Source organism: Euphorbia lathyris, chromosome 1, assembly GCF_963576675.1.
Source record: "Euphorbia lathyris chromosome 1, ddEupLath1.1, whole genome shotgun sequence".
NCBI lineage: Eukaryota > Viridiplantae > Streptophyta > Magnoliopsida > Malpighiales > Euphorbiaceae > Euphorbia > Euphorbia lathyris.
The window spans coordinates 86773235-86845323 of NC_088910.1; the positions used below are offsets into that span (position 1 = coordinate 86773235).

Sequence of the window (72089 nt, forward strand, 5' to 3'; positions counted from 1 at the left end):
TATATTCTTTTGGATTCATTTATAAAATTTATTAAATTTAGAAATTTATCAAAATTTGAAATTTTTGATATTATATTGAAAATGATTCCAAAGTTTTGTTGATTTAAATTTAAATAATTAGTCAATTATTATTATTAGGTATAAAATTTATTTATAAAATATAATATAAAAATAAATAAATTACTAAGAGGGGCACCTAAAATCGTCCCTACAACTAAAGCAGTAAATTTTGAATTATTATAGAGGACGAATTTCGTCGCTAATCCGTAGGTATTGCCTCATTTGGCAACAGATTTAGAGTGATTGTTGTGTAAAGTTTTGTCGCGTAAACATTTGTCATGAAAGTTTTTTTGCCATAAATTTTTTTGTCGTTAAAGATCTAATGTGATATTTTTTAATTGACGTGGCAGTGATGTGGACGCTGACGTGTTACACTGTTAGTGCCATATCAGTAGTCTGTTAAATTAGGGCATTTTTGGTGTTATTTGAAAAATATAAGGATATATTTATGTGTTTATTTGATATAGGGGTATATGTGCTAAAACAGAAAATACAGAGACAAATATGTGTATTAACCCTTATTTTTTTTTAGTAAATTGGGAAAATTAAAAAAAACAAATCAACAAAAACTGAGAAACAAAACTCTGAACCAAACTATCCTAAGCAGCAATAATCCGACTTATGAGCCAAAGACACCATAAAGTCCACACATCGGTTCCTCTCCATGTGGACGTGGTTAATAATGATATTCCCAGGCCGTGATTCCATTAATAATAGAACGCGCAGATTATGAGTATGATCTATTAACTTCACGTAATTCATTGCCTCCTAACAATATGTTTCTACGTTAATATCTTTGTACTGCCTCTCGCTAGATGTAATCCTTCCCGTATCCGCTTGTCATGAGCCATCAAAATTGAGTTTAAGTGTGCCATTAGGAGGCTTCACCCAGCTAATGAAGATTTCCTCCTGCCCCTTGCTATTCTTAATTGTCTCCAAGATATCGTTGTTCTTATTTAATTCAACCATATGTCTTAAATATTATCCTTTCGCTCTCGGAATCTCCTTCATGCCATTGAATCACTAGGTTTCTCCACTCCCATAAATTAGCAACTGTAATAGCAAAAAGTTCATACTAGTTACAAACACCGAATTCAGATTATCGTTCTCCCAGACAAACACACAACCAATATGCTGCAGGAATAGCGAAAACACCCCCCAGTTGCTATGGGGCAGTAACTCTTTCAAAGTCCATGCACTCACCGTGCAGTCCCGAAGCATTGAATGATCGATTCCTCCTCCATATTACATTGCTAATAAATCAGACTCAAGGAAATATTGCATCTTACTCTCTCCCGATTTGTCAGAATACACCCGTGCAGACAAAGCCATAAGAACATCTAATTTCTTCGTGGTACCTGAAGCCTCCATATTCTCTCGAACCTGCTGTCAGCGGCCACTGCTCCATTATCTGTCAATAATTTCTCAAGGGCTGCTTTGCAAGTGAATGCCTTGTTATTCAAATTAAGCCACCTAGGCATATCGCAACAGCCATGTTCATTAATTGTGAGTATACATCTCAGTTTGAGTAGAAATAGAATCATCAAAATAATGTTCAAATAAACCCCAGTTCCAGTTCCCATCGTCCGCCATTGTGTTCGCTACTCTCTATTCCCTATGCACAACTCATTAAGGTCCCTCAAAATCCGATTCGATCAAAAACATCTATATCCTAATTAGAAAATGGTTGATTCTGACTTCTAAAGTTCGTAAATGTGATTCGAGTTTCAGTCCATGATTCCGTATGACGCGATGGAGTCCATCTGCAACATATTGAGTAAAGATAACTATAATTTCATCAGGAACGTCGAAAAAACCCGTACTCACACTAAAAATGGGTTTGAGCCGAATTTAGTGTCTAATTGGGCCTGATCCGACCCATTTTAGTCTAAATTTACCCAATATGTGTAGAGTTTGTATTTTTATACTTAGTATTTTCATCTATTTAATATTTAGGGTAAATGTTTCTTATAATTATTATTTTAGATTCTAAATTAGCCTTTAATTTAATTATTCTACATCAATTTATTTAATTTTAGACTTAAATGTTCCTAAATTTATCATTTGAATTATTTGATTAATTTAATTACAATATATATATATATATATATATTATAATTGTTAATAATTGTGCTATATATTAGTAAAAATTTCCGTTTTAATTTTGCTAAAAAAAGGTCGCATTCATCAGTAAATTGCGAATAATTTTCCGAATATCTAAACATGTTTAAAATAAAACTTCAATTATGGTGAAGCTCTTAATCTAGTGGTTGAGAGAAGACCTATGACTAGGATCTAATAAGGCTCTGTTCTTTATTGCTGAAAAAAACTAAACTGAACTGAATTGAACTGAACTGAACTGAACTGAATACTGCTGAATACTGAACTGAACTGAACTGAATTTAACTGAATACTACTGAACTTAACTAAATACTACCGAACTGAACCGAACTAAACAATAATGATGATATTAGACTTTAAAATAATTTAATTGATAATATTGGACATTAATAAACTTATAATAATAATAATGATGGTTCTAATAAATTTAATAATATCAATAATAAATAAATAAATATATTATTAAAGATAAAACTAAATTGAATATCAAATAAAAGCTCGGCTTGATAAAATTTTGGCTCGATAAAAGCCTATAAAATTAAATAAAAATGAGTCTAATTTAAATTAAAAATACAAATTACATACAAACACAAATTTACATATAATTTAAAGCCTATGAAATCAAATACAAATTTTTATATGAATACAAACTCTTAACTTTTTATTCTAATTAAGGGTTAAAGTGTAAAAATATCCCTAACGTTTTGGGTCATGGGTAATTTTACCCCTAACATCTAAAATGGTGCAATTTTGTCCATAACATTGATAAATTAGATAAATTTGAGTGCAATTCCTAATTTTAAATATGGAAGCATACTTTAGTTTTAATTTTTTTATTAAACGATATATACTTTAATAAACTATCATTTCTTGACTATCATTTCTTAACTTTTATCTAATTTATAGATAATGATAAACTATAAATAATAATAATAATAAATAATAATAAATTAAATAATAATTATTATTATAATAAATTATATATTAATAATTATAATATAATAAATAAGGTTAAATTACTGAATACTGAAACTGAATACTGAAACCGGATGCTGAAACTGAATGCTGAACTAAACTAAACTGAACTGAACTGAACTGAACTGAATTGAACTGAACTGATTGTTACTGAAATTAAGTGATAAAGAACAGGGCCTAAGGCCCTGTTCTTTATTACTTAATTTCAGTTCAGTTCAGTTCAGTTCAGTAGTAATCAGTTCAGTTCAGTTCAGTATTCAGTTTCAGTATTCAATAATTTATCATTATTTATTATAATTATTATATATTATTATTATTTATATATAATTTATTATTATTATCATTATTTATTTATAATTTCAGCAATTTATTATAATTTATTATATATTAATTTATCTATTTTCATTATAATTATATTTATATATAATTTATGCTTTTTCATTATATATATTATCATTATTTATTATAATTATAATTATTTGGTGCAACTTATTTGCAAATTTTGCGAAAAGTAAATAAATATTATATTAATACGTTTACATTACAATGCTCTAAAAAATTAACTGGCTTAACTACCTTAATATCTCAAATAGTGCAATTTTATCCATAATATTAGAAGCCAATAGCAATTTTACCCTTAACATTGATAAATTGAGTCAAGATTTTGTATTCATATGAAAATTCATATTTAGACGTTAGGAGTAAAATAACCCCGGACCCAAAACGTTAAAGGTATTTTGTACCTTAATACTTAATTGTAATAAAAAGTTAAGAGTGTGTATTCATATAAAAATTTGTATTTAATTTCATAGGCTTTAAATTATATATAAATTTGTGTTTGTATGTAATTTAAATTAGACTCATTTTTATTTAATGTCATAGGATTTTATCGAGCCTAGATTTTATTTGATATTTAATTTAGTTTAATCTTTAATAATATGTTTATTTATTATTGATATTATTTTTTTTGGTAGAAATATTATTATTATTATTATTATTATAAGCTTATTAATGTCCAATATTATCATTAAATTATTTTAAAGTCTAATATCATCATTATTGTTACGTTCGATTAAATTCGGTTAAGTTCGGTATCATTCAGTTAAGTTCAGTAGCATTCAGTTAAATTCAGTTCAGTTCAGTATTCAGTATCATTCAGTTCAGTTCAGTTCAGTAGCATTCAGTTCAGTTCAGTTCAGTTCAGTTTTTTTCAGTAATAAAGAACAGAGCCTAAGTCTATATTTAACGGCGACTGACAAAATTCATATGGTCATCTGTTGACCACCGTATTTTTTTAAGAAAAAAACCCACCATAATTATATTATGTTATTTTGAATATTGTAAGAATCGAATTGAATTGATCGTATTAATCGTAAACCGATCGATCCAATACCAATTGAACGGTTTGGTCAAGATAAATCTCAAACATGTTTACTTACAACATATATAAATTTAACAAAGGCCGAATTTGAACCTTGGACCCTTAAGCTATAAAAAATAAGGTGATATTTAATAAAACTTAAAATTAAGTGCTGAAAAAAATAAGTACTGAATTTTAAGTGCTGAAATTACTGTACAATTATTTTAGTTATGATTATTATTAACTACTTAAAAATATATAGTTTCTTCAAAAAAAAAAATATAGTAATGTTATAAATTAAATAATTAAAATGTTATTTAGTATGATTTTTTTTGTTCTACAGTTAGATAAATATCATAATTTTTTTATATTTTTTTAATATTAATAAATTTTAATTAGTATTTAAACTTTATATACATATAAATAAATAAAATTAAAAAATCTAATAAATTATATAATTTAAATTGAATTATAAAATACATGTACTATTATTTTATTATATCTAGTAATATTAATAAAAATAATAATTTAAAAGATATCTCTTTTTCATTTTTATATTTATTGAATTTTAATAAAAAAATTAATTTTATTATACTATATTTATTAATATGATACATCAAAATAATAGGATTTGATATTAAAGAAATATATTATTACTATATATAACTTCTATTAATACTATTAATATTGTACTATGTAAGCACCCAACCACAGGAAACTCCTAATTCGGATAGAAAAAGGAGGCACCTGGTGGATTCTGGAGCCTGTGGCAGATGCAGAGGGTTTGAGGAAACTTTGTGTCATGCTCTCAGGGATTGTGAGAGAAGTAAGGAGGTTTGGAGGAGAATTCTCCCTAGGGATGTGCTACCTTCCTTTTTAGCCAATTCTGAAAATGATTGGTTTGTTGATGGAATTAAATGGATTCTTCTGCCTGGAAATCAAGGTGTCCTTCTTTTTGTGGTGGTCTGCCATCAGATTTGGAAATGGCGGAACGAGGAGATCTTTGGAGGAGGAGTGGTGTCTCAGCCTAATGTCCTTGAGTTATTTTCTAAGAAGATTAGTACCTTGGTTGAGAGTTTTGTTGATGACCCCTTACCTAGGGATGTTCAGATGAGGGAGGTCAATCTTTTAGGCTGGTGTAAGCCGAGGGAAGGGGTGGTTAAACTCAACACTGATGGTTCTTGTCTAAGAGACGGGAGAATTGCCGCAAGAGGGGTCCTTAGAGACGATGGTGGCAGGTGGGTTTCTGGCTTCTCTCAGAATTTGGGTATTGGATCTTCCTTTTCTGCAGAGCTTTGGGGGATTCTCTGGGGCTTGAAACTTGCTAAGGAGCTTGGGGTGAAGAAGCTTCTTGTTGAATCGGATAACCAAGAAGCGGTTAAAATGATTTCTGGGGGCAACGCTGTTTGCCGGAATAACCTGATCATTATTAAAAGCATTAAGAGGATTGGTTGCTCCTTTGAGTCTATTAGGTTTGCTCATATTTATAGGGAGCAGAATCGTGTTGCGAACCTTCTTGCGATGGAAGGGCACTCTAGTGTGTTGGGTCTTTCTACATTCTCTTCCTCGCCGGTCTTCATCTCTTCTTTGATCTTGGAGAATGTGGTGGGGGTCAGTTTTCCTAGGCTGGGTTGAGCGGTTTTTTGTTTTTGTTTTTTTTTTCTTTTCCTTTCCTACAAAAAAAAAAGTGTACTATGTGATAAGATTAAATGTCAACAATTTTTTTATAAAAAAATATCAAATAAAATATAATTTCACATGATTTTTTGAATACTCGTTGAACCTCGATTGAACCACTAACTCTTGACTCTCTCTTTTTTGGTTCTTTAACCGGTCTAGTTTTGACAACTATGGTTATATTATAACCCCAACATACGGTTATAAAATTCAAGATTCAGAAGAATACTTCCAAATTACTCGAGTACTTGACTTGTATCATTAAAGCAATAACAAACACAATTAAACATATAATGTTATTTTAATACCGATTTATCAAGCGGGGTAAGGTGAGACTATGTCTCTTCATTGCACGTAACTAGAAATCGAACCCTAATCTTTGTGCAAACTATCTCTTTATCCGAAATACTCTTAAAAGAGCCACCCTTTCAATAAACACCAAAAGCAAAAAACGAGACGAAGAATCCTCGAGCGGAACGCTTCTACACCCTAACGGGCACTCCAAGCGCAACAACTCTCATGACATTAAGCAAGCGAGATTTTCTAAGCATTTCAAATTTTATGAGGCTCCATATTTCAGTAATCATTGTGTTTCTATCGACCGTGGGTTGTTTAAGACTCGACTGTTGCTTCATTCTTACATGATATGTAACTTACATTATATGGACCGTAAATCCGTGCTCATACATTTGGTCATTAACTATCGAGTTCGATATTCACATGATCCGGATCAAAATTATATCTTCTTAATATCAATACATGAAATACATTATAAACTTGAGATAACTCACCCAACAAATCCAAACGATATGCCAAAGGTCACCCGTTCGGTAATCTCATAAGGTCCAACTTGGACTCAACTTCTCATGCTTACCGAAACGAACTATATCCCTCTCCAAGGATATACATTCAAAAATACATTGCCACCAAACTCATATTCCATCTTTATTTTATGTTGACCGACATAAGATTCTTGACAATATCGGATCGCCTTAAGATATTTACACTATCAATCTTTTTTGCCATTTTTTCCACAAGTCAGGTCCTTCAAGTTGTCTCATCTCTTCCACATCCCAACACATTAGACTTCCACACGATCACGAACAGAATGTTGAATTCAAACTCGTCAAATTTCTGATGAGCCGAGCATGACTAGGTCAAAGCTCGACTCAATTCACCTATGTGTAAGAATACTCATGCAGAAGAAAAATATGTTGTCTTCATTTAATTTGTAACACGTGTCAGAAATTGTTAGAGAATAATAATAATAAATTGTATGAGGATTTAATTGACCAATTCTAGAGTATAAGGATCTAATTGACTTTTTGGATATATGTTAGGGTCGAGTTGAGGTTTAAGCCAAAAAGTAATAACAGCCCGCGCAAACGAAATATATATAATTAAAAATTATATCTTCTCCGGTGTCTGCCCGCGCCGGATTCAATGCTTCCCGACGAAGGAAACGACTGTAACTTTAACATCAGCAGGAAGAAAAGCAAGGTTGATGAAAGTTTGTTTTGATTTGTTAATGAAAAATTTCCACTCAGCCAAAAAGCAAAAGCACTTCCTTCAATAAAGAAATTTCAAAATCCATCCCTAATTCCATTCTTTTCTTGTCTCTAGAGCAATCACTTTGTCCCACTTCGCACCCAAAGCATCTCTCTCACTCTCTTTCCCAAAAGATATCTTATGGCTTCTCTCTTTTATACTCCCTACCCCTTCCAATCCACCGGTTTACTTTTCCTTTTGCATTTCAGTTTCAGTTTCATTACTCTTGTTCTGGCTGTCGCTTATTCGCCATGGCCAGTTCTAGCGGGACCAAGAATGACGGCCCGCCGCGCTCCCTTTCTCGGAGGATGACCCGAGCTCATACTATGATGGTTGATTTGCAAGATGAGGACCCTTCTGCTCTTGATAGTGAGCTTGTTCCGTCTTCTATGTCTGTTATTGCTCCTATTCTCCGTGTTGCCAATGAGGTTGAGAAAGACAATCGCAGAGTTGCTTATCTATGTAAGTTCCTTTTTCTTCTTCTTCCCCATTCTTACTATTCCTTTATTTTCTCCTTCCTATACTCAAAATTTATACTGTACTACTGGTATTTTATGCTCAGCCAACTCTTGTCTACTGACTGTCATATTTAAAAATTGGTCATTGGACTCTATCTATTGATTATAGGCAAACTATCCATTTGTTATCCATGATGTGGATTTTGTAGTCCCGTATCTTAAAACTATTCTACTATTAGAACATGTTTGACTTTTACCACTTGATGTCTTGTAAGAGAAAAACAAGCTACAGAAAGAGAAAATCAGATACTTATTGTTTTAATTGCTTTTTCAACTCCTTTTATAAATGTTTGATGTCTTACAATTGGAGAATGACCATCAAAATAACAGTTAACTTGAAAGTGCTGCTAACATGGAAAATATTTTTATTTTCAGAATGTGTATTTCTTTTCTTATAAATTTCTCAAAAAACTGATAAGAGCATTTCAGTGCTATAAGCACCAGCATGTATGTTCTTGATTTTGTAAATTAATAGCTCTGAATATCTTCTCATAGAGTTTTGGAAAGCCTTATTCTTTTCTTATCCCTTTGTGCTTTATAATGCCAGAAAATAATTTCTTCTATAAGCAGACAGCATATAATATCTCACTCTTCAATAAAACATTTTTCTAGAATGATTTTCGAAGATAAGTAATTTTTATGCAAAGGAATTGGAGTGTTGGTAAGCTCTCTCTAATTTCTTTGTATCAGATAGGGATGCTTAGAAAATAAAGCAAATTACTTATCATGCACCTATCCTTCATACTATGGCTCTCTGCCATGCTTTTGTATTTACAATGTTTTCCTTACTAATCCTTTTATGATTACCTTCCATGTATTATGCATGACAAAAACTGCTTGGTGTTTGACAAAACATTTACTATTTCTTCTCTTTCATTCTGACCTTGCCATATTTTTCTTTATTAGGCCGATTCCATGCTCTTGAGAAGGCTCATAGAATGGATCCAAACTCAAGTGGACGTGGAGTTCGCCAGTTCAAGACCTATCTGTTGCACAAGCTTGAGAGGGTATAATTGATTATTGAGATCTATTTCTTTCATTTAAATATGATTTATTTCTGCATCATTTATCAGTGAAGATTAAATTTTATTTTTAGCTGCCATGGCTTTTATTATAGGGTAGTCTGTTTGAGTTTTATGAATTCTCTTATTTTAGACCATGAAGTAGGGCAGCCTGCAGACTGTAGTTTTTTCCTTGTTTTCTTCTCAAAGGTACTGTCTGGAATACAGATCTGGCCTGTAAATGATTCTGAGATCAACAAACTCTGAGAGTTTTATTTTATTTTTTCATTTTTTTGTTCTTGAGGAAGTAGGATATAGAACTATTTTAGGCGGAATATTATGACAGCATCAGCTTTTGTACTTGAAGAAATAATAGGATTTTATGTTTTAGATGTAGAATGTAGGTTCCATTATTATTACATCTAGAGTTGAAAAGAAATACAATAATTCAGGACTTAATTTATTTTGATAATTTAATGTGCATTTGATAATTGTAAGTCATGGTTGTGCTCTGGTGAATGCTTGGTTTTCGATGAACTTAGAGGGTGTTTTTTTGTGTGTGTATGGCAATCATTGACATCCTTTATGTACATTTAACCTTGAAACTCGAGTTATTTTAATACAGCATACTTCATGGCAATTAGTTTTCCTCTTCTTTTTTCCCCAAATAAAATAAATACTGTTAAAAATTGATTGAGTTATATAATAAAAACCATTAAGAATTTTGTATGTGAACCTAGACTATGTCAAATTGATTTTGGATTCACAAGGTTAGGTTAGTGTTTGAATTGATTACTTAGTATGTTTCTATTTTGAAATCTGGCTTCCGTAAAATGATTTTTAATCAAGTAGGAATTTTATGAAATTTTTTAAAAATGTAAGGCGGAAGAGTTTTAGCCGCAAACTATATGCAAACTGTTGTTGCAAACCATTATGAAGTGAATAAGAGTCTCTTTTGAGACTTTAAAGAAAGATTTTTCTGTTTCAATTTTATTTATATCGTTGTTCAAGTTGAAATTTTTGTAATTGTTAAGGATTCATATTCTAGTCATGTAGACAACATAGGCAACGCTCTATTGACTGTTTTGTATTTAACCCTATTGCAGTCTAGGGTTTGTATACCCTACTGTTTTCTCGTCATTTATTGTGCACTCCATTGGATTTCAATAGTTTCTGGAAGTGCTTCTATTGATATCTTAATTTAAGAGGTCCAACTTTGTAAGAGAAGTAAAGAAAGTTAGCTTCTGCTTCCACCTATGTTTAGAATTTTGCATATTGTTATAGACCATGAAAATAGAGAGAAAACCATGGGATACCATGTAGACATGAATATATTTTATTTAAGAGCAGTAAATATATATGCAATTCTCCTTCAACGAGAAGACATTGTAGGACCAGAACAGCCTACATCAGTCCTATAGCAGCCTAGGCATGCTTACATTTATGACATTGAATTACTATGTAGCAGTCCCCCTCAAGCGGAAGCATGGATTTGCTACAGATAACATAGTCTTAAAACAGTACGCTCAAGATACTTCAAAATATAAAATATAATCCGGGAGATGCAACCTAGAGGAACACATCGGATAGGAGAGACGACACACCGGAACATTAAGCTTTGTTGGAAACAGAGAAGCAAAACTTAGTTGAAGCAACACACAAGAGGCGGTCAGCAACATCAATGCACGAAAAGTGATGCAACAGAAAACTAACTGGACAAACAAGTCGGAAACAGAGAGGCGACAACGACAGAAGAAGAACTGAGACTTGAAACCCTAGGTCAAAATAGCCTGCTCAACAAACCCCAAAATTCTGCTCACAAATGAGAAAACAAATTCTGGAATCTCAATCCAGAAACCCAAAATAGAAGCCAAACAATGCTCTGATACCATGGAAATAGAGAGAAATCCATGGGATACCATGTAGATTAAAAGCCTACATGAATATATTTTACTTAAGAGCAATACACACATATACAATTCTCCTTCAATCAAGGAGACTTTGTAGGTTCAAAGCAGTCCTACAGCAGTCTAGGCATGCTTTAATGGGCTTCCCAAAATAGAAGCCAAAACAAGGCTCTGATTTATAGACCATGGAAATAGAGAGAATCCATGAGATACCATGTGGATTAAAAGCCTACATGAATATATTTTACTTAAGAGCAATACACATATATATACAATTCAAGGAGACATTATAGGCTCACAGCAGCCTGCGACAGTCCTATAGCAGCCTAGGCATGCTTTAGTTCATTTAGGCATGCTTACATTTATTACATTTAATTATTATGTAACACATATTAGCTATTTATAGAAATTGGTCAAAGATAATATATAAAAGCTAATCTTCAGTCTCACCAATTAGCTTGAGGTTTTTTGTCAGTTGGTTCATTGGATGGAATCAAAGTCTTCTAGACCTTGTCGTAGACCATGAAAATATAGAGAACTCCGTAGGATACCATGTAGGTAGGATGAGCCTGCGTTGTACACGTTTCAATCCAAGGGACCTCTGTTGGTGGGGTGTGTCAGAGAGAATATGTAAAAGCTATTTTTAGGCCTTGCCTATCAGTTTTAGCTTTTAGGTCAATTGGTTCCCCGATAGAATTGAAATAAAAGCTAAATTATTTTCTGCTGGATGAGATTATAATAAAAACTATTAATGAGCCTTGTCACGAAACCATTTAAACTGACACACCCCCACACGCAAATGCTCCTTGGGCTTGCAGCGTGTACAACACAACTCCATCTCACCACGTGTTTTTAATTCCACAAATTAATGAGGTTGCCAGGAATCGAACCCTCGACCGTTTGGTCCAAGAGGCTCTGATTCCATGTCATGGAAGGTCCAATCATAGATCTTATATTAACCTCTGACAAGAATAACTTTTATTATTATCTATGACACACCTCCGCGCTCAAATTCTTTCTAGGCTTAAGTGTGTACATGAAAAACAGGCCCACCCTACCATGTATTGAAATTTCATCAATAAATTGGATTGCCAGTAGTCTTTTAAAGCTGATAGCTAAGGCCCAAGAATAGCTTTTATTATTATCGTGACAGGCCTTAACTATGAACTTAAGCTTTTGGTTCAAATGGTTCCTTGACATGGTATCTGAGCCTCCTAGACTAAATGATTAAGGGTTAGGATGAGCTTGTGTTGCACACACTTCAAAGTTCACGGTGCATTCCCGTGCAAGGGTATGTCAGAGATTATAATAAAAGCTATTATTGGGCCTTAACTATGAGTTTAAGCTTTTGGCTCAAATGGTTCCTTGTCAACTCCTATGGAGATCCATATTTTTTACCCTTTGTCTTATGCATGTATATTTCATGAAGCATACGTCAGTTATTGTCCTTTTGTCGAGGCACATGGGAAGGGGCATATTGCAGTGTTTATGTAAACTGCATCAATGAAGTAAACGCAGTTTAAAGGAATAGTGCAATGTGAAGATATGTTGTACCTACTTGAAATATCTGTCAATAGCAGCCTACAATGTTTGAGAAAACTTCGTGAACTAAGTGTATTGCACCTTTTGTCTTTATTTTACTTTTTTCTTCTTGTTTGATATCTTCAATTGCTACCGGACATGTCACTGGAGATCTTCATGAATTTTGTGTTTCATGATATTCCACACCGTGATCAGTAGGCAGATAATTTAATTCCAGCTACTTATTTTAATTTTTTTTTTAATCGTGTCTTGGAATCTTAAAAGGAATGCCTGTATGGTAAAGTCTCTGAATTACTATCTCTATGCATTCCAAACTTGTTTTTGGAAGCCCCTAATGATTGGTCCTCTTGACTGAGATTAGAGTTCCAGAATCTAGAGTCAACTTTCCAGTATGAAGGAATGCATTGACCTTGGTGTTAATATTGGATATTAAAACCTAAGCATTATGCGCATTTATTCTAGCTTAAATTGCAGCTTCCTAAATGAAATTGCTCACAATGGACCTGTTCAAGTTATAAGCTGCATTTTATTGATATGTTGACATTTAATTTTCAAATATTTGTTACCGGTTCCAATTCCAACATCTTGAGTAATCTGTAAATTATGTTAAACAGTAGCCATGGTGAAAAATGATTTAAATCTGTTGGATTCATTGTTTTTGCAGGAAGAAGTTGAGACACAACGTCAGCTTGCAGGAAATGATCCACGAGAAATCCAGTTATATTATCAAAAGTTCTATCAAGACAACATAAAAGATGGCCAATATGCGAAAAAACCGTGAGTATCTTATTTTCCTTTCTTGTCACTGTTAACTTGTCTAAGTCTTACTAAGCACCTACGACTCCTTGTGCTTTGCGGTTGGCTAACTCGTGAAGGGAGGAGATGGTTAAGATTCTTCAGATTGCAGCAGTATTATATGATGTGCTGAAAACTGTGGTACCTTCTTCAAAAATTGATAATGAGGTTTGATCTCTCTCTCTCTCCCTCTTTTTGTAAATTATAAATTTTTAATTTTTCCAGGCACATGATGCACTTGTTCTGTGTCGAATCCACTTGAAAAGTGTTATATAGTTTATTCTTTAATCACAGACTCAAAGATACGCTCGGGATGTTGAGAGGTTAAGAGAGCAGTATGAGCACTACAATATTCTTCCATTGTATGCTGCAGGGATAAAACCTGCAATTATGGATCTTCCTGAGGTTGGACATGTCAAATGTATCTTTTTTCATTTTCCTTGTGCCATTTGGATTGATCCATTAGTTGCCGAAAACTCATTGTGGTTGTCAATTTTATTCCCTAAAATTGTAGATAAAAGCTGCACTTCTTGCTCTAAAGAACGTCGATAATCTTCCAATGGCCAGGTTTAATTCTGCACACGATACCTCTCATGATTTCCCTAAGGAAAGGGCTAAATCAGTCATTGACATCCTTGATTGGCTTTCTTCTGTTTTTGGCTTTCAGGTAATTTGCATGTTAAATTTATCTTTTCATCTTTTCAGAGTCTGAGAGATCTATTGTGGCATAGATTGCAGGTCATTCATTAGCATTGGCTATCTCTCTAGGTAGCCCAAATGTATAGGCACCCAATGGATAAGCTTTTTAAGCTGTCTGGGACTACAATTTTACATCTTCCTTCGTAAATTTCTCCAACTTTTCCCAATGTCACTGTGAATCTAAGAGAATGTCAATGCTTGCTTTTTATTCTTTTTTTACAAGAATGAAGCCAAATAATGTAGTATAATTTCAAGTAAGGTAAATTTGACCTAGGGAGTGGGGTCAGAGTTACAGTTCAGAAGTACTAGAAAAATTAGTACTTACTCTTTACGGCTAATGGAAATCTACTGGAACAAGATATCTAGAAAGGAGGTATTTTCTTCAAAATAAGCATTGAGATATTCAAGGCTTTGTCTTTTGATCAAATAACTAGAACAATTTGATGTTAGTCGTTTCCTTCAGATTAGACCAATCTGTGGTGTTTCTCACTAATTAATTTTTTCTTTATGGAGAACAAACAAGCATTTGAGGTTTTTAGTTTTGTGTAGGTTGGAGATATTCAATGTTCAAGATTTCCCAGATTTGGAAAACTAAATTAGATGTTATGTGAATTTACTTATGGTGCTACTTCTGTATCTAGCAAAGGACATAATGATCTTTTTAAGAAATATAATTTTTGCAACTTATTGTAATTAGAATGAAAATTTTATAAATATATTGGATAATTATGTAATTTTCGAATTTCTATTAATACTGTATCTTGTCTTTTGTTTATTATGATATATTTTGTAAGATGGATATTAGTTTATCTAACTAAATGATGCTGTCCTATTGTCTTTTGGTGAGCAAAGAGAGGAAATGTGGCAAATCAAAGAGAACATCTGATATTGCTGCTAGCCAATATTGATGCAAGGATCAAGAGTCTTGAAAATTATTCTGTGGTAAATTCTAAGTGAACATTGCTACTTTGTAATTTTTTTTTTTACCTCAAATTCTTGTATATCCTTATAAGATGTCTTTTATGTATTTTCCTCTTCTTTTGGGTATTTTTTGTATTTTGTTTGTTGAAGAATGATTTTAACTTTGAAGCTTATTTCAGATTGATATTGGCACCATAGAACAGTTGATGGATAAAATATTTAAGAATTATCGGTCATGGTGTAATTACTTGCATTGTGAATCAAATCTTAGGTACGTTATCTTTTCAATGTGCGATTATTTCAGTTGGTAATAAGGGTAAGTTATCGTAGAGTATGTGCTTAGTTTTTTTGACTTTGCAGGTTTCCCCAAGGTTCGGACAGACAACAATTAGAGCTTATCTACATTGGACTCTATCTTCTAATATGGGGTGAAGCTTCAAACATAAGATTCATGCCAGAATGCATTTGCTACATCTTCCACAATGTATGATCTTTTATTGTTTTAATTAATTGTTCCTGAATGCACGTAGGTTATTTTTAATCTATTGCCAAAAAGATTTTGGGTTTTCTTCATTTTTTAAACTTTATTTAATTTCTTTCGATGTTGAGTTTTCATAGGGTCAGAGATTATAATAAAGGCTATTATTAGGCTTTAACTATCAGCACAGCACACACTTTTAGTTCAAATGGTTACTTGACATGGTGTTGTACCCGCTTCAAGCCCATAATAAAAGCTATTATTGGGCTTTAACTACCAGCTTAAGTTTAGTTCAAATGGTTCCTTGACACATAGTTATCATACAGATTTAACATTTGCTAATGAGTGTGTTCTCTCTTATATAATAAGTTATTGCTTTTGGCTCTTTCATGAGCATTCTGAGAATTTTTTTGCTTAATTTTTTCTTGAGGCATTCACATTTTTTTGCTGATGTAGCTATCGGTTTGTTTCTTTTCATATCTATTTTCTTAAGAAAGAAATAATTTCTATGTGAAATCTATCAAGAGGTGTAAAAAAAGTGAGGTAGCTCTTGCTTGACTCCCTAGTGGTTCTTCTGTATGTTTCTAGGAAGAACCTTTAGGAAATTCTGTTAAATTTTCTTTGAGAGGTATTGTTGGCTTAAAGCCAAATTTTTTTGGAATTTTCTTTTTACTTTTTCATGGAGCCTTGGTTGGAGAGATAGACATTAAAAAATTAGACTATCCTCGTTATTGTTGGAGGAGTTTTCTTCAGTCAGATATAGTATAAAAACTATTTTTGGACCTTATCCATTAGCATTGGAGCCTCTTAGGCGAATAGGTTTCGGGTTCGATCCATTTATTGTTGAAATTTCAAAACAAGATAAAGTGTACATGTGTTGTACATGCTTCAAGCCTAAGGGGAATTTGTATGTCGGGATATGTTGTGAAAGATAATATATAAACTATTTTGGGACCTTACCCATCGGCTTAAGCTTTTGGGTCAAATGGTTTCTTGGCATCTTCTATTCTCTATGAGTCTAGTTCATAATTCTTCTACAGAGGCTTTTTTGGTCCAACTTAATTTGAGGACATTACTCTTTTAGCTTTATTATTGTTGTTGTCATTATTATTAAGTTCTTTATGGTTGTCATAGAGCTCCTCGAATTTATTCTCCTTGACATTGGGTTCTCTAAATCTTTATTTCTTTCCTTTTCTATAAAAATTATTTACTTATTTGCAATATCAGTTTTAGTCAAATTTTTTTTTTTCTTCTAAATTTGTGGTATTACCAATCAATATTGTCACACTTTGCTGGAATTTCCTAAGATCGTCATTTCATGATTAATACTGCTAACTAAACTAGCTAATCCTACTTAAAACCCAGTAGGATCTGAAATCTGAGAATATGCTTGCCTAATTTTGTTTGTTTATGAGTTTATTAGACATGTAATTGGATCCAATTCAGTGGCCTAGCCATGATTTAGGTTTTCTCTCACATACTTGCCATATATCAAGCTTAGATTTTTCTGCAACTAAACCTGTTTGAAATTCACTAAATTGAAGTCACAAACTTTGCTTGGAGTGGTAGCATAAGTGTCTTGAATACTGAAGATGTTTATCTTAGAACAACTATGCGTTAGGGAGGGATTTGTTAAGTTTCCCTTGTTTTCATCTTGTTGGAAAATAATGTTTTCTTTTCTCCTCATGGTTAAGATGGCATACATGGTATATGGAATATTACATAGCAATGTGCATCCTGTTACTGGAGAGTCATATGAAACAGCAGCACCTGATGATGAGGCCTTTTTAAGGAATGTCATAACTCCAATTTACCAGGTTTTGAGAAAGGTAATTTATTCAATACATTCTAGGATTAGTACACCTGTTTATTTACATGTTCAAAAAATGACTTTATTTCACGCGGAAAAAGGAATCCAAAAGAAACAAAGGAGGCACAGCAAGCCATTCAAGATGGAGAAATTATGATGATCTGAACGAATACTTTTGGTGAGAAGATTGAACAGTTTTTTTTTTTTTTTTTTTTTTTTTTTTTTTTTTTTAATTTGCATACTTCATTTACCCTATTAACTAGATCGTCCCATCTCTGTAGGTCTAACAAATGTTTTAGGCTGGGGTGGCCAATGGACCTTAATGCTGATTTTTTTATTCATTCAGATGAGATGCCACTTACAAATGAGGTTCTTTTGTTTCTCTCACTGGTTATGGCACATAAATTGTGCCTTTCTTTTTGCCTTTCCATGTCCTAGAAATCTTTTACGAAAACATCAATTATTATGCTTCATGAAAATGCAGAGTACTTATTTATCCACTACTGCATCCTGCTCCATGATTTCTTATCATAATGATCCAATTACTTTTATTTATTTTTTAATAGTTTAATATAATGATGGTAGAACTTTTTAAATGTTACAAGGTTGGAATGGTGTTAAATTCTTGAATATTACTTGTCCTTATCAAGTGTTGTTCAAGTCTGCCTTCTACTTTATACTTTTTCTGATTTGCATTTTGTCAAATCCTTGTCCTGAGTACTTGTTTGTTGGAACTCCAGATAACTTAATAGTTTTTTATGCATGTTGTTTAATTGGAAAAAGAAAATGCTTCGCATGAGAAGTTATTAAAAAGGCTGGACAGTCTTGTATTTATGCCAGAGAAAGTTTGCATGGGCATACTGTATAACTAATTGAACAAATGTTCAATGAGAAAAGAGAACTCTAAAAAAGAAGCATAACTCTAGCATATATAAAACAGAGAGCTGCAACAGAAGCTAAAACAAGAGTATTGGAATGATAGAAACATGAAAGTCCAGATGGGCATGCAAAGTTTTGTAGGTTCAGAACTATCCAACAAATGCATGACAAGCGTTAGACCGCCACAAGAAAAAAAGATCCTCAAAATTCCAATATAACTTTGTGCATAGTGTACTCTATCTATCAGATATCATTTTTCTTTTGTCTTTATAAAGTCTGCCTGCTAAAGTTGTTTCTGCATGACTTTTTTTTTTTTTTTTTTCTGCATGACTGTATCTATTTAAATTCTTCCTTTCAGTCTCTGCAAGCTGAAAAATAACCACATTACTAGTGTCATTCTTTGATTAAATAAAAAACACATTATGCAAATTATACTACTTGTTATAGAATAAGTCAATGTAATAAATGTAAGCATGCCTAGGGTGCTATGGCAGCTAGATGGCTGCTAGTAGGGTCTAGTGGGGCTGCTATGTTTGCTTAATTGTAGGAGTAACTTAGGGAGAACCTTGTATAAATATGTGTATTCATCTTAAGTTTAATATATTCATGTAGGCTCTTAATCTACATGGTATCCCATGGATTTCTCTCTATTTCCATGGTCTATAACACTACTAAATGAAGAGTGAACAAAACTTGATTAGCTATTTTCCCATTCCCCCTTTATTTAGTATGTATAATATCAAAGCAGACTCATTTTTATTATAGTATATCAAAAACTGCCGATAGTATCTGGCTGTCATCAGTGCCAACCTCAATCATTCTATTGTTTCTTTCATATTCAACTATAACTAACAAAAATGAAGTGTTTGTGAGCGTAAATATTGTATTGAATTTTTAATTATAAGAGAACTATTAATTTTTGAAGCACTCAAGATGCTGAAAATATTTTGTAATCAATTTTCAGGTATTGCCATAATCATAGAAAAATAACTCATTTTCTCTGAAAACATTTTCCAGAAAGAAAAGAACTGAGCTTAGGTTATTAATATTACTATTGTTCTTATTCCTGTTGTTTGTAATTTGCAAGTACCACAAAATTTCAGTTATTAATCCCTTCATAGAAAGTTTGTCTCTATTGTCAACTAAACTTGTCAATTTTTTAGTGGTTGGGAGACTTTTCATTTGCCTGCAAGTGAAAGCACCAAAAGCATCCAACCTGCCTGATGTTTTGGATAGTGCTTGTCGCTTTCTGTATCATCTGGAGAACAATAGGATATTAGGGAGGCATTATGGAAGACGATGATTAGGATGGTGATTTTGAAAATGACTCTAAAACAAATTGTTACAGTTCAAAACTTTAGTTGCACCTGATGGTGATAGACAATATGAGAATGCCATGCTGAAATTAGAAGGAAGACAGCAATTCCGTGAAGGTTTGTGTTATGAAATGTAGATATTACAGTTTGAAACTGACTCATGAAATAGCTTGACAACTTCAAATTAGAAAAGATATCTAATCATATGATAGCAATAAGATGATGAGTAAGGGAGGACCCAAGACTTTAAGGGTATATACTAGAAGGAGGGGTAGTCACGTGTAAGGGTGTGGGTGTTAGTTTGTCTGTTAGCGAGATAGGTTATTAAATAATACCGTGGGGTCTGTTTTGTGGGTATTGGGGAATCCTCCTTGGGGTAGGGGAAGAAGGGGGGCTGGTCCCGGTGGGTATTTCTTGCTATTTCTTGTATTCAGTGAAGGGGGGATACAGACTCTGTTCCATTCCCTATTTAATATATCAACCATCTTCATTTCCTTTCTACTGTCTTTCCTCGGTTATTTCTGTTAAGTGTATTTGGTTTTCTCTATCATCATATGTTAAGAAAACTAAAAATAGGAAGAGTCATCACTTTCCCCTTAATCTATCATTATTATATTGCTGCACGAAATAGTTGCACAACTCAAGACTTCTTTGTTCACCTTAAAAAAGATAGTGCATTGGTTTTGTTTTATTACTAGAATGTGACCAAAGTAAACTTTTAGTTTATTTAGGTTTCACTTTTTAGTACTGATACAAGTTTGCTTTGTTGACTTTTTTCAAAATTTTACAGCTTGTGGTGCCTTACCATAACACCATGAATGATGTTTATGCTTTAGTTAACAATCATATTTAATTCATCAAAAAAAAAAAAAAAAATGATATTTAAATCCCAGATTTTAACTCAAACTAGCTAGACGCATTTAACTATTCTCTACATTATTAAAAAAAGTTAAAAGGGGTTAAACAAAGGCGTATGCTATGCATGCACACATACAGTAAAGTAAGATCAAATATGTTCCCATATAATTTCACAACGGTGGTTCTGTTCCTAGTTTTGTGGTTCTTATATTTATATGCTTTAGGGCCTAAAACATGATTTAGACTGATGTCTAATATATGATTGAACTGATATTAACTAATATTATTTAATAAATGTTGATTAATTTCTGTTGTTTTATTGTCTTTCTTTGTGATTGCTGTTGTAACCTTTGAAAGTAGGATATCCTCCCTAACATATTGTAGTTTTTTTCTTCAATTATTTTTTTAATCAAAAGATGAAATGAAAGAAAAGTTGGATTTAAAATTGTCGATGCTGCATCGGAGTATGCTACTTCATAGTGCCATAAAACATATAATGATAAACAGTTCGTCGTTGTGTATCAGACATGGTCTCACTCATGAGCATAATTTCACAAAAGTATTAAGCTAAACTGTTGATGCTGTATATCCTAGGTGGTCATGATGCTCCACATGGTGATATGATTTAGTAAACAACATATACAAAAACTGTCTCTTATATGATCTCTTAATTTTGAAAGAAAAAACCGAATCCATTAGTTCTACTTGTGAAATACATGAAGTTTCTTAGATGAACTTCTAGGGGTTTGTGTGAATGAATTGTTCTTCTTTGGATCATTTTATCTCTGACATCCCTTTATGATGGGTTTTGTTAGGTTTTGTCAGAGGTTTAGTGTTCCTCTAATGGTGTTTCCATATTTGTTCTTTTTGCAGAGATCTAATCAAGCTGCTACTGGGAAGAGGAAACCTAAAACAAATTTTGTTGAAGTCCGCACTTTTTGGCACCTTTACAGAAGTTTCGATCGAATGTGGATATTCTTTATATTGGCATTACAGGTAACCTAAATGTTAATTAAAATTTGGTTTTTATCTTAGTCTCCAAGAGGGATCAATTATGTTTGCTCTGTTTCCAGGCCATGATAATTGTTGCATGGAACACATCTGGATCTATTATTGATATTTTTGATGAGGATATCTTCAGAAGTGTTTTGAGCATTTTTGTCACTTATGGTTTCCTCAATTTTCTTCAAGGTATTAGTCACCTTCACAGACATTTTGATCCCGTTAATTGTGTTTGTATGTGTCATATATGATGTTTTGGTCACATGCATTGCATTTGCGTTGTATTTGATTATTATCCTCTTATGTTTTTGGAAATTGTACAATATACTCCCTTTAACCATTTGATACTTTATAAAATTACTAAGAATTTAACTATATAAGTGTCAGATAATAATAGAAGTTATTCTTAGGCCTTAACTATCAGCTTAAGCCTTTAGTTCAATCGGTTCTTGACATGGTATAAGGAGCCTCTTAAACCAGGTGGTCAAGGGTTCGAATCCATAGATAATAAGTTATTCTTGGGCCTTAACAATCAGCTTAAGCGTTTAGTTCAATTCGTTGCTTGACAATAAGAATTAATATATTAGTACAAGTATTTACTCAATTTAGCAGTTATATTCAATGTCCTTCTCGTCTTCTGAGTTCTGGTGCAGATTGGACATTAATAATATTTGATTTTGATACTCGTGATTTATACATCATATTTTATTCCATATAAATCGACACTGATAGAGAATCTGGTGGGGAATGAGAATGAGAATGAGATGATTCAGGCCTAGGCTAATGGGACTAAAGTCTGTAATATACACTAGATGCAAGAAACCTCTTCAGCAAGATAGAGAGGCAGATGAGAACATAAAGGGAAGTTAGTTATGAGTAGGCAGGGCAGTGAGCGGTGTGGGGAGGGTTGTCAAAAGGAGGTTTTATAGCGGAGTCTGTCTCAGAAAGGGCAGGGAGAATATTTGCTAGTTTGTTACTACCAGTTGCAGAGATTCTGTTCCAGAGCCGTCTATAACACCTAGGAATAGTTGGCTACTCTGTCAACTGATACATTGAAGCCTTCAAGCTTATTGTAACCAAATTTCTACAAGAATGATAACATTCCCTTTCTACTGGAGCAGAGCCTCTGCAAATAGCAGTAACAAACTAGCAAATGTTCTGCCTGCCCTTTTCTAAGTCAGACTCCCCTATAAAACCTCCTTCTAACAACCGTCTCTCTCCTCCAGCTCACCCTATGTTTACTCATAACTAACTTCCCTTTTTGTTCATATGCCTCTCTATCTCGCTGAAGAGGTGTCTTGAGTCTAGTGTGTACTTTTCAGACCATAGGCCCATTAGTCTTGGCCTGAATCAACTCACTTTCATTCCACACCCCAGATTCTATATAAGCTACTTGTCATGGCCTTAGTTTTTATTTATAATTAGAAGTAAAGGAAATCTTTTCCTCTTTCATTTCTCCAACCTATATACTACTAAAAATTATTGTTTTATGACCATGTGAAAGCTCCACTAAGCTAAAGCATCAAATAAAGAAATCAAATTTTGTTGTTTGGTCAGAAAAGCATAAATAGCTTTGGAGGGGCTGATAGAGACCATTAGCTCAGTCATTCGATGTCCTTTGTGATTTGCTAAAAAGCTCTACCATTTTTGTCTATTGTGTGTCAGATTTATGGTCTCATTGTGTTCAAATAATTTCTTGTGTGGTTATTGCAGTTCTATAGTATTTGTAGTTTTTTAATTAAATTAACTGAATTGGTATGGACATCAACTGAACAAATGAAGGCCTAGTAATTTTATTAAATTTGGTCAAGTTGTCTTTCATATTATATGTAAGTGCAATAGCTTTAGGATGATAGCCGATTATATTTGGTTTTGTTGTCATTTTAGCACATCCTTATTCCCTCTATTCTTTATGACTTGTCTTTCAGCTGCTCTGGATTTAGTTCTTAGTTTTAATGCCTGGAGGAGCTTAAAAGTCACCCAAATACTGAGATACCTTCTGAAGTTTGTAGTAGCCGCTATATGGGCCGTTATTCTGCCAATTGGTTATTCTAGCTCTGTGCAGAATCCTACAGGCCTTGTGAAATTCTTTAACAATTGGGCAAGGGATTGGCAGAACCAGTCATTTTACAATTATGCTATTGCAATTTATATGATGCCTAATGTTTTGGCTGCCATTATGTTTGTGCTTCCACCTTTGCGGAGAAAATTGGAACGTTCGAACTGGCGGATCATCACTTTTTTTATGTGGTGGGCTCAGGCAAGTATATGATGCTCAGCTACCTTCGAACGTAGAAACTACTTCATCTTGTTAATTTCGTTTTGTTTTTGAATTTAACCTAGATGTTTCTTTATGTTCAGCCAAAGTTGTATGTAGGAAGAGGCATGCATGAAGATGTGTTCACACTCTTACGGTAGGAGAACTAGATACAGACACCGTTGGCTGTGATAGTGATTTGAATATATTTTGGCTTTAACTTGCAAGATTCGTGGTGCATATGTGCTATGAAAGCTGAAAGGCATTTTGTCCTTCTTTCACAAATTTATGCATTTTAATATGTTCAGGTATACGCTGTTCTGGATCATGCTGCTGATCAGCAAGATGGCTTTTAGCTACTACGTGGAGGTGGTTGTTCTCCCTACATTTATCTATTTTGGATTCAGTTTCACTTGACACTGAACTATCCTATAAATTCCATATGAATACTAAAATTTATTACACACACACACACATATATATATATGTATTAACAATGAAAAAAAGTCTATCAAAGTTAGTTAGGGTTTGGTGAAGTGAAATTAACGAGGAGTGATTTTCTGATTAAAATTGAAGTTTAATGATCTTACAGGAAGTATTGGTATGTTGGTGACTGTAACAATGTTACCCATCTTCACTATCATGATATCCTTTACGACAAACTTCATTGATTGCTAATCTGAGTTTAGAGTATGTTCATTGCAGCCATACATGCACATACCAAAAAATCTGTGCATATATCAATATAATTTCTTTAATTTAGAAAAAGTTATCAGAATAGGTGTATTCTCCTCCAGATCAGGAAAATGATGGTCTTGTAGTCTTGCTTGTTACGTATAGAGGTAGTACTTCATTAGTTCAGTAGGCTTAAAATTTTGATGGGCGGTATGTCGTCCATAAAGAAATGGAGAACAGTAGAATGATTATGTTGAAGCATCTAATAAAAGAAATCTAATTTGCTGTATTTCTATGAAGAATCTATGGAAACAGAAAGAAAGTTAAATTATTGGAACAGATTGATTGACCAGCTTTAGATATAATTTAGCATCTTTTCGTATGTTCTATAGTTGAATTTACAAGTAGGTTTCTATATATTTTCAACAGATACTGCCTTTGGTTGCTCCGACGAAGACCATTATGGAAATGCGTATTGGTAACTATCAATGGCACGAGTTTTTTCCAAATGGTAATGCTCCACCATTTATATTTTTCTTCCTACTTTCATTCTGTTTTTGGGGCCCTCAACTATACTAATCATGTTTTGAAATTGCTGTAGTTACCCATAATATTGGTGTTGTTATTGCTATATGGGCTCCAATTGTTCTGGTAAATGGACTGCATAACATTTTCTGATATACATACATATATATAATTTTTTTTTTTGGCAAAAACCATTAACAGCCTCTGATCTTATGATTTTGATCCTAAGTTGATTATTCCTACCAAAGTTGGTTTTTATCGAGCCCCTAAATAATCAAACCCTTCTTAATTTGATTGGAGGGAATATAAAAAAAAAAAAAAAGGGCGGCCCGGTCGCATTACGCGTCCCCGCTGAGCGAGGGTCCGGGGAGGGGTCCCACCACAAGGGTGTATTGGAGGGAATATAATATGTAAAAATTTACTAATTCTTAAAAGATGTCAAGATTTTGAAAAGAAATATACAGAAAAAAAATGGAATTAATTGACAATGAGTTGCAAATTGTCATGGAACCAATTGAACTAAAAGCTTAAGCTGATAGTTAAAGGCCTAATTCATATTAATATCCGACACACACCCGCACGTGAATGCTCATTGAGCTTGAAGCACGCACAACATAGACCCATATTACCGTCCTGAAATTTAATCAACAAATGAGGTTGCCAAGAATCGAACCCCTGGTCAAAGATGCTCTCATGTAACCAATTGAACTAAAAGCTCATGGAACCCATTGAACTAAAAGCTTAAGCTGATAGTTTCAGGCCCAATTCAAATAAAGTATGATAAGAATTAAGGGAGATTGAGTAGAACCATTGCATCAGATTTAAGGATTGTTCAGGATTTTATTCAATGTAAAATAAGAGATAATGAAGAGTGACGCCAAAGATTTTCCTACCCATCATAATATTTTGATGGTAGCGGAATCTTCCAACTAGGTGGCTTAGAAAGTTGTATTTTATGAAACCTAGCCATCCTAGATTTCTGCAGCTCGGCTAGAGGGAAATATAAAATTTTGTATTGCTTTTTGTACGAGCAACATGCTCTGGTAGCCATCGGATACATCTTTCAGGCTAGTTTAATGCAGTTCGATGATAAATTACAAAAACTGCTATCTACAATCATCTTCTATTCATTGGTGTCACATGGTTATCCTCTAAATCTAATGTTTAAAACAGGCCTAGGGATCAACTATGAAGAATAGCAGACCAATATTATTGAAAACATGAATCAGTTGTGAACAAGGAAATTTAGCATTTAGCAAGTATGTATTAAGCTTTTGGCATTGAGATTGATTGAAGTTTTAGGGAACAGTTGAACGGATAGTTTAAGAATCTCTCTTCTAGTTCTGTTTTCAATTTGTTGACTTTTACATTTTGAATACTTAATCAGAAGAAAAGCTTCCGAATAAAAGAGTCAAGGGCCCAATAAAATGTGACTTTGGTATGTGCTTCAATAGCAAACAAATGGCAAGTTCATTTGTCTGTTAGTGGTTTTTGCCTTTCTGTAAATTATGCTGTCAGCTATGATAACTCTGCCAGTGTATTAGGTTTATTTTATGGATGCACAAATATGGTATGCCATATTTTCCACTCTTTTTGGTGGTATTCATGGAGCCTTCAGCCACTTGGGTGAGGTAAGGGCTTGTTTCTCATGCAATTATGTATTAACTGTGTTGTTTCTTAATATACTGTGAGTATAGTGTTATGATGATTGAGAATTGTAGTTCTATTTTATAATTGTAATGCACGATATTTAATGTTGACAAATTATGCTTACTTTATGAATAATACAATAAACCTTTTGCATTTTCCAGATACGAACACTTGGGATGTTGCGGTCTAGATTTGCTTCTATCCCTGAAGCATTCAATCGCCTTCTTGTGCCATCAGCAAATGAAGATTATGAAAAGATTCTGGTACTAATTCTGACAGAGCTAGATGCATTTGGTCTATTTCTCTGGAATTTTTCTTATGATGTTGCTTGTTTTTTTTTTTTGCATTTTATTTATTTTTCATAAAGCATGAATTGCCACAATAAATTTTGTTTCCCTTATCTATATTTACATAGCATTCAATTGGAAAACTCTGCAATTTTTCCTAGGCTGAAAAATCAATTTCCTTGGCAGGATGAGTCAACTGATAAGGCAGATATAGCTTTTTCTCGAATGTGGAATGAGTTCATCTATTCTATGAGAATGGAAGATTTGATCAACAATCGGTTAAGATTTTTCTGACTTGAAAAGTGATCCTCTGGCTATTTTGTTACAATTTGTGTTCCTAATTTTTTTTGTTTTCTCAACAATGTTCAGTGAAAGAGACTTGCTACTTGTGCCTATGCCTAATTCTTCAAATGCTGTAACTGTTGATCAGTGGCCTCCGTTTCTGCTTGCTAGCAAGGTCTGAAATGTGACTCATTATTCGGGTTATTATTAATGTCAACACTTTTTTGTGTCTTTGACTTATTTCATTGCTTTGTTTGATATGTTAGATCCCAATAGCTTTGGACATGGCAAAAGATTTCAAGCAGAAGGAAGATGCTGACTTATATAAGAAGATGGATCCTTATATGCATAGTGCGATAACCGAGGCCTATGAGACATTGAGAGACATAATATATGGCCTACTGTTAGATGATGCAGATAGGCAGTAAGCAAAATTCATCTTATAAGCTTGGAAAACTCATTATTAAGCCTTTGAACTATTTAACCTTATCCTATTGACCCCTCAAGCTTTAAAAGTTACATCGAGTTAGAGCCCCAAGTTTGTATTAATCACATTGAACCTTTCAAAGGTTCATCTAAGTTACAGTGAACTATTAAATTTTTGTTTCAAGTCACATTGAGGACTTCTTATGAGGAAAGTTTTCATGCCAAGAAAAATGAAAATTGAGGGCTTAATGTGACTTAAGAAAGGTTCAACATCTTAATAAAGCACATTAGAAGTTTGAGGTCTAATATAGCAAAATCACATAGTATAAGGGCTTCATAACTGGTTTTGCCTAAATCCGTTACACGCTTTGTTATTTGTTATTGTCTTTTTTCTTTAAAGTGCAGTTGTGATTTTCTTTTCAATAATATCTCATTTTTTTTCTGCTTTTCACCTATTCTGCAAAAGAATTGTTAGATATATTTGTTATGAAGTGGACATGAGCATACAACAACACAAATTTTTGGTTCAATTCCGGATGGCTGGTATGCCTTTGCTCAGTGAAAAGTTGGAGAAATTTCTAAAAATCTTGGTACATACTTCTTTTTCCCCTCTCTCTGGTTCTCTTCTTTCTTCCCCTTATTTTCTCTAGCTCTTTGCATTTGCAAGAATCAAGTGCTCACAAGTAATATGTTGACAGCTAGCTGATTATGATGATGAGGATCAGTACAGATCTCAGATAATTAATGTTCTTCAGGATATCATAGAAATTATCACGAAGGATGTCATGACTCATGGCCATGAGTAAGTGCAGAAAAATTTCAAACACATTGGATAAGTGAAATTAATTTCAAATTTTCTTTGTCAAAATGAATTTCAAACCCACGGTTTTCCTGTTGCTATAGAATCCTAGAAAGAGCTCACCCAGATAATCAAGATAGCAAGATAGAGCAGAGGTTTGGAAGGATAGATATCGCCCTTACACAAAACAAATCTTGGAGGGACAAGGTATTCCTACATAATTGTTATGTGAACTTATCATTTAATACGAATATGTCTTCTTTCTACCTTTTTTTTTGAAGTAACATGTGCATGTCTCCCAAGGTTGTCAGGCTTCATTTGCTTGTGACCACAAAGGAATCTGCCATAAATGTACCTTCAAACTTGGAAGCGCGTCGGCGTATCACTTTCTTTGCAAATTCTTTAAATATGAAGTTGCCACCTGCTCCAAAAGTCCGAGACATGCTCTCCTTCAGGTCAATAACCACAAACACATGTTTCTAAAGAGAGGATTCTATATATTGCCGAAATGAGAGGAATTTTTGCTAGATATGCTTTCACTTTCTGACGTAAATAATTTTCTCGACATTAACCATGACTTTCTTATGCAATCATTTCAAAAGCAAAGATATCTTAAATGCATATGTTAAAAGCAAGATTTATTGTGTAGATACTTGTCTAATTTATTGACTTTTATAGATATTTACAAATTACAATTAATACCTACATAGATGACAGAATTATGTTACATGCTTCTTTCACACAAAGATCATCCATTTGTTTGCAAATAAATGGCCATGGATTTTCAATTTTTGTTTCTCTGACATTAATCTTCTGTCATCCTTGTTAGTGTCTTGACTCCATATTACAAAGAAGATGTGCTTTACTCTGATGATGAACTTCATAAAGAAAATGAAGATGGGATATCAATTTTGTTTTACCTCCAGACAATATATCGTGGTGAGTTTATGTCTATTGCAGCATCGTGCTCATTTACAGTGAGTCTAAACTTACCAAAATGCATTAACAACATTCCAGATGAATGGAAGAATTTTGAGGACCGAATATCTGATCCAAAGCTCAATTATTCTAGCAAAGAAAGAGCTGATGCACTTCGACATTGGGCATCCTACAGGGGGCAGACGCTTGCGAGAACAGGTGTGGATAGTTGTGATTAGCAAGCTATCTTCTTTCAGTTTCATTTCTTTTCTGCACCTCACATAAGCTATTTAATGTTTCTACTAGTGAGGGGGATGATGTACTACAGGAGGGCGTTAGAAGTTCAGTACTACCTGGAATTCGCTGGACACAATGGTTGGTGATCTGCTAAATTGCTGCAATATGAATTTCATAATTTGCTCCTATTTACATTTGAGTTGCTTTTGTCTTTGTTAAACTACTTGCTGTTTTATTTCCAGCAAGCCAGATTAAGGAATTTAATGAGCAGGATCAGATTCATCAGAAGGATTTTATTGATCGTGCACAAGCTTTAGCAGATCTGAAGTTCACCTATGTTGTTTCTTGTCAAGTTTATGGAAGTCAGAAAAAATCTACCGATGCTAGGGAAAGAAGTTGTTACAGTAACATTCTAAATCTCATGTTAAAGTAAGTTAAAATCACTCTCGAATGTGCTGTGAGCTTTCACAAATAAATTCTGAAAAAGTCAGTAGTATCTTTAAGTATTTTAATTTTACTGTAGGTATCCATCACTACGTGTTGCTTACATTGATGAAAGAGAGGAGACTGTGAATGGAAATCCTCAAAAGGCTTATTACTCTGTTCTGGTGAAAGGTTGTGATAAATTGGATGAGGTATGGAAACTAATTTCTCTTTCAAGTGGAATCTGTTCGCTGCCTAAGGCATGCTTGGTTGGACGGATGTAAAGAAGGAAGGGAACTCATTTAGAGTCAACACGAGTATTATTATGTTTCCTTCCTGTATCTAGTCATGTTTTCGGACAGAATTTAGTCCTATTTTTCCACCTCTTCCTCTGTACTTCTTTTCCTAGCATTTTGATGGCCAATATCTCAACTTTCTTCAGGCTTAAAAAAGTAAATCAAGTGCCATTTGTTATAGTAGCATTTGCTTTTTTAACGCGTGCAATTTCAATCAAAATTTTACTTATGAGTTTTTCCTGGTAGCTAATTTATACACTTCAAGCTGCTTTTTCTTATGCAAACCCATAAAACATCATCTTAATTGAAGTAAATCTTATACTATAGGAAATATATCGAATCAAGCTCCCAGGTCCTCCTGCTGAGATTGGTGAAGGCAAACCTGAAAATCAAAATCATGCCATCATTTTTACTCGTGGAGAAGCTCTTCAGACAATAGACATGAATCAGGTGCGTTAAAGCCTATGACTATTTTTTTTTCTCTGTAAAATTATTAGCTAATCATTCTGGTTTACTTTGTTTTCAGGACAATTACTTTGAAGAGGCTTTTAAAATGAGAAATGTATTGGAGGAATTTATAAAAGATCGTCGTGGGCCACGAAAACCTACAATCTTAGGCCTGAGGGAGCACATATTTACAGGAAGGTCTGCCTAAACATTATTTTTTATGAGATAGAACTGTTATTTTTTTTAGTTTTGGGTTTTAGCATTGGGTATCGCGAAGTATCTTGCTCAAGCAAGTCATTTCCTTTCAGTCAGTCCAAATCCCATTAGAACTTCAACCATATAATCACAACCTTTTGAAAGCCTACCAAATTACATTACTATCTTTGAAATCAAATAAAGTTCAATGATTTTGGTCCTTTTATTCAGTTATTAGCTTCTGACGTAAGCATTTTCTCAGCTCTTTAATGGTTCCCTTTGTATCCTCTTGATAAAATGTGAAAACCTAAATCCAATCAGTCCCGAACTGAAAACGAAATCAGGCTTTAAAAGTACAGCATCATATTAGGAGCTCAAATGCAAGTAAAATCTAGATTTCCATAAAATTAATTGTTAAAAGCTTATTTCTCCATTTATAAATAAATAAACATCAATAAATATAAGTCCAATTCTAAAATATTCAATTATATGCAAGTAAACCTGCTGTGAAGTATTTGCTCTCTCAGTCCTGAACTGGGAATGAAATCAGGCTTCAAAAGTGTAACATCATAGTCAAATGCAAGTAAATTTTAGATTTTCATAGTATAATTGTAAAAGCGTACTTCTCTATTTAAATATAAATCAACCACAATAAATATAAGTCCAATTCTAAAATTTTCAATAATATGCAAGTAAACCTCCTGTGAAGTATTTGCTCTCAAAAAAATTACTAATTAATGAATGACCAGTTCATACAAAAAAAAAAAAAAAAAACAAAAAAAAGCAAAGCAACTGATATGATTAAATTCCTGTGGTTTGGTGACCAAATAATGCTCTCATTGAAGCAAGTTAATATGCGTCCTTAATAATTTTTTTTTTCATTACAGTGTTTCATCGCTTGCTTGGTTTATGTCCAATCAGGAGACGAGCTTTGTTACTATTGGCCAACGTATTTTGGCCAATCCTTTGAGGTAAACTCGGTAATTAGTAAATGCATGTGCATGGCTTAATGTACATTTGACTTGATTCGTTTTTTAGTTGGATTATTTTAAAACTAGGATCTGGGTATGGTTCCTTTTTCTTTTGCTTCCTTTTATTGTGAATATCAATTGCCAGAACATTTCCTTTTGGAGTCAGTGAAGAAAATGGCATATCACTTTCTAGAGAAAATTGCAAAATGTATACCATCATTAAACTGCTCTTGGACAATTTAGTTCATTTGTAAACAGGTTTAGGTTTCTTATCTAAACTTTAGGGATTTTATTTTATTTAATATTTTAAAGTTATTCAGTTAGTTTTGTTGTTTAGGAGTCTTCCTAAATTAAAATTTTGTGTACTTAGAATCATTGTCTATTTAAGTGTTGGATCATATTCAATAAAATTAATCGTGAGTTTTCAGTCAAATAAGAATCAAGAATCATGGGAGTTTGGATTGTGTCTTATAAATCATTATTGAGTCTCACAAACATGTCCCCTTAAAGAACAAGAAAAACAAAAGAAATCAAGGGGATTTTCCTGTAAATAAACTTGTGATGAGATCCTATTCGTTGGGCCACAACAAATTGGCATCAAAGTGTAAAGATCTCTTTATAGGGTTGTCCATAGAAAATCCTTGATTTCCCTTGTTTTAATTGTTCTTCGAGTAATCTATCTCTGAAATTTAATGGTGATTTATAAGAGATCACCTAACTCCATTTACATTCTATTTACTAAATAGTTTGAAGTTTTTTTTTTTTTTTTTTGAAGAAAAGTTTGAAGTTTGTTAATATAGTGAGAATGGGAAAATTGTATATTCTATAGTATGAATCAATTCCAATATATATATACATGACAGATAATTCTAAACTAGGAAAGAAATAAATCAAATTTAATTTGATCCCTGTAATCAAGGAATCTAATCCCTAGGATCAAGGTAAACTAGCTGTACTATACATATCTGTAACACACCCCTGAAGCTGGAGCATAAATGTTAATCATGACCAGATTGGTACAGATATAGTTGACCCGATTCCCTGGTAATGCTTTGCTATCTAGCTCCGTAATCTAACATGTGGAGATGTGATTGTACCATCATCTAGCTTTTCCCAAGTAAAATGACAGTCAATTTCTACGTCTTGGTTTTATCGATTGTTGGCAATATAAATAGTCATACCATAACTTCATTAGTTTCGTTTGAGCAAACCCAATCTCACCAAGTAAATAAATCAAATTTAATTTAATCCCTATGATCAAGGTAAACCGGCTATACAAAGCTGTAATAAAATTCAAGTCTAAGAAAGGTATCATTCAACTTATTTGAAATATTAAATATTTGGTGCCTATGATTGTTGATAATTTAATTATTTAAGTAAACGAAATACAATTTTAATCTATCAGTAAAAGATAATTGGTCATTTCCCTTCTGACCAAGTCTCTGTGTCTGTGATGTACATTGGTTGAAAATTTCCACGAGATAGCCTCTGTACTCCAGCATTTTTTGTATTAAGTAGCTCCTGAGAACACAAACTGAATTTTTTCTTCACAAGCACATCAGTCTTGTCATTGCTTTGAGAAGTGGTGCTTGAGTCGAGTATTTGTACCAATTTCTTATTTATTGAATAAAAGCCTTGATGGAAATTTTTCTTTTTACAAAATTTCATTGGATGTATTCTCATTAACATTTCAAATTTCACTCTTAGGCAAATAGTGGTGCTGTCCTTAGAATTTTTCACTGTCCAAAAAACCAGAAAGTCCAACCCTTTATAGTATACTAAGAATATATTTGAGCAGAATATATCAATTTCGTTTCTTTTGGAATCTGGATTTTGATGACTGATATTATTTTCTGGGTGGATAATTTCTTCTCGTTGGGGTTGGAATCAGCCATATCACTTAGTAGACAACGTCTCACATCTGTGTTGTTTTGTATTCCTGTACTGTAATTCAAACGACCAACCTTTTACTTTAGCATTACCACAGGTTTTAATGAAATTGTAGGATTTGCACATAGGTTTTAGCCCACTCAACCTCATTGATTGGGGTATTTGTGTTACAAAACAAGTAACAATTCAATCAACTTAAGATGAAATTATAAGCATACACTCCAAGTATATGAAGCCTTTTTGGGAACTATGGAGTGGTTTTCAATCTTCATATTGTAGGCTTTATGGTCTGTTTATTTAAGTAAAGCTGTTAATCTATTTTAAAAGGAGTACCTTTTAAAAACAATTCTAGCCATACTCAACTGGAAGAGCAATTTGGATGTATGCAGAAGTCTGCTTATCTTAAATTTTCATACCTGTCTTTATTAGTTTAGGAAGACCTAAATTCCTTTTCAGTCCTTTTCTGTATCTTTTAATATTATTTTATGGATATAAAAAATGGGGTTTAATGCTTCTACGGAATTTTCAGTGAATCAATAATAGATCCAACAAAAATGCTATTTTGGATTATTTGGTGCGATGTTGAATCTTAGGTATCCTTAATTATAGTAAAAACTATTTTGGAAAACATGTCAGTTTAAAAACTTTTGAATTGGGTGTTAAATGGTACTTCTAACATGATATAGATCCTCCTAGGCCAAAAGGTTTGAAGTAGGAGTCCATTCAACCTCATTTATTGATTTTTCTTTCAGCCACTGTTGTTAAAACGTTAAGCGCCTTGAATCACCCGAGGCGCTTGCCTGAAGTGAGACTATACTTAATAGAAGTGACAAAATTAAACATTATAGTTCACAAATTAGATTATTAGTTAAATTAGATAATAGGTCATCATTGTATAGATAGTGGATGTACACATGGGATGATGTCATCCCTTCTCTAACATGCGGGAGTCCATTTTTTAATGTGCATGATGGTCTAACGGTGACTGGGAACATGTGCCCTGTTAGACTGGTCTATAGTTGGAGATGGTTTGGCCCATGAGGGGTAGGGCAGTCTATATCTACAGCTGAGGGGTAGTGATATCTGTCCAATTGGTGTAGCATCGAGCTCAGAAACTATGCCCTCGCAAAAGACCGAATTGGCCTGCCTTGTAGACGTGCACCGTGGTTTAAAAAGCTATTCCACAATCCTCCAAGTTTTTACATGTGCCAAGACACTCTAAACCAGTATTCTCTACTATAAATAAGTTTTCTTGTTCAACTCAAACAATCATAAATCCTTGACCAACCCAATTCCATTTCATCAACAATCAGTGATTGATTCTTATTCGCCTTTTCTGGTCTGCATGCAATCTCTGCTCTTCTGTTTCTTATTTCTAAAGAACAAGCGTTTGCTTCACTTAAACGGCTATCAATTTTGATTTCTTCCAACTATTTCTCTCTTAACTTTGTAAATCCCCTTCAATTTGTTGTATTTCGTATTTAAAACTTTCACAAACTTCTAGAAATTGATACAATTCCAATTTGTTCTAGGAGTTTTTTTTTTTTTTTTTTTTTTTTTTACGCTTTGCTTAGGCGTTCGCTTAGGAGCGAGCCTTGGCGCAACGGTAAAACGTTGTTGTCGTGTGACCAGAGGTCACGGGTTCGAGTCTTAGGAGCGGCCTCTTGCCAATTAAATTGGCAAGGGAAGGCTTGCCCCCAATACACCCTTGTGGTGGGACCCCTCCCCGGACCCTCGCTCAGCGGGGACGCGTAATGCGACCGGGCCGCCCCTTAGGCGTTCGCTTAGGTGGCACCTCCTTGAAGGAGCCTCGCCGAGGGGCTTGCAGGGCGCTTCAGCCTTGCCCAATAGCCCAGGCGAGCTCCTGAAGGTTTCTAACAGCCCTGATTTAAGAGCTTCAAGCTCAAGAGAGGCATTCACATGCGGAAGGGTGTGTTGGAGATAAGCTTTCAGATCTTGACAAGTATATACTTATAGGTTGGTGCCTAGGAACTTCCTGGTGTCATGCTAAGGATTTTGCCTTCATACACGTGTATTCTTCCCGTGGACATAAAATTGTCTGCAAAGTAAATAAAATTGTATGAATGATAATAAGAACTAGAATTCGGTGTTCAGCTTCTGCTTTACACTTGCAATATAATAGTTAATGAGTAGGGAAAGAAAAAACCCCAAGACAGGTACTCTGGTAAACAATTTTGTTTTTATATACATTGGACACTTCGCTGAGTTGGACAGTCATCTGCGATTATCCTGTCAAATGAATCCAACTACAACATGTATTATTGCTTCTTACTTTCCAACTATAATGTAGAACCTTCACATAACCAGGAATACTTTTCTTCTTTGTTTAAGAATCTATTAAAATTTTCCTTCTGACTGTACAGGGTCCGATTCCATTATGGTCATCCTGATATATTTGATAGGATCTTCCACATAACAAGGGGTGGCATCAGCAAAGCTTCGAAAATAATAAACTTGAGTGAGGACATATTTTCCGGTATGTTTAAGCTCACCCGATGATTACTGGCTTTACCGGTATACTGTGAAGGTTAAACATGTCAATCTCTTCAGGGTATAATTTAACTCTGCATGTCAATCTCTTCAGGGTATAATTCAACTCTTCGTGGGGGTTTCATAACGCATCATGAATACATACAAGTAGGCAAGGGGCGTGATGTGGGAATGAATCAGATATCATCTTTTGAAGCAAAGGTTGCAAATGGAAATGGAGAACAGACACTCAGCCGTGATGTTTATAGACTTGGACGCCGGTTTGACTTCTACAGAATGCTGTCATTCTACTTCACAACAGTTGGTTTCTACTTTAGTAGCATGGTAAATTGAATTTTTTTCCATTGTTCTTAACTAGTCCCTTATTTAGTTAGTTTGACTTCTACATAATGCTGTCATTCTACTTGACAACAGTTGGTTTATACTTTAGTAGCATGGTACATTGAATTTTTTTCCCTTGTTTCTTAACTAGTCCCTTATTTAGTTAGTTTGAGGTGTCTAAGATAATAATAAAAGCTATTCTTGGACCTTATCTATTAGCCTAATCTTTTAGGTCAATTGGTTTGTTAACGTAGTATCAAAGCCTCTTAAACCTAAGGTTGATGGAGTGGGCCTGTAATGTACACCATTTAAGGTCAACGCACATTTGCATGCAGGGTGTGTCAAAGATAATAATAGCTTAAGCTTTTAGGTTAATTGGTTTCTTGACATGAGGTATATTTTATGGAAATCTTTAATTTCGTGGAAGTCTAGATATTTTATTTTATCAGTTCGGAGAATTGAGAGAGTGGGAATAACATTGATGTATAGTAGCTTGCGTTCGAGGATGGTAGTTGTGTAGTTTTAACTTTTTCGCAGCAGTTTTTAAAGATGACAACCTGATTCCCTCCAAATTATCCTCTTTTTCTTTTTCCTTTTTTTCCTCCCTTGTTTTTTTACGCCTCAAAGAGAAATTTGGGAATTGCAGTTATCTGGTGCAAATAAATGCCAAGGTAATTATTAAGGATCGCGTACGACTGGACCTAGTTTGGAATTGGACTAGATTATTTTATTCATCCTAATAGTTGGTAAAGCCATTTTCCTTCCACTAAAGTCAAGATTGTAATTTGTATTAACTGTTGAATAAATTTGAAGTTGTTGCTTTGTTCGATTTCAAGCTTAGGCTTAGATCCTGCATTACGGTTGTGTGCTATTAAAAATTATCTGGCCTTATATATATATATATATATCTCATATGCATGTTTTCCAATAAATCCTGCTTTAACTCCATGAAGTGATGACTATAATTTCACTAAATTTGTAATTTTTTTTCATTACAGCTAACTGTGCTCACTGTATACGTGTTCTTATATGGGCGTCTATACATGGTAATGAGTGGACTAGAGCACGCGATTTTGACGAACCCAATCATACGTCAAAGCAAGGCGCTTGAAGAGGCCCTAGCTACTCAGTCCGTCTTCCAGTTGGGCTTATTGTTAGTGCTACCCATGGTTATGGAAATAGGTTTGGAGAAAGGGTTTCGTACTGCTTTGGGTGATTTCATCATTATGCAGTTGCAGTTGGCCTCAGTATTCTTCACTTTTCAGCTTGGAACAAAGGCCCATTACTTTGGGAGAACAATTTTGCATGGTGGTTCAAAATACCGAGCTACTGGTCGTGGGTTTGTTGTTTTTCATATGAAGTTTGCGGAAAACTACAGGACGTACTCACGAAGTCACTTTGTAAAGGGACTGGAGCTGATTATACTTTTGGTGATATATGAAGTATATGGGGAATCATATAGAAGTTCAAGTCTTTATTTGTTCGTGACATTCTCAATGTGGTTTCTGGTAGTATCTTGGTTGTTTGCTCCATTTGTTTTCAACCCTTCTGGTTTTGACTGGCAAAAAACAGTGGATGATTGGACAGATTGGAAAAGGTGGATGGGGAATCGTGGTGGTATCGGAATCCCTACTAATATGAGTTGGGAATCTTGGTGGGATGGAGAACAAGAGCATCTTAAACACACGAATATAAGGGGCCGAATACTAGAGATAATCCTTGCTTTTCGTTTCTTTATATATCAATATGGTATCGTCTACCACCTTGACATATTCCACAGCAACAAAAGCATACTGGTATGAATATATATGATCTATCTGTGACCAACTTAACTTTCATATTTTTGAACAATATTTGTTTTGCCTTTTGTAGGTTTATGGGCTTTCTTGGGCAGTTCTGATAAGTGCTCTTCTGGTATTAAAGGTACGTATATTTGGATGTGTTTTTTGGTTCCAAGGTGAATGAATATTGATACTTAATAATTGTTTATTTTGGTGGGTGGTATTAGATGGTATCAATGGGCAGAAGAAAATTTGGTTTAGATTTCCAGCTGATGTTCAGAATGCTAAAGGCCCTTCTGTTCCTTGGGTTCATGTCAGTGATGACAGTGTTGTTTGTGGTTTGGGGACTCACAATATCGGACTTGTTTGCATCCCTGCTTGCCTTCATGCCAACAGGCTGGGCCATTCTTCTGGTAACTTCAAACTTCAAATTTCAAACTTGTACTTGTTTTTTCCTGATCAAAATCCACTTATTTTTGGATTTGGGTTGTGTCAGATTGGGCAAGCTTGCAGGCCTCTGTTCAAGAAGATAGGATTATGGGATTCAATAAAGGAGTTAGCAAGAGGATACGAGTATATAATGGGAATATTACTATTCATGCCCATAGCCATACTTTCATGGTTTCCTTTTGTTTCTGAGTTCCAAACTCGTTTGCTCTTCAATCAAGCCTTTAGTAGAGGTCTTCAGATTTCTATGATTCTTGCTGGAAAGAGAGATGGTGGCGATGCTGCTAAATAGGACAACACTTTCAATCATTGCCTTCTATAATTGAAATTTTTCAATGTAAAAAAGTAAAATGTCAATTATTAGTTTCTTTCCAGATTTATTTATTTATATATTGTATCGATTTTTAACAATGTCATGTACAAAAATACGAGTAGGTTTTAATTATTTTTCATAATCGTGGGTCACGACATATTTTTTTACTAGTTTTTCAGTTTTAATTTAATGGAGTAGTGAGAAACCTAATGAGACTTTGTATGAATGGCAAGTATTATGAGGTGTAAAAAGGCAAAAATTTCTTAAATGGAAGCAAAACAAATAAAATCATTAGTGTAATTTTTGAGGGTAAATTACAAATCTAGCTCAACTAAAGGAGTTCATTTATATATCTAACACATTTTGCTTCCATCTCACTAAATTAGACATTTTCATCCATTTTGGACAAAATTATCCTTAGTTCTATTCGATCGATCCATCTGCTCTTTCTCCCACTTCTTCTTCTGCTTCATTCTATTAGATCGGTTCATCTTCTTCAATTTATGATACTAGTCGTTAGCGATTTTTGAGATTATTGAAGTATTATATGCAATTTCCCGTAGAAATGGTATGTATTTAGTTTATACGTTTGCTTTTCTCGTTGGTCTTGCCTCTTTATTCCTCTGTAACGGTGTTGTTTCAGTTTCCTCCATTATTGTCGCATTTGTGATGAAATTTGTCGCATTTCGTCATAAATGTGCCAACTCTTGTCGCAGATGTGACAATTTTTATCGCATTTGTGATGAATTCATCACAAATGTGACATCGCAGCAGTTCAATTGTTAGATTTTTTTCTCATTTTTTTGAGTTTTCCATCCTAATCCTCTTCCGTAGACATTAATTTTTCAAAGGTTGAACGAAACATAATCTATTCTCTCTATAAACCACCGTCTTTTCACCAGGTTGGGATGGCGAAGAAGACGTTGAGAATCTGAGGAAGAAAGTGAATTGAAATAAGGGTATTTTTGTCCAAAATGGATGAAAGTGTCTAATTTAGTGAGATGAAAACAAAGTGGGTCAAATATGTTAATGGATCTCTTCAAATAGGCTAAATTAGTAATTAGCCCAATTTTTGAAAAGCATTCTTACAGAAAAAATAGAATGGTATCCAACCTATAACCCATTTCATAGTTTCGTATACGATTTTCATTTTTTCACATAAAAGTATCTGAATATTCTAATGGCCTCCCATTATAGTATCTATACATGTTCACGAGTTGGGATGGATTCAGATTGTACCTAATCAGATTTTTATGCTTTATCCAAGTCCAGATAACCTTACATAATATTTAGGTCTAGGTTAAAGATAAGAAAATGGATTCCCAAACTCAGCCCAATTTGCTTAACTAAAATATATTTATATTAAAAAATAATTAAAATTAAAATTAAAATATAAATATAAACAATAAAAATACACCAAATTAAAATTTTACGGGGACCGGAATACCAGATTCTTCCACCTCTCCACTATCATTAGAAGACAGAGGAATAGGATCGATGCTATCAAGGATACTAATGGTAGTTGGGTTTTTGAGGAGGAGGACATTCGGCGCCTTGCTCTTGACTTCTACCAAGATCTGTTCAGAGAAGAAGAGGTGTTCTTGGAGAGTGCCTTCTCTGAGACGTCCTTTCCTCAGTTAGGGGAGGATGCTATTAGGGAAGCTTTCCATCCAATTGATCTCAAGGAAATTGATTTGGCCTTTGCCAGTATTGGTTCCACTAAGGCTCCTGGGATTGATGGCATCCCTGCTAGTTTCTTTCATAAGCACTGGGATACTGTAAAAGAGGGGATTTACAGTTTTGTGTTAGGAATTTTTGCTGGTTCTAATGATATTAGGTTGGTTAATAAAACCCTCATTGTTCTGATTCCTAAGGTTGATAAGCCCTCCTCCTTCCTTCAGATGAGACCTATCAGCCTCTGTAATGTTTTGTATAAAGCTATTACCAAGATTGTGGCGAACCGGATCCGGATGATCCTGCCAGACATTATCAGCCAGAACCAAGGGAGCTTTGTTCCTGGCAGACAAATGATGGATAACGTTGTGATTGCCCAGGAGGTTGTCCATTCTATGAAGATTAAGAAAGGGAAGAGAGGGATTGTGGCTCTTAAACTAGATCTGGAGAAAGCCTACGATAGGCTTAACTGGAACTTTCTTCTGGATAGTTTAGCCAAAGCTGGTATCCCGGAGAGCTGGAGGAATTTGATTGAGAAGTGTATCTCCTCCCCTGTTTTCCAGGTTATGATTAATGGGGACATGTCTAAAGAGTTCTCTCCCTCCAGGGGTATTCGACAAGGGGATCCTATGAGCCCTTTCATGTTTGTCATTGCCATGGAAAGACTCTCTCACCTGATTCAAGAAGCAGTTAACAAGGGGAGTCTCCACCCTGTCTCCATCAATAGACATTGCCCTCCTATTACTCATTTGTTCTTTGCTGATGATGTGATGCTTTTTGTGGAGGGGAGTGTGGAGCAAATTAAGATTGTGATGGATATCCTCAAGTGCTTTTGTGAAGCCTCTGGCCAGAAGATTAACATTCAAAAGTCCCGTATGCTTTGTTCTAATAACATGGATAACGGCTTGTGCAGAAGACTTAGTGAAGTCTCTAGCATCCCCCTGACCCAATCTTTGGGTAAGTATCTCGGGGTTCCTCTTCATAGTGAGAGGGTCTCTAAAGCCTCTTTTAAAGACATTTTGGATAAAACTAACGGTTTGTGCGCTAGCTGGAAAGCTAATTCTCTTTCCCTTGCTGGTCGCCTTACCCTTATCCAATCTGTCAACTGCGCAGCCCCTAACCACATCATGCAAGCTTGTAAACTTCCTGAGCCGATTCTTAACGACCTTGATAAGATTAACCGGCGGTTCTTGTGGGGAGAGTCAGGTGAGGGAAAAAAGGTCCACCTGGTTCCTTGGAAAGAGGCCTGCCAGCCTAAAAACAGGGGGGGCTTGGTATAAGGCATGCGAAGGATAATAATAAAGTCCTCTTAATGAAGCTCCTTTGGAGGATGTGGCAATTCCCTTCCTCTCTTTGGGTCCGTCTTCTGTACGGCAAATATCGGAAAGACAAAATCTTCGGTGGTCCGAAGGAGAGGGTTGTCACCTGCTCCTTCCTTTGGAAAGGGCTTAGTGAAGTTTTTGCTGAGTTCTGTACGGGGATTGGGCTGGAGGTGGGCAATGGTAGATCCATTAGCTTCTGGGAGGACACCTGGATTGGTGATAAACCCCTTATTGATGTGTGTAGATCCCCTCCGCCTAGTAATATCCGTCACTAGAAGGTTGCTGATGTGGTGGATTCGGAGGGTGACTGGATCTGGTCTAAGTTTGACTCTTTCCTTAGTCTGGAAACCCTCCTGAAAATTAGAGGAGTTAAGGTCAGCAACCTCGAGGAGGATAAAGACAAACATTGTTGGGCTTTGTCTAATAATGGCATCTATTCTTGTAAATCGGCCTATGAAGCCTTTTCCTCTAGTAGGGAGTATCCTCCTTTGGAGATTTGGAAGACTATTTGGGCCCTTAAAATCCCTTATCGAATTAGGAGTTTTTTGTGGTTAGGGGTTAAAGACAGGCTGCTCACCAATGTGGATAGGCAGAGGAGGCACTTGACTGAATCAGGAACCTGTAGTAGATGCAGGGGTCATACGGAGACACTTTGCCATGCTCTGAGGGATTGCCCTAATAGTCAGAAGATTTGGGAGGGGGTTCTTCCTGCCCATACCCTTCCTCCCTTCATGGCTCATTCTGCAATTGACTGGTTCTCTGAGGGCGCTAAGGGGAAGTTATTGGCCAATATGGAGCACGGCGACATTTTCTTTGCTCTTATCTGTCACCATATTTGGAAATGGAGGAATGATGAGTTATTTGCTAAGAAAACTACCTTTATTCCTGATTTATTAAACTTCTTTTCCAAAAAACTTTCGGTTATTTTGCAAAGTTCTAAAGGGGAGCCCCTGGGTAATCCCTCCCCGGCTAAGGTGGTCCACTTGGTTGGTTGGAGTAAGCCTATTGAAGGGGTAGTGAAGTTGAATACGGATGGCTCCTGCCTTAGCAATGGCAGAATTGCTGCTGGAGGAGTTCTTCGGGATGCTGGTGGAGCTTGGCTGGCTGGGTTTACCCATAACTTGGGATTGGGCTCGACCTTTTCTGCAGAGCTCTGGGGGATTCTGTCAGGTATTAAGCTTGCCATTCGCATGGGAATTAAGAAGCTGGTGGTGGAATCTGACAATTTTGAGGCTATCAATAGGATTTCTGCTTCCCAAGTTTCTTATCTCTCTTGCCAGAACCTTATCAAAGCCATTTTGAGGCTTCGTCCTGCTTTTGAGGTTATTAGGTTCTCCCATATTTTTAGGGAGCAAAACCGTGTGGCGGATTGCTTGGCTGCGACTGGGCATGGGGGGATGTTAGGTGTTTCTACCCTTTCTATTCCTCCTTCTTCTATTTTGTCCCTTCTGCTTGAGGATAGGGTTGGGGTCAGCCACCCTAGGCTGATCCCGGGTTAGGCTTTCGTTTTGTTTGTTTGTTTTTTTTTCCTTGTCCTACCAAAAAAAAAATTTTAGTTAATAATTTAATAAAACTCAATAAAAATAATTTTATATAACTAAAAAATATTTAACAAAGATGCCTTCTATGGTTACTTTGTTTTTGACAAAATACAATTACTTGGTGTGTTTTCACCATTGGATGATGGATTAAAAAATTAATCCAATGGTGAAAACACACAAAGTAAGGCTTACTTTGTTAAAAACAAAGTAACCATAGCCTTAAAATAATAAAAATTAAATAAAGATAATAAATACATATATAAAATGCATATAATACAAGGGTGGGTTGTGCTAGGATGGGCTCGAACTATTGAGACAAATTTCAAATTGTTTTCATATCAGAATGAAGCTACATAAACTAGAGATAAAAGTATTTTCAAATTTGATCGCTATATATGTACATAAACTCGAGATAAAAGCATTTTCAAATCTGATCTCTCTATGAAAACTCCAATCTCTCCAATATGACAACAATCTATAAGAACTGGTGTTTTAATTACAAATATAGAGATTCAACAAAATTTGAAAACAACAAATCCAGCTTGAAAAGCTCACCGAACAGAAACTCGGAAATAATAGAACAACATCATTGTGATTCTCATTCAGTTAAAAATAAATAAAAATCCTTTAAAAATATGACAAGGCATTTTAAAACAATTAAAAATAAAAAACTACAACAATCAAATAAATAAATAAAACAACAAAAATATCATATTTCATGCACTTTCATTCAATTTCAATATCATATCAAATCAATATAAATTCGACAAAATCCAATAAAAGTGGATGGAATCGGTTTTAAATCAATTTCAAACCATTGATTAATAAAACAAAAAAAAATAATGTCTAATACACTTTAAAAAAACTTCGGAAACGTAATAAAACAAAACAAAAAAACTCACAAATTCATCTCTTCTCAAAATAAATTTAAAGTGGAAGAAATTAATTGCATTTAAATAAAATAAATTAAAAAGAAAAATCAAAATGATTCAAAACACAATAAAACATTAACAAACATGCATTAAAAAGCTTAATATGCATACAAAAAGGTTAAAGTGCATAACTTTCAAAACATTTATAAACACCTACTACAAAAACATTATGAACAATATCTACAAAGTACACTTAAGAGAAAATAACAACAATAGAATGTTTCATAAATAATAACACTGTAAGCACGATTTTAAATACAATTACAAATAAAATATTTTAAATACAATTACAAATAAAATAATTTAATTTCAGTTGATTTCAATTTTCTTGTAATAAGTAGAAAGTGATTGAAAGTAATTAAAAGCAAAAGAAAGTGAATGAAATTGAATAAAAGTAAATGCACGTCAATGAAAGTGCTGATACAAAATAAAACATGCTAAAAGTAACTTAAACATGACTGTAAACGACTTTCACATCATAGTTTTTTAAAACTAAAGTTGCTCAAAAACCGATAATAAAACAAGTATATAGAATGGTTAATCGACTTTCAACACAAATAAAGAGTAATAGAAAGTCCTTAACAAGTATTAAAAGTGATTGAATGAAATGAAATTCAATGTAAGTAATTTCAAACAGGTTAAAATATAGTTCAACTAAAAAATCAATTAATATTAAAAAAACTTTTATTTACAACAAAATACGATATTAATGTTGTTTTTAAATTGTAGTATTTCTTTAGGTACAATAACATCTCAGTTCCCTGGCATTTAAGGCCTAGATGGAAGAAAGGCAAATCATTATGCTCTGGTTTGCAGTTAGTGATCACTCATATTTTTCGCGAAGGTAATAAAGCCGCTGATTGTCTTGCTCGTTACAATGTCACTTCTACTACTCTGCATTTGTGGAACCCAGCTCCGTCATTTTGCAGGCATGTAATTTCTAATGATTGTAATTATGTCATTCAGTTTCGGTTTCGTTAGCTTTTATTTTGCTTTTTATGATTTTGAATATTGTATGAACAATTTTCTTTTCTTTTTATTCTGGACCAGGCGGTGGGATTCTCCTCCGACTGCCTCCATCTTCAATAAAAAAATTAATTTATACATAAAATACGATTAAATTATTCCTCGATCACATCAGCGTCAAAATAGGATGCAAAAAAATTCATCCTTGCTCTCATACTCTTCAACACGTTTGACATTCCTATAATAGTAAAACAAAGTTGTAAGCCTTGTCTTACGTATCCTTAACAAACTTTGGAATATCTCTTACAATATATTCAACAAATGTCATCATAGAAACTCCACACTCATTGGAAATGAAAAACAAACACACTTTAAAGGCAAAAGGCACCATTTGACTCTTGACCTATCAAAAATTTGTGTTTTTGGTCATTGATCTATTATTTGGTCACATTTGGCCCCCCACTTATCCCAATTAGTAAAATCACATCCAAAATAGATGGAAAGTTAACGGATATTGATTCTATTACACATAAGTTGTCACACCCGACCCGGAACGACCCCAATCGGCATCGAGCGTGAAATAGAAAGATCACAATCAACACTTAATAGTCTCCAAATATCATAAATATCACGTTTCTTGGTATTCCTCTTAAATGTATATGCTAAACAAATCCATATTCCTATTACATTAAAACCTCGACATATTTACCAACTTCCTCATATTACAATTAAATACTAAAGTTCTAATAATAATTCTAACAATAAGCAACAACTTCCGATCCTCGCCTAATCGGCCGGAAACCTTCTCTCTATCATGTACTTTCTCACCTAAAAACATTAAAACATTTAAAAAAAAAGGTGAGACCAAAAATCTCAGTAAGCAATTATCAACTACATAAAGTACTTATACTCAAAATATATATAGTTTAGTTTTCAAAATGCATCATATAAAATTTATATTCTTAAAAATGAACACTTTATGGATTAAACCATAATAAAATACTCAAAATAGTATTTTTAACCAAATATGCACTTTAAAATATCATAAGCTTGTTATAAACATTATGTCTCAAAATATGGCACATTGTAAAACTGTATTAAAATCCTTAATACAAAACTTGTATTCAAAATAGCTATATATATTTATTTGTTTAAAATCTCAACTAAACAAAATCAATAGGTTTGCAATTAACCATTTACTCAAATCAACCGTAATTCGATAAATACTTCATAAATCGTATTTCAATAAGTACTTCACAAACCGTATCCATCCGAGAGATAATCCCCATATGTATCAATCCCCACAATATAATAGAATCGAGATATCTCATAATTTGCCTATCCCGCGTGGTCTTACTCAACACTTCTTTGCCATACCCGATAGGTCTTTCAACTGTGTACACATGCCGTATTTCTCACTAAATACAAACTTTAATTAAAGCCACCTATCCGGATTACTCTTGATGGATACTAAAAATATTATTTCATAAAATTATAACATGCTCAAATCTCTTTTCACAATCAAATTTCATAATTATTTCATAACCATAAACCTTTTGACCTCCACAAAAGAACCACAATTATTCAAATATTCTCTAAAAATTGCTCAAAATATAAAATCATTTAAAATACAATACTCCTTTAATATAACTAAAATCAGAAATATATATATGTAAACATATATATATATATATATATATATATATATATATATATAACTCATAAATCAACATCATAAAGTTTTCTCAATACCTTTACTCAATCAATTTTCAAAATATTAAATCATAAATCATGATTGAACTAAAATCACCAATATATAATTTAAAAATATACTTATCAAAATTAACTTCATTTTCTTAAAAATAGCACATAAATCATCATATATATACTTTATTTCAATAAATCATAAATTCATCAAAATTGCAACTTTAACAATCTTTAATTAAGCTGGCGCTGGGGGGATTTTAACAGGCTGGATTAAGGTTAACACCGATGAGGCTGCTGAGGGTGCTCCTGGCATCGTTGGGGCTGGGGGGATTTTCAGAAACGGAAGAGGTTTTGTAATGGGCTGTTTCGCCTTTCCCATTGCCGATTCTTATGCTCATACGGCTGAACTGATGGCGATCGCCTTTGCTATTGAAGTTGCCTGGGAAAGAGGCTGGCACAATTTGTGGATTGAATCGGACTCGGCATATGCGGTTAAGTTGCTAAGTGAAAAATCTACTGCGGTTCCATGGAGGATTAAGCAAGAATGGTTAAACTGCTTATCACGTTGTTCGTCTATGAACTGCATAATCACTCATATCTTCAGGGAAGGTAATCAAGCTGCGGATCGTCTTGCCTGTTTTGGCAAATCTGCGTCAGCGCTCCACTGGTGGCACTCTGCGCCTTATTTTTGTCAATTTCATGTTTTCGATGACCTTTGTAATGTTGCTCATATTCGTTTCCTTTAATTTTTTCCCCCTCTTGTAATTTTCTTTTTTTATTAATAATATTCAGGGTTGATTAAGTGCGTTAGGGGTGCCAACCTAGTTGGGATGTCTAACCTCTTAATCGCGTCCCAATCTTTCATTAAAAAAAAATTAAAACTAAAATTTACTTTGAGAAATAAATTTATAGAAAATCACTTAATATATAAATATACCATTGTTCATAAATCAATTATCAATAAAGTTTCTCAACACACTTTTCTTTGAATTTTAACTCTTCAAAAATATCAAATCTTACACAAATATCAAATATACTAAGTTCATCAAAACCAAACTTAGATCACATATACATAAACATATATTATAGGTTGAAATTGACATGCAAATACATATATAATTACCTGAGCTTAACTTTAAGCTCATGTTAAAAACTAAATCATAAAAACTCCAATTAATCAAATGCATGTCAAAAATCACTACAAAATTTTAATTTCTGGAAAATATAGAGTTATATATACATATATATACATAAAAACTTAAAAGGGTAGTTGATAGTTACTTACTTTAGCCATAATTGAGGGAAAAACACACGAAAACCTCAAATCTTCCTCTCTAATCAGACTAGGTCGAACCAATGATAGAAATTTCCAAATCAAAATCACATGGATCATAATGTGTATTGGGATGTCTAGAAGCTACTGTAAAAAAATCGGCTCAATCGGACCACGGAAACTCCGGATATCATAAGATCATTGAATCTATGTAAATTGAGATGTATGAAGAAGAAAGGAGGAGGAGATGAATGAGATGGACATCAAAATGATTTTGGATGAATACATGCAACTGATATGCACGAAAATAGAGTCTTAAAATGTGTGATTTATGTTTCCAATAAGGGAAAATTTCCCTTTTGGTCCCTCTAAACTTTAACTTCTTTTAAAACTTACCCTAAACTTTTAATTTTACACTTAAAATATGAAATTGGCCTCCAAACTATATCTATAATATCCAATTAACTCTCCAAGCAATAAATAATTATAATATAACCTAATATTAGGATATAATAACTGAAATTAGGGACACGGATTTGACAATTCTCTCCACCTTAAAGAATTTCATCCTCGAAATTCATATTCTGCAATCTATCTTAATTTTCTTCCTCAAATAATCTCTAAGATCACAAAGTTATTTCAAATTATCAAGATTCCTCATAATCATCATAAGACCACAAATTCTAATGTTTCCCTCCATTAACTTAATCATTTATCAATATCCACATCACTGTAACAATTATTTATACATCACTCTTAGTAACTCTAAACTTGAACCTAGTTAATTTCATCACCAATAAATCCACAATAAAACTTCAAATATCATTTGTTCAATTTTATATAATATGATACACTTTATGTTCATATCCTCCTAGCATTAAACCAAATCTCACTTTAATAGATTTAAAACACAATTGATTTCATCAATTGCATATATATCAAATATATTTCACCTATCTCCAAACTCTATAAACTTCTAAAAAAAATCACTTTTAAACTACTAATATGTACGATATTATATTTTTATTAAACTTCGAATAATCCGAATCAATGATTTTGCATCAATATATAATCTTATTTCATCATAATAATAATACATATATTTGTAATTTTTTTTTTCACTTCGATCATGATTTATATTATAATCTTCAATCATCCTCATCAATCCAATATAAACTTTATTATTATAATACAATTTCCTATCAATAAAACGAATTTCATAAAATCTTAATGTCAATATCACTTTTATAGTTCTCCATTTAATTCCTCAAATTCAATTGAACTACTATACTATTTTTTTATATATTCGCCACCATATGGACCATTAATCCAACCAAACAAACTTCAATCGTTTCTCCAAACCATATAGTCAAGAAATATATAGTACCTAAATTACGATAATCAATTTTTTTTTCTCCAAACTCCAAATGATACCCTTACACATATAGAAGTCAATAAATCTATAATGTCATTTGATTTTCTCATTTGACCTATAAACATTCAATTTGATCATTGTATAAACTTAAATTATAATCCTCCAAACTTCAATTAAAAATAATTTGACTATGATAAAAGTACTATAAAAATTTAAATGTCAATATATGTATCCTCAACTGTGCTTAAGATCAAAGAATTTTCTCCTCAACATTCATATCCTAATTATTTCCTCAAGCAATATTTTTTTCATGTATTAATCATCAAATCATGAACTCTAAGAATTTTCTCCCACTTTATTTATCATTGATCACCAACATCAGTATTTCTCTAAACATCATTTATATATATATATAACTCTTATTAATTCCAAACCTCAACCCAATGAAATTCACCAATAAAACAATAATTTAAATTTCACATCTCATTTGTTCAACTTCATATTCTACAATACACTAAATTCGTATTATAATCTTTCAATTATTAATCAACCTCCAAAACAATTAATTGAAATCTCCATATTTTCTCTTTCTTAATCACAGATCTATTAGCTTCAATTCCTCATTTTCTCAATTTCGTATACTCCTAAGAACACAAACTCATCAAACCATTTCAAAGTCTCATAATCCTTATTTCAATCTAATAACCTCTTAAATATCAATTTCAATTCATACTTAATATAATGTATGTAACCCGTGTCACCAAATATCCGATAACTTACTAATTTGCATACATCCAAATATTATTAACCACCAAATCTTATTTTTACAACTCACTAAGTAGTTACTAAATCCTCAAAAAAAAAAATTCAATTTATTTCTTAACTATCACCAAATATCCATATTCCTCAATTGTTATCAACTATTTCTTAGCTTTCACCAAATATCCATATTCCTCAATTGTTATCAACTATTTCTTAGCTATCACCAAATATTGATATTCCTCAATTACTATAAACCTTAGGTCCGAAGAATTTAACCTAGGCTCTGATACCAAACTGTCACACTCGACCCGGAACGACCCCAATCGGCATCGGGCGTGAAATAGAAAGATCACAATCAATACTTAATAGTCTCCAAATATCATAAATATCACGTTTCTTGGTATTCCTCTTAAATGTATATTCTAAACAAATTCATATTCCTATTACATTAAAACCTCAACATATTTACCAACTTCCTCATATTACAATTAAATACTAAAGTTCTAATAATAATTCTAACAATAAGCAACAACTTCCGATCCTCGTCTAATCGGCCGGAAACCTTCTCTCTATCATGTACTTTCTCACCTAAAAACATTAAAACATTTAAAAAAAAAAGATGAGACCAAAAATCTCAGTAAGCAATTATCAACTACATAAAGTACTTATACTCAAAATAGCTATATATATATAGTTTAGTTTTCAAAATGCATCATATAAAATTTATATTCTTAAAAATGAACACTTTATGGATTAAACCATAATAAAATACTCAAAATACTACTTTTAACCAAATATGCACTTTAAAATATCATAAGCTTGTTATAAACATTATGTCTCAAAATATGACACATTGTAAAACTGTATTAAAATCCTTAATACAAAACTTGTATTCAAAATAGCTATATATATTTATTTGTTTAAAATCTCAACTAAACAAAATCAATAGATTTGCAATTAACCATTTACTCAAATCAACCGTAATTCGATAAATACTTCATAAATCGTATCTCAATAAGTACTTCACAAACCGTATCCATCCGAGAGATAATCCTCGTATGTATCAATCCCCACAATATAATAGAATCGAGATATCTCATAATTTGCCTATCCCGCATGGTCTTACTCAACACTTCTTTGCCATACCCGATAGGTCTTTCAACTGTGTACACATGTCGTATTTCTCACTAAATACAGACTTTAATTAAAGCCACCTATCTGGATTACTCTTGATGGATACTAAAAATATTATTTCATAAAATTATAACATGCTCAAATCTCTTTTCACAATCAAATTTCATAATTATTTCATAACCATAAAATTTTTGGCCTCCACAAAAGAACCACAATTATTCAAATATTATCTAAAAATTGCTCAAAATACAAAATCATTTAAAATCCAATACTCCTTTAATATAACTAAAATCCGAAATATATATATGTAAACATATATATATATATAACTCATAAATCAACATCATAAAGTTTTCTCAATACCTTTACTCAATCAATTTCCAAAATATTAAATCATAAATCATGATTGAACTAAAATCACCAATATATAATTTAAAAATATACTTATCAAAATTAACTTCATTTTCTTAAAAATAGCACATAAATCATCATATATATACTTTATTTCAATAAATCATAAATTCATCAAAATTGCAATTTTAACAATCTTTAATTAAAACTAAAATTTACTTTGAGAAATAAATTTATAGAAAATCACTTAATATATAAATATACCATTGTTCATAAATCAATTATCAATAAAGTTTCTCAACACATTTTTCTTTGAATTTTAACTCTTCAAAATATCAAATCTTACACAATATTAATCAAATATACTAAGTTCATCAAAACCAAACTTAGATCACATATACATAAACATATATTATAGGGTGAAATTGACATGCAAATACATATATAATTATCTGAACTTAACTTTAAGCTCATGTTAAAAACTAAATCATAAAAACTCCAATTAATCAAATGCATGTCAAAAATCACCACAAAATTTTAATTTCTGGAAAATATAGAGTTATATATACATAAAAACTTAAAAGGGTAGTTGATAGTTACTTACTTTAGCCATAATTGAGGGAAAAACACATGAAAACCTCAAATCTGCCTCTCTAATCAGACTAGGTCGAACCAATGATAGAAATTTCCAAATCAAAATCACACTGACCATAATGTGTATTGGGATGTCTAGAAGCTACTGTAAAAAAATCGGCTCAATCGAACCACGGAAACTCCGGATATCATAAGATCATTGAATCTATGTAAATTGAGATGTATGAAGAAGAAAGGAGGATGAGATGAATGAGATGGACATCAAAATGATTTTGGATGAATACATGCAACTGATATGCACGAAAATAGAGTCTTAAAATGTGTGATTTATGTTTCCAATAAGGGAAAATTTCCCTTTTGGTCCCTCTAAACTTTAACTTCTTTTAAAACTTACCCTAAACTTTTAATTTTACACTTAAAATATGAAATTGGCCTCCAAACTATATCCATAATATCCAATTAACTCTCCAAGCAATAAATAATTATAATATAACCTAATATTAGGATATAATAACTGAAATTAGGGACACAGATGTGACATAAGTAATTTATTGTGGCATTAGTAAAAATTCTAAAACATCATTGACGCTAAAAGGATATTTTACATCCCAACCCATTATTAAGTCATTGTGTTCGTCGATTCCACCACCGCTTCTTTTCAGGCTTCTGCGATTCCTTCAGAAACTGGGTTGTGAAATTTCAGGAAATCTACTACTGTTTCACATTCAACTCTTCAAGATTCTTCTGTAGTGGATAGATGGAGTTGAATACAATGTCTTTTTAAAAACAAGTTTGGATCTCTTCACTAACTTTTCCTACATTAAGCTCACATCATCATCCATTTTTCCATGAGTCTTCGTCTTTGGTAACAAGCATCTGAGATTTTCTTTTGCCACTAGAACTCGCACTCGCCACTTTCGCCCCCATGGATGTGCTCGTTACCATAAGAGAAACTGATTTTATCTCCATTCCATCCCATAACTGGTTATTATGACGATATTGGCCTTACAGCCACCGTCGTCGTTTTAAAAGGAGGAATCGTAGAAGACAGGAAAGAAACGGTTACGAAATCAAAGAAGACGAAGAATCAACTGGGGTGGGATGTAAAATATCCTTTTAGACTCAATAAGGTTTTAGAATTTTTACTAATGCCACGATAGATTAACAAAATCAACCCCAGTTAACTTTCCATCCATTTTGGGTGTGATTTAACTAATTGGGATGAGTGAGGGGCCAAATGAGACCAAATAATAGGTTAGGGACCAAACACACAAATTTTAGATAGATCAAGGGCCAAATGGTGCCTTTTGCCTACTTGAAAAGATGTTAAGCTTTATGAAAATTATATAAAAAAAACTTATATTACGTGGATGACTGTTGGGGAAGACCTCCCATAGACACGAATTCCGAAAGATCTTCATAAGTTTACCCACATATGCATAAGATGTCAAAAGATTTAAACGATCTCCAAATATGGAAAAGGCCTCAATATATAGTTGAAAAATTCTAGCATACTTTTTGGAAGCTTTTAAACAATGCACGTCCATCATTGTTGTATTCATAGAATGGTATATATAAATGGTCCTCTTTGCAAATAAAAGCCTACTCAAAATTTCATCAACTTCTGATCACTTTTTCTGAAACTTGTATGAAGTCTCATACATGTACCACGACACTAAATCATCAATTCTCAATTTCTCAATAGCAACATAATCAACAAAGTTATCAAAAAATTAAGGGTACATAATTTATTAGTCTCATCATTTTTACCTAATACACTGTTTAGTCTCCATATTTTGAAAAATATATTATAAGGTCCATATCTTTTGTCATTATTAATTTTTTGGTCCTTCTGTCTATTTTTTTTAGATTTTTAACCGTTGTATTTGGCATAAATAGACATATAAAAAATAACAAAGTAACATGGCCATTTGTAATTTACTATGGCTTTCATGAAAGTTAAAATATGTTCGTTTTAAAAATCTAAAAAAAGTAGACAAAAAGACCAAAGAGTTTTTTTTATGAAAAGGACCAAAGAGTTAATATTAACTCCCTTGTCAATACAGGACCAAATAGTTCATATTAACAAAAGATAGGAACCTTAAAATATGTTTTTAAAAATAAGGGGACTAAACAGTGTGTTACATAAAAAGATGGAGACTAAACACACACCAATTGTTGTAAAATTCAACTTGAAAGCATCATTATACTTTCCACTCTTCCCCAAATGATAAAAAAAAAGACATTAATGTGCTGGAAAAAAATGAATAAAAAAACCATCACAATATTTCAAATGAAATTTACATGAATTTCACCTACTTACACACAAAATTAAAGAGAATGAAATTGGTTGGAATTACCTATAATTTATTTATGTATAACTAATTCAAACTATTTAACATATTAAAAACATTATTGAAATTAAAAATAAGTTAATACAAGTTTAAATGCAGTAACACCAATTTTAGACATTATCACCTCAAGTACAAGAGTCATTAAAATACATTAAACTGAATGAAAGTAATTGGTAACTAATTCAAAATCTTTTGGAAAAAACTTACAAAATGAGAGAGTTGAATATGAATTTTGTGCAATTCATAAAAAATGGCTTTATATCAACTGATTCAAATCAAACACATCCTTGAGTTTACCATGTTTTAAATTATACCACTTTTTATAACTGCACAAACAAAAACAAAAATATATTACCATAAAAAACATATAAAAAAATGAAAACAATAATTTTTTAGAGAATCAATCTTAACGCAATTAATAACAGGCTTATTCTAGGCTTGTTAATCGACTCATCAGACCACTGACCTAGTTGGTCATCTCTTTCCTTTATAAAGAAAACATGCTATAAATGAACCAAATCGAGTTTCAAAATGAAAAAATTTCAAACCATCCAAAACAACTTTTACCTTCATTCTTACTTAAATCTTCTTTCTCAACAACAATAACATCCTCTTCATTATCAACACTGTCACTTTCCTAGAAAATAATATCATCCATCTTAAACGTGGTAGAAATCAAAGAAAATGTCTGGACATAATTTAATAAATCATAATCAACAAAAGGAACATCTTGCTTTTTAATAGAAACATTATTATCCTTACCATAACATTAACCTCATCATCTACACCATATTCTTCATCCTCATCAATAATGAATTGTTTACTAAAAAAAAAGTTGATCAATAATAATACCTTATATTTGTACTAGTTTCATAGTTAGTTTTTTTTTAAAAAAAAATTATTATCTTGTTAGTACTTGTAAAATTTGAAGATATTTTAGCATATTAATATTGAAAAGCAATTATTGTAATTAACTTTTGAGGAATTTAGCAAGAGACCTCATATAATACTTTTATTCCATCAAATAATAGACACATGTATCTTATTCTAAAACCATCTAACATTTCTACAATATCACTTTTTTTAAAGTTCCATTCTCGTTGTGTCTCATTTTCCTCCCATGCTTGTCAGATTGGCCTTCCACATGATTTCTTGAACAACAATGACCCCTGTTCATAGTATTCTTTTGAGTAATCATGTCTTCTCATTCTTGCTTCTCTCTCCAGCTGATGTCTCTATTCCTCCTATCATTTCTCTTTCCTTTTATTCTTGCCAAAAGAAAGAAACTAGTCGCCCTTAGTGTTGTTGTTAATCGTTTTTATTTATCACGTTCCTAATTTCTTCTTTTTTCTCAATTTAATTCACGAGAAAACTAGAAAAAAACATAATGAATTTATATTCTTCTCATGTGTAGGGGATGTGTTTTATTGATTAGGTAACAACAGAACCAAGAAATTAGATATTATAGCTCAATACTTGCATATGATTATGCCTTTAGATGATTTTATCTTTGGCGACTATGGGTACTCAAAGGAATGTTGGAATTTCTTATACTGATTAAATATGCGGAAAACATAATTTAATCTAGAAAATCTTTTCCCACGAATCAAAGTATATGAATTAATTACACCTTGCACCAAGGTAGAGAGATGTTCCCTTTGAAGCCATTCCAGCCATTCCATTCACAACAGATCTTCCCTTCGTAACAATGAGATTGATGAGTTGAAATGCGAACTCCCTCTACCGTTTCACACATGAGAATGGAAAGCAAGAATTCATGTGCCAACATGAAGAATAAAACTTTGCTTCTTCCACCATATCCTTGGCCGAATTCACTAATGAAAAGAGAGGCTAGGGTTTTCTCTAAATAACAGTGCATGATTCAATTAGGATTAATAAAAATAATCTAATTATTTTCTTTATATAGTTATGTTAAAATAATAATCTAGTTATTATTATTTAATCCTTATTAATTTTATAATTAAAATGAAAGACCAATAAATCCAATTTATATCTTCCATTTAATTAAAACTAAATTGATAAAGTTTCACATAGGTCCATATAGGAGGGGCGGGACACACTGATAAAAATAGGAGAGAAAAATATTTTCATTTTTTTTATAAAACTCTAATTTCAACTTAGATATTATCCTCCTATTTAATTATAAAATCATAACAAATATTATCTTTTAATATTAAATATATTTATTTGATTTTATAATATCTTAATATTATATATATCTAATATCTAATATCTAATATCTAATAATATATATATATATATATATATATATATATATATATATATATAATTGATAAAGGATACAATGTGAGAATGTTTCTTCTTCTAATCAAGATCAAGTATTCTCTCAAGTTTATGATTCAGCGAGGTTTGATGATCAGACCCGTCAGGTACAATAAGTTGCCTCAGTTGGAACTGTCGGGGTTTGAAAACTCTCGGGAAGTTCGGTCGTTAGGTGGGTTGACTAAAACTCATAATCCCAGTCTTGTATTCCTTATTGAAACTTTAGTGCACTCGAATTACATTGATAACATGTGTAGATTTTTTTTTTGTTATAAGGTTTGTTCCCTGTTGATAGTTGCAGTAGGAGCGAAGCATTGTTAATGTTGTGGAATGATAAGTTAGATGTAAGTGTAAATAGTTACTTTGATCATCATATTGAACTACTGATTAAGAATCCTGTGGAGGGAGATTAGATGCTAGTTGGCTTTTATGATAGGAACAGATATAGGAGTCATGGGAGTTACTTTCCTCAATGACTGCATGATCGAATTTGCCTATTGTGGTACTGATGATTTCAATTGTATTCTTCAATAGGAAGAAAAGAGAGGAGGAGCAAGATACCTGAACAATCTCATGCAAAATTTCACAGATACATTGTTGTCCAACGCGCTTTCCGAACTCGACATGGTAGGGGTCGTTTCACATGGGAAAGAAGTAGGGGGTAGCCAATATGCATACAAGAGAAATTAGATAGGGGTTTTGCATAAGCTGCCTAGTGTAATCAGTTCATGTGATACAAATTGAAAGTTGCAGTCTCTGGATATTCTGATCACTCATCGATATTGTTGGAGTTTGCAGCCCTTTTTTTGTATGCATGGTGCGCATTTTGGAGGCTAATGTTGTATTGGATCCAAAAGCCTTTTAGATTATTAGAATATTAGGCAAGTAATTAGCCTAGTTGTGTAATTATATGATCTTATATTTTTTTATTTATATTAATATATTTTAGTTTAAATTATATTCATATTTAGTGTATATATATATATATATATATAAAATAAAATGAATATTCATTTAAATGCATTATTTAGTATTAAAAATATAAATATTATACTGTGATGGAATTCTGTCAGCAATTTTTATTTCCGATGGAATAAAGATTCTAACGTTTATTTGCATTTTTGTAATCCGTCATAATTTTCATGGAAAAACGTCAGTGAATAACGTAAGGATGTTCAAACGTTTATTTCCGTCTCCACTGCTGACGGAATTTTGTCACAAGTCCGTCAGAAAATCCCATCATAGAAAACGTATGTGAAATCTGCGTCGATCGATATAACCACGGGTTCATTCTGTCTTAAATTCTGTCACTAAGATGATTTAGTGATGGAATCAGACGTTTTTTGACAGAATTTTCCATCACAATTCGATGATTTTCTAGTAGTGAAGGTTTCCGTTTTGAGATGGCCTGGTTAAAATAGGGTGGGTTTGAAGAGTTTGTACGACGTCAATGGGCATCTGGAAGAAATCTATCCATGCACTCCAAAATTACAGCGTGTTCGGGATCCATGGAACAATGGGGCAAAACCTTAAGGCGAGATTTAGAGATTATTTGGATGATGGTATTTGAAGGTAGGTGAAGGTAAGTCTAATTAGGTAATCTTATTTGTTTGAGGTGTAATTAAAGAGCATAGTAAGTGAGGGTATGTGATGGTGAATTTTGGGTAATTTTCCTTACATCCCAAATTGGAGGGGAATTATGGTACATATCTTTTTCTTCCAAAATTATCATTCGTCTTTTATTTTATTTATACAAATGAAAGGATATAAAAGTAATTTTTATATATAAATTATATTACTAAATCATCACTTATTGTACCTTCCATCCAAACACAACAAGTTATTTCATATACCTCACTTACTTCACCTTACATTACTTTACTTTAATTACACTCCATCCAAACAAGGCCTTAGTAAGAAGATAAAGCAGTGTAATCAATTGATGGTACGATTGAAAGATCAGAAGGATCAATGTTCTGTAAAAAGGTTTCTGGCACCACGAAGAAATTCAAATTATTGGCTAGAAGTGGAGGATACATATTGGAGGTAACATGTAAATAAATTTTGAATATCAAGAAGGTGATTCTAACACTATTTTTTTTTTCATACTTGAGTCAATATGCATAAAAAGAATAATTATATTTAGAAGTTGTTTTCAGATAGTGGGGCTGACATTGTTGATTCTAATGGGAGTGGGTAGACCTACCCTTACCTAAACTTTTCCCTACAAAAAAAATTAATATTGCTAAGTCATATTTTGTTAACATCAGTCCTGAATTGGAAAAACTTAACAAATTAACTCAAATTTGACAAATCTTTAGGTATTAAAACTGATTACTTTTAGGCCCATTTGTCAATTTTTGCCAACTTCAGAACTTGGTTGATACATGGACTTCGATTTGGGCTAAACAGACCCTGTCTGTCAACTTCAAGGACCATTTTGACCCTTATTTCACAAAACATTTTTTTAAAAAAATTCTTAAGCTAAATTTTGAGTAGTTTGGATTAAGAGCCAACTCCAATAGACTCTTAGTCACTCCTTAAATTACGAAGGGTCTCCATTTCCTCTCTATTATGAGAAAAAATTACAAAACTGGATCAAATAGGAGGTCCATTTACATATTTAGACCAATTACCCAAGTCATTACCTATCTAGACTATATATTTGTGACTTTTCCAAAATGTCCTTTATATATATATATATATATATATATATATATATATATCCACTTTTTGATCCTTTCTTAGTTTGCGAACTTGGCACTCTATTTTTAATATATATATACGTAAATTCTTTCTTCTTGCAAACTTCGCGCTCTGTTTTTTTTTATTATTTTGTACGTTTTTCCCAGGATATTACTTCCAGAGTATATGATTTTACTTCGCATTTTTCGCAAACTGCAAAGCCTGCGAAGTTAAATGCTATTTCGCAGAATGACTTTTTCTTCGTAGTTTTCACAAACTGCGAAGCAAAATCATGTACTAAAGTAGTATTTACCTTTGCAGGCTTCGCAGTGTGCGAAATATGTGAAGTGGTATATAACATTAAAATCATAACATTATCAAAATCATAACAACAAGATTGAAACCATAAATATAACATTATCAAAATTTACAACAAGATTGCATCAATAACCTAAACCCTAAACAATAATCATAACATTGAAGTGCTTCCACGCTTTACAGAATCAAGAAAAATCGGCATCTTCATACAAAACTAATGGGAGGAAGTTCAGAAGCAAAAGGTGTTGGTCCCGTGTAATTAGTTCCAAAGGGGGGTTAGGAACTAATGTAACTTTTTCGCTTAATTATGCTGACTTAATCAATTCTTTAAATTACTTAACTCGGTTTTGGTCAGCACGACCGAGAGAGATGTAAGACAACTTTAGTCAGAGGCTGACTAGAACCGTTTTACTTGCGAGTTGGGAATTAACAATTAGGTCAGCTTCCAACTCAGCACTCTGATTACTCAGTGTTAGCTTAAACAATTGATATCCTGAGTAATTTAAGCAAGCAACACATACATATATATATTGAGAGAAAGGGTTAGAAATCAATCAGCTGACTTATCCTGGTTCGGCCTCACCGCCTACGTCCAGTCCCCAGAATCCTTCCAGGCTTTTTCAATCCAATACTGAGCTCTTTAAAGGTAGAGCACAAACCGTTTACAAGCAATTGAGTATGCAAGAGTACCTTCCTCTATTCGTCTACTCAACCCTACTGAATGCTATAACCGAACACTCAGATTTTCTCTACCGCTGGGTACTAAAACCGAGTACTCAGCACCACTCTCTCAATTTTTACAATTGATACAAATTTGTTCTTTCTAGATGAAGAACACTTTAGATGAATAATAATTCAATCTAGACTTTTACAGAGAGATAGGAATTTGGTGTAAGATTTTCTTTTCTTGTTTGAATGTGCTTTGTATGTATGCTCTTTTTCTTTTGTATTTCAACAAAGGATCCAAGAGTTGGACTTGCCCTTTTATAGTGAATTTCTGATGCCTCAATCACTTGAATTTGGATGTATCCGTTGAATTCAAACGGCTCCTTGTGTCATTCACTGGTCAGCATACAGATATTGCAGGCCAATCATGTCGTCTGAATTTAGCAGGTGTCAGGCTTGTCTTCTTCCGCCAGGTTCGTCTTCTAGCGCCAGTTTCGTCTTTTAGCCAACGGCCAGTTGACCCATGCGTCTCAAAATTGTCTCCTTGCATAATTCCAAAGCTTCTGAATTGGCGCAGATCTCTGTCGGATCTTGTCTTTTAGCAAACGGATCATTGGCGCTGTCCTGATGAACACTTAGCTTGACTCTAATAGACGTTGCCTTCGACCTTTGTCTCTGGTGATTCTAAGTCATGTTCTACTCAGCTTGTTTGGTCAGCTTCATCTTCAAGCATTTCTTCTGAAGAAGACTTTTCTTCTATTTTGTTGAGTCGTGTTCTACTCAGCTTCTGTGCCTCATGTTGACTTCATTCTGTCGTACTTTTTATTTCTGTTCACTTATAATTATACTCAACATTGAACAAACACATTAGTACAATTAAATCAAAGCACTTAAATTTAATTGCCTTTAATCATGGATTAACTTAATTAATTTTGTCAAATCAAAATCATATGGAAAGGTGTTTCAACAAACTCCCCCATTTTGATGTTGGCAAAAGTATTTAATTATGGAACTCAGCATCGAGATTCCCCATGATTGTTTTACCTTTAATTCTTCTGAAGTTACTCCCCCGTAAGGGTTGCATCTGTTGACTTAAATTAACTCTAAACCTTCTAAGATTTAATCAAGTAAAAAATAAGACATGCCTATACTGACTTAGTTCGATTCTAGATCTTCCAAGATCTAATTCAGATGAGCTTAGGTCAGCTTTCAGAAGATGGTCAATACTTGGAACACTTAGTTATTACTCAGTGTGGCACATAGGTGTCAGAGTTATTGTATAGGTATCAGAGTTATGTGTGCTGAGTATATTTTACTTGTATTTTCCTTATGTTCACAAGATTTTTACTTTGTTCAATGTTTAGTTAAGTATGACAGATCAGCATATAATCATAATGGGTAAGCATCGCATATAGATAAGTTAGTTTGGATAAAAACAAGATGCTTATACAGATAGTCAGCAACAAAATAGGACATGCCACATATGAAGTTACAGGTCTAAGGCTATTTTTAATCTATCTCTTTATGTTGACTTAAATTTTGCCTTTGCCTTTGACAGTTCTTTGTTGCTGACTTGGATTTCTTGGGTCAACAGAAGATGGACCAGGCTTCTACTGAGTTCCAGCGGCAGGCTGAGTTATCTCCCTTGGTTTCTGCTGAGTTCCAACAGCGCGTTCTTTCTCCCCCGTTTTGCCAGCATCGGGATTGGGAGGAAAGAAAGTTCCATGTTGAACAGCACGAGATAATTTTGATGAGTACATTTGAAGTTGACTCGTACTTTCTCGAAGACCATCGAAGACTGCCATGCCATCGGCCATAGTGGAAGCGGGGATCTTAATGTTGGCACTAAGCATGCTTAAAAGATACTCTTGAGATTTCCCAATCCAAGTTATAGATTCTGTCATTTTGGCATAGGATTGATGATACATCCTGAGCAGGGCAGTGTCATATTATTGACGTAGAACGTTGGTGTACCGAACCTTCTTAAGGGTAGATTGAGAGCATTGCAGAATCTCATTAGTCTTCACGAGGTCAGTGTCCATTTCCTGTTTATTCAGGTTGAGTAGGCGAACGGCTTCACCAATCTGTTCGATGGAACACTGGAAGGAGGAGGAGATAAGCTCACGAGCTCCGATCAGCTCAGAGGTCAGTTGGGAGAAATGTTGATTTACCTCAGCAGAGGTTGCATATGTTGAGTTCGCAGCTGATAAGGCATTGAGTTGACCTTGGATGGCGTCTATATAAGTTACCATCATCAGCTGGAGTTCAGCCAGCTTTACTATTGACTCTTGCTTGGGCTGTTGAGAAGCAAAAGATGTCATTGTTGAAACACCTTTCCAACATGATTTTGATTTGACAAAATTATTTAAGTTAATCCATGATTAAGACAATTAAATTTAAGTGCTTTGATTTAATTGTACTAATGCGTTTGTTCAATGTTGAGTATAAAAATATTTATAAGAACAGGAACCAAATTAAGACAGAACATAGTCAGCATGATAACGTAGCACGGGCTGAGTAAAGAATGACTCAGTACGAAAGAAGGAAAGTCTTCTTCAGGACCAAAGCTTACAGAACGAAGATGACCGCAAAAGCTGAGTGAAAAGCAACTCAGCATAAAAGAAGAAAAGTCTTCTTTGGAACTATATCTTGCAGAACGAAGCTGACCGTGGAAGCTGAGTGAAAGGCAACTCAGTATCGGAATTGGCAACAATCAAAGACAACGGCTATCAAAGTCATGCCGAATGATTTTAAGACAACACCAATGATCCGTTTGCTAAAAGACAAGATCCGACAACTGTCTGCACCAATAATAGAAACCTTGGAATTACGCAAAGGTTCAATTTCGAGATGCATGGGTCAAATGTCCGCTGGCTAGATGACGAAACTTGCACTACAAGACAAATCTGCGAGAAGAAGACAAGCCTGGCGCCTGCCGAATTCAGACGACAGGATTGGCCTGCAAATCTGAAGCTGACCAGAACATGTCGGAAGAAAAAGCCGTTTGAATCCAATGGAAAATTCCGGATTCAAATCATTGTATCTTCAGATTTCATCTATAAAAGGACAAGTACACTTCTTGGAGCCTTTTTCGAAATAAAAGAGAAAAAGAGCATACATACAAAGCACATCAAAACAAGAAAAATATCTTACACCAAATTTCCATATCTGTGTAAATGCTAGAGTGATTTTTGTAATCATCTAAAGTGTTCTTTGTTTGAAAAAGAACAATTTTGTATCAATTGTAAAATTGAGAGAGTTGTGCTGAGTACTCAGTTTTAAGTACTCAGCGGTAGAGAAATCTAGGTGTTCGGTTATAACACTTAGTAGGAGTTGAGTAGACGAATAGAGGAAGGTACTCTTGCATATTCAACTGCCTTGTAAACGGTTTGTGCTCTACCTTTAAAGAGCTCAGTATTGGATTGAAAAAGCCCGAAGGGATTCTGGGGACTGGACGTAGGCGGAAAGGCCGAACCAGGATAAGTCGTGCTGAGTAATTTCTAACTCTCTCTCAATATATATTTGTATATTGCTTGCTATATTTACTCAGTATATAAATTGTTTAAACTGAAACTGAGTAAATCAGAGTGCTGAGTTGGAAGCTGACCATAAAAGTGTCATTTCCCAACTCGCAAGTAAAACAGCTCTAGTCAGTATCTGACTGAAGCCGTCTTATGCCTCACTCGTGAAGGAAATTAAGGCTAAGGTATAGCAGCGGAAATATAAAATTTTAGCCTACTTCCTTTTAACCATAGGATCCGTTAATCGTTATTTCATATAAAGAGGGATAAGAAGAAATACCTTTTGAAGAACAATCTACCGTTGTTAAAGAAGCGCCCACAATTCTTCTCCGAGTTCCCAAACACGAAGTATAACACGGTGAGGTTAAGTTAGAATCAACCGTATGAGATGCAACCAAAATCGATTGCCTCTAATTAACCAACACAAGATCAAAGAGAAAGAAAGATAGATGAAATTAATCAATCGATGGAAGCCGTATGAATTCTTATCCACGAACTAGGGGATGCGAATTCACTTTCTCTCTCTAATTGCATGTTTCGAAAATCACAATGAGGGGAGGCGTTAGGCTTAGTCGAAATTCATGTAGTAGGGGGGTATATATAATAACTTGTATCTAAACCCTAGTTAGATAGGAATAGGTTACTTAATAGGAATTCAATTCGGAATAGGATTCCCAATTATTATCTTATAATACATCTAATATATCTAGGATAATAATAAATAACCTAATTGGATAATAATAGGAGTATATTAATCTAATTAAAACTCCTAACTTAATTATCTCTTAATTAATTTAATTCATAAACCTAATCAAATTAGGATTAATGGAATTAAAATAATTCCTTATTTATTATATATAAATTTCGGCCCCCCTCTATTTAAATGGGCCTTACTGGGCTCAATTGGGCTTCCATCTATTAATGACATCCATCTCTCTTTTGGTTCCAAGTCTTATGTGTGATCCATTAGGTTCTTACTACTTCTGGCCGTATGCAACTATTAAATTAATTTCTTCAAGAATTATATTTAATCCTTGCATAACGGAATGATGTACTGAGTATGTTATTGGCAAGTCTGTAATCATTCCCCCAGAGTCCGTTAAGAAGACAGATTGATTCTGTCGTTAACCCTTCCGTATTAGTTACAGTATAATTCGATCCTTTATCAACTACATCCTTGAACTGAATCTTATGACTATGGGTGATGTCAAGTCACATATAGCGAGACGTTCATTTTACTTGTATAGGCCGAGTCAACTCAAATAGATAGGTTAAGTGAAATCTGTATTTCTTACTCTTAAGCTATCACCTTGCAAGGATTTAGAGTCGAGTCTTCCACAAGCGATCCTTGGATGTATCTCCCATTAATCAGGAGTGATAAATGCTCAATCCAATGTATAACTACCCTGACATTACCTCCTGTGACACCCAACCTTTGCAGTTCACACCCCAGAGTCATCTCTGTTAAGGATCATGAGACCGCAGGATCAAAGTCTCACATTCAGTAATTCAGGATGACCAATTAACATTCCTTTGAGTCCGAGGATTAGTTATACCTATTAATACCAATGAGATGAGCAGGTGACAAGGATGAATCTACCCATCCTGTTATCTCAAATCGGATCCCCAATCCTAATGAACGACGTTTCATCGGATCTATGTAACTGTCCAGATATCTATATATATGAAGCTTGTGAGATCAGCTTTCTGTCGGACAGAAGACATTGTTACATACAAGTCTCAACAGTGATATATCAATCCTAAACATATCACTTGACTTGGGGTGGTTTTAAGTTTATTATAAAGTTTTGTCTCACTTCATGCTTGTATGAACACTTTATAATCACTTTAAACAAACTTACAGATTTCCTTTTATTAGACTTTATTTAGTGCTTAAAAGGGATTGCCTTTATATATAGTTATAAAACATATATCTTATTAAAACAAATGATATAAAGAACAATTCATTTACATTAAGTTTGTATCCTGCAACAATTGTCTATAGGACACTAAACCCCAACATACTCCCACTTGGACTAAAGCCAATTGTTTCTAAAACTTATCCCAGTAGAAGTTAAATGACGATCATGTACTTTCTGGGTTAAAGGCTTTGTCAACGGATCTGCAACGTTGTCCTCTGTAGGTACTCTTTCTATTCTCACATCTCCTCTAGCCACAATCTCTCTTATGATGTGGTATCGCTTTAGGTAGTGCTTGGATGCATTATGAGACCGTGGTTCCTTTGCTTGCGCAATGGCTCCATTGTTATCACAGTACAGAGTAATGGGATTGACAATGTCAGGCACCACACCTAGTTCTGTAATGAACTTTCTAATCCAAACTACTTCCTTTGCTGCTTCCGCAGCAGCGATGTACTCTGACTCGGTCGTAGAGAAAGCTACGCTTCCCTGCTTGGAACTTTTCCAACTGACCGCGCCCCCATTCAAGATAAACAGGTATCCTGATTGGGATTTAAAATCATTCTCATCTGTGAGATGACTAGCGTCTGAAAATCCTTCACTTTTCAGATCTCCTTCTCCGTACACTAGGAACATATCTTTAGTCCTTCTCAAGTACTTAAGAATGTTCTTGACGGCAATCCAATGCTCGTCTCCCGGATTCCCTTGGTAACGACTCGTTACAGATAATGCGAACGCTACGTCAGGTCTAGTGCATAGCATAGCATACATAATCGAACCGATCGCGCTGGTGTACGGGACTACAGCCATGCGTCGTTTGTCATCATCAGTTTTAGGACATTGATGATTGTTTAACTTTACTCCATATAGCATGGGTAAGTTACCTCGTTTCGATTCAAGCATGCTAAACCGATTTAGCACCTTTTCAATGTATGTAGCCTGTGAAAGACCAAGCAGTCTTCTCGATCTATCTCTATAGATCTTTATACCAAGTATATAAGCTGCTTCACCAAGGTCTTTCATTGAGAAGTTACCGGATAACCATACTTTTACCGACTGTAATAGAGCAATGTCATTTCCCATCAACAGTATATCGTCCACATATAGTATGAGAAATGCTATAGAGCTCCCACTTGCTTTCTTGTAAATGCAAGCTTCTTCGCAATTTTGTTCGAAACCAAATTGTTTTATGGTTTCGTCAAAACGCTTGTTCCAGCTTCTAGATGCTTGCTTGAGTCCATAAATGGATCTCTGAAGTTTGCAAACTTTATTTGCATCCTTTGATATGAAACCTTCAGGCTGCATCATGTATACATCCTCAAGCAGGTTTCCATTTAGGAAAGTTGTTTTCACATCCATTTGCCAAATCTCATAATCGTAGTGAGCGGCAATAGCAAGCATGATTCTGATTGATTTGGACATAGCAACAGGAGAGAAGGTTTCGTCATAATCAACACCTTGTTTCTGACGATATCCTTTCGCTACCAGCCTAGCCTTGTAGGTGCTAACCTTTCCATCCATGTCAGTCTTCTTTTTGAAGATCCACCTGCACCCAATGGGAATTATCCCTTCGGGTGGATCAACCAAAGTCCACACTTGGTTAGTATACATGGAATCCATTTCAGAATCCATGGCCTTAAGCCATGCTTTAGAATCTGGACTAGTAAGAGCCTCTTCATAGTTTTTGGGTTCGTCGTCCAACACGGGAACCTCGTTATCATCTCCCACTAGAAAACCATATCTAACTGGGAGTTCACGAACTCTTCGTGATCTACGAATAGGTGCCACTGGAGTCTCATCTAATGGGACTTCTTCGGGTACCTCAACCGCTTCTGTTGTTTCAGTCGGTGTTTCTTCCTCTTGAACTTCGTCGAGTTTAATCACGCTTCCCTTTTGTGTTTCTTCGAGAAACTCTTTCTCTAAGAAGGTTGCGTGCTTGGATACTATTACTTTCTGATCATCTGGATGATAGAAGTAATACCCTACGGTTTCCCTGGGATATCCAATGAAGAAACATTTATCAGATTTAGAATCTAGTTTGTCGGACGCTATGCGTTTGACATACGCTGAACAACCCCATACTCTCATAAATGAGAACACGGGTTTCCTACCAATGAACAATTCATATGGTGTGGAACTAGCGGATTTAGTTGGTACTCGGTTCAGGGTGAAGAGGGCAGTTTCTAAGGCATAGCCCCAGAACGTCTTTGGAAGTAAGGCCATGCTCATCATGGATCGCACCATATCTAATAGGGTACGGTTTCTCCTCTCGGATACACCATTGTGTTGTGGTGTATAGGGAGGTGTCCATTGTGAGCATATCCCACATTCAGTTAGATAATTCAGAAAATCATCAGAAAGATATTCGCCACCTCGATCGGATCGAAGCGTCTTTATTTTCTTTCCTAATTGATTTTCTACTTCATTCTTGAAGCATTTGAACTTGTCAAAAGCTTCTGATTTGTGCCTCATCAAGTAGATGTAACCATATCGAGTATGGTCATCTATGAAGCTTATGAAGTATCTGAATCCTCCTCTTGCTTGGACCGACATAGGATCGCATACATCTGAATGAATGAGTCCTAGAGTGTCTGATACACGTTCACCTTTATTGCTAAAAGGTGTCTTTGTCATTTTACCTTTTAAACATGATTCGCATGTTTCCAATGATTCGGAATCGATTGGATCTATAAGCCCATCTGAATGTAGCTTTAGCATGCGTCTCTTGTTTATATGGCCTAAACGACAATGCCACAAGTAAGTTGAATTATCTAGCTTATGTCTTTTAGTATCAATTGCAAAAGCAGGAATTTTGTTATCTAACACATAAATCCCATTTTGTGAAATTCCAGAAAAATAAAAGATCGAATCTTTATAAATATTCCAACTCTTGTCTTTTATTGAAATATGAAAACCGTCGTCAACAAGACGGCTAATAGAAATAATGTTACGAGACATCTCAGGAACGTACAAACAATTCCTTAATTCTATTACAAGCCCAGAGGGCAAAGGTAAAACATAATCTCCAATTGCGAGGGCGGCAACTCTTGCTCCATTTCCCACTCGCAAGTTTATGCTTCCTTTCTTTAGTTCCTTAGTCTGATTTAGCTCCTGCATATTCGTACAAATATGAGATCCACATCCGGTATCAAGTACCCAAGATTCAGACAGTGAAACTGTATTTATTTCAATATAAAACATACCAGATGTAGAAGCACCGCCTTTTCCCTTCTTGAGGGTGGCTAGATACTCCTTGCAGTTTCTCTTCCAATGCCCGTCTTTACCACAGAAGTGGCACTCTCCTTTGGGCTTCTTCACTTCCTTTCCCTTGGACACAGCTTTCTTACCTTTCTTGGGATGTTTAGGATTGGGAAAATTCCCTTTCCTTTTCTTCGATCCCTCAATTACAAGAGCTTGTATGGTCTTGTCTTTCTTCATATTGGGCTTAACTAACTTGAGCATATTTGCAAGCTCTTCAAGAGAGGTTTGCAAGTCATTCATCTGATAGTTCATGATGAACTGTGAATAACTTTCTGGGAGGGATTGAAGAATTAAGTCAACACTTAATTCGTTATCCATCGCAAATCCAATACTAGAAAGTTTGGTAATGTAGCCAATCATCTTGACACAATGTGTCATGACTGATGTGCCCTCTTGCATCCTGCAATGATATAACAGCTTGGATATCTCGTAGCATTCGCACCTGGTTTGTTTCCCAAACAATTCCTTTAGGTGCATGATGATGGAATTGGCATTCATCTCCTCATATTGCCTTTGTAATTCCGATGTCATCGATGCAAGTATGATGCATCCGGCATGATCATCATCAGCCTTGTGCTTCTGATAAGCATCAATTTCCTCGATGGGAGCATCATCTTCAGGGACAGGGGGTATCGGTGTATCAAGTACATACCCAATTTTCTCGAACTTCAAAACAATTTTGAGGTTACGAAACCAGTCGGTGAAGTTTGAACCATTCAGTTTGTTATCGGTAAGAATGTTTTGCAGATTGGTTTTAGTCATGATTTTAAGAGTGTGTGTTTAAACAAAACCTGAGAGTGAGAGAGAGTAAGCGTATGTCATTCATTTGCTTTAAAGTATAACAATCTAAAATTATAGGTCTTTTAATTTATTTCAGATTGCTCCCACTATTTTGCCAAATTAATAGCCCTCCATATTAATTCGAAGAATTTCACAAATCCTTTAGTGAGCTAGGATCCTAACTCTTGAGATTTCGCCTTGAGTTTGCTCAACAAGCTAGTCTCATTTGTTAGGTAGATTCATGTAATCAATCACATCTTGAATGTGACTCCTAGGTTATTGGGTTACTAACCACATTAGTAACTAATATGCTATTCACATTAATCCCAACCATATTGCCCATTAGTTTATGACAACATGAGTTTGCTCATCCAATTATCATAATCTAATTTAAGTATTACCCCATATTCATGAAAGAATGACTTTCGATAATTCAGGTGTTACCATAAGACCCCGAGCTTGAGTTTGCTTCACCAATCTGTTCGATGGAACACTGGAAGGAGGAGGAGATAAGCTCACGAGCTCCGGTCAGCTCAGAGGTCAGCTGGGAGAAGTGTTGATTTACCTCAGCAGAGGTTGCATATGTTGAGTTCGCAGCTGATAAGGCATTGAGTTGACCTTGGATGGCGTCTATATGAGTTACCATCATCAGCTGGAGTTCAGCCAGCTTTACTATTGACTCTTGCTTGGGCTGTTGAGAAGCAAAAGATGTCATTGTTGAAACACCTTTCCAACATGATTTTGATTTGACAAAATTATTTAAGTTAATCCATGATTAAGACAATTAAATTTAAGTGCTTTGATTTAATTGTACTAATGCGTTTGTTCAATGTTGAGTATAAAAATATTTATAAGAACAGGAACCAAATTAAGACAGAACATAGTCAGCATGATAACATAGCACGGGCTGAGTAAAGAATGACTCAGTACGAAAGAAGGAAAGTCTTCTTCAGGACCAAAGCTTACAGAACGAAGATGACCGCAAAAGCTGAGTGAAAAGCAACTCAGCATAAAAGAAGAAAAGTCTTCTTTGGAACTATATCTTGCAGAACGAAGCTGACCGTGGAAGCTGAGTGAAAGGCAACTCAGTATCGGAATTGGCAACAATCAAAGACAACGGCTATCAAAGTCATGCCGAATGATCTTAAGACAACACCAATGATCCGTTTGCTAAAAGACAAGATCCGACAACTGTCTGCACCAATAATAGAAACCTTGGAATTACGCAAAGGTTCAATTTCAAGATGCATGGGTCAAATGTCCGCTGGCTAGATGACGAAACCTGCACTACAAGACAAATCTGCGAGAAGAAGACAAGCCTGGCGCCTGCCGAATTCAAACGACAGGATTGGCCTGTAAATCTGAAGCTGACCAGAACATGTCGGAAGAAAAAGCCGTTTGAATCCAATGAAAAATTCCGGATTCAAATCATTGTATCTTCAGATTTCATCTATAAAAGGACAAGTACACTTCTTGGAGCCTTTTTCGAAATAAAAGAGAAAAAGAGCATACATACAAAGCACATCAAAACA

At 33.9% G+C, this 72089-nt stretch overlaps 1 protein-coding gene across 1 annotated transcript; it reads left to right on the forward strand.

The window, feature by feature from the left end:
* The first annotated feature begins 7627 nt into the window (after positions 1-7627).
* LOC136205260 (callose synthase 7) lies at positions 7628-39260 on the forward strand. The gene is made up of 42 exons (XM_065995783.1): positions 7628-8203; positions 9166-9266; positions 13374-13486; positions 13585-13672; positions 13799-13909; positions 14019-14171; positions 15056-15145; positions 15304-15395; positions 15485-15608; positions 17297-17431; positions 17514-17590; positions 17694-17781; positions 21339-21461; positions 21539-21656; positions 23396-23727; positions 23829-23881; positions 24033-24093; positions 24829-24910; positions 25001-25050; positions 26469-26555; positions 26736-26837; positions 27048-27139; positions 27231-27318; positions 27410-27567; positions 28036-28159; positions 28268-28371; positions 28473-28575; positions 28672-28823; positions 29198-29307; positions 29386-29505; positions 29593-29661; positions 29766-29952; positions 30047-30158; positions 30570-30692; positions 30769-30887; positions 31772-31855; positions 36130-36242; positions 36351-36580; positions 37576-38373; positions 38450-38500; positions 38586-38771; positions 38855-39260. The coding sequence occupies exons 1-42, from the start codon at positions 7993-7995 to the stop codon at positions 39095-39097; spliced, it is 5757 nt and encodes a 1918-aa protein (XP_065851855.1). The 5' UTR covers positions 7628-7992; the 3' UTR covers positions 39098-39260.
* Positions 39261-72089: the final 32829 nt, after the last annotated feature.

What these genes read in the sequence shown, in the direction of transcription:
- LOC136205260 (XM_065995783.1), top strand. Translation starts at nt 7,993, where the DNA reads ATGGCCAGTTCTAGCGGGACCAAGAATGACGGCCCGCCGCGCTCCCTT. An exon ending in TTTCCTCAATTTTCTTCAAG is followed by an intron (nt 21,657 to 23,395) that starts GTATTAGTCACC and finishes CTTGTCTTTCAG; the next exon opens with CTGCTCTGGATTTAGTTCTT. An exon ending in ACAGCAACAAAAGCATACTG is followed by an intron (nt 38,374 to 38,449) that starts GTATGAATATAT and finishes TGCCTTTTGTAG; the next exon opens with GTTTATGGGCTTTCTTGGGC.